At 45.0% G+C, this 72,089-nt stretch overlaps 1 pseudogene; it reads right to left on the reverse strand.

Moving 5' to 3' along the window:
- Positions 1–3,771: 3,771 nt before the first annotated feature.
- LOC143784357 (FAST kinase domain-containing protein 1, mitochondrial-like) lies at positions 3,772–47,922 on the reverse strand (annotated as a pseudogene).
- Between the last annotated feature and the right edge of the window lie 24,167 nt (positions 47,923–72,089).

The raw sequence follows: 72,089 nt of genomic DNA on the forward strand, positions 1-72,089 counted from the left end.
TCTGCCAAGAGCTGCGGTTTTTGTCCTGAAAAAAAAGGATTGAAATCAGGATCGTGTGAACATACCCTTACCGTACAGGGTTACGAGGGGGGGCGTCTGACTGACGCCTGCCCTAGTAACCTGGGGTTAGTGACAGTGGGGTTAGTAAACCCCAGCTGATGTCTGTTCCGCTTGCTGAGGCGTCTTTGGCTCAAGGCCATTGCAGCTGGCAGAATCGACATGATGTTAACTCCAGTGTGTATTGTATTCTGAGTCATAAAGACAGGAAATGACCTCAATGACTTTTTTTTTTCCCCTTTTTTTTTTTTCAAACAAACTTTATTTTCAGTACACAATGCTGAAAAAAACGCAGCTGCAAAAAACGCAGCAAAAAACGCTGTGTGTGAAAGCAGCTGCGTTTTTTGCCTGCGTAAAAAAACGCAGGTAAAGCAGCAGCAAAATACGCGCGCGTAAAAATACGCAGCAAATACGCTGTGTGTGAAAGTAGCCTAAATCTGCATTTCAAACGGCGCTCCTTATCTTCCGAGCTCTGCCGTGCGCCCAAACAGTGGTTTCCCCCCATGTATGGGGTATCAGCGTACTCAGGACAAATTGCACAATAACTTTTGTGGTCCAATTTCTCCTGTTACCCTTGGGGAAAAAAAAATTGCGGGCTAAAACATCATTTTGTGGAAAGAAAAAATGATTTTTTAATTTTCACGGCGCTACATTCTAAACTTTAGTGAAACAATTGGGGGTTAAAAGTGCTCACCACACATCTAGATAAGATCCTTAGGGGGTCTTCTTTCCAAAATGGGGTCACTTGTGGGGGGTTTCTACTGTTTAGGCACGTCAGGGGCTCTCCAAACGCGACATGGGTTCCGATCTCAATTCCAGCCAATTTTGCATTGAAAAGTCAAATGGCGCTCCTTCCCTTCCGAGCTCTGCCATGTGCCCAAACATTGGTTTACCCCAACATGTGGGGTATCGGCGTACTCAGGACAAATTGTACAACGACTTTTGTGGTCCAATTTCTCCTGTTACCCTTGGTAAGATAAAACAAATTGGATCTGAAGTAAAAATTTTGTAAAAAAAAAGTTTAATGTTCAATTTTTTTTAAACATTCCAAAAATTCCTGTGAAGCACCTGAAGGGTTAATAAACTTTTTGAATGTGGTTTTGAGTGCCTTGAGGGGTGCAGTTTTTAGAATGGTGTCACTTTTGGGCATTTTCTGTCATATAGACCCCTCAAAGTCACTTCAAGTGTGAGGTGGTCCCTAAAAAAAATGGTTTTGCAAATTTTGTTGCAAAAATGAAAAATCGCTGGTCAACTTTTAACCCTTATAACTCCCTAACAAAAAAAAATTATGTTTCCAAAATTGTGCTGATGTAAAGCAGACATGTGGGAAATGTTGTTTATTAACTATATTATGTGATATATCTCTCTAATTTGAGGGCAGAAAAATGAAAAATTTGAAAATTGCTAAATTTTCATAATTTTCGACAAATTTCTGTTTTTTTCACAATTAAATGCAAGTCATATCGAAGAAGTTTTACCACTATCACAAAATACAATATGTCTCGAGAAAACAATGTCAGAATCACCAGGATCCGTTGAAGCGTTTCAGAGTTATGACCTCATAAAGTGACAGTGGTCAGAATTGTAAAAATTGGCTCTGTCACTTAGGTGAAAACAGGCTTCGAGGTGAAGGGGTTAATTTAACCAAAATCAGGGGAAAAAAAAAATATATCAGACTTGATAAAGGCTCACTAGTGACACCTCTAGCACAACATTTTACCATTATGGTCGTCCCGAAACAGGAGGATATAAATTGGTAGTAAAATTCTGATGACAGATTACCTTTAAGAAAACACTTGTCAGTGTTTTGTTTTGGTTTGTTTTTTGGGGGGCGTGGGGTATGGTTGTGCACAAGAAGATCAAAAATGATAAAATTGCTAAAAAAAAGTAAATTCCGGCTGTGATTAAGTCAGCACAGCTATATGTATGGGGCTACAGACAGGTCATGGTGCCCGAGCTCACCCGTCCTTTGCTGCAAGCATCAGTACTGGGCATGTTATGTCAGCATCAGACCCATACAATGAGGCAATGGAAGAAGGGGCCCTGGTTTGAGGGTTCATGTTTTCTTATATCTTATGTGGACTGCCGGGCTCAAGCGTCACTTACTAGGGATGGTGCAGGATGCACTATGGTAAGAAGACAGGCCGGCAGAGTGATGTGCAACATTCAGCTGGGAAACCTCAGATCCCAGCAATGATATGATGTGGATGTGACAGGTACCATCAAACTAAACATTATACAGCAAAAGTAAGTAGCCCCCTTTGCAGTGATGGAATTTCCTAATAGTAGTGGCCTCTTTCAGCAGGATAATGCCCGTACCACGCTGCAAAAACTTCATGTCACGTTGTGACGTCTTCAGTAAGGAAGGGGGGGCCTAAAACTGTCCCTGTAACTGGGACCCTAACTTTCCCTGTCCCGGAGGTACTCTTGAAGGTAGAAGTCTCCAACCTTACTATGCTCCTGTTAAACTCTGTTCTGTCTCCTCCTCCACTCTGGGACAGAAATGTAAGGTAAACAGGACACAAAGACCAAACAGGGATAACAGTTAGGCTAGGTTCAGATTGCGTTAGTGCAATCCGTTTAGCGCTAGCGGATTGCGCTAACGCAATGTCTTTTTCGGGGCCGCGTTTAGGGGTCGCGTTAACGTCCCCGCTCTCGCAGATCCCCGATCTGCGAGAGCGGGGAACGGACCTCTGGCGCGCCGCGAACGCTGCAAGCAGCGTCCGAGGCGCGCTACAAAAGACCGGCACATCGCTAGCGCGTGCCGAAAATGACACGCGCTAGCAATGCGCTTTAACATTGCCGGCAATGGGAGCGCTAACGGACGCGGTGCACGGCGTTAATTTCGCCGTGCAATGCTGTCCGTTAGCGCTCTCCCATTAACGCAATGGGAACCTAGCCTAAGCAACAGAAATACAAACACTCACCAAAGGTAAAGAGGCATATAGGGAAGAATAGGAATGTACCAACCAAATGGGAATAGGACAATGAGGAAAGCATACACCCAAAAACAGCATGCAACAATCTCCAGCAGCAACAACGATCTACAACTCAGCACAGAGTCTCCAAGGAGCTAGGAAGGAAAGATTTCACTGGCAATGCAGAGAAGGTCTGGCCAGGTTTAACAGGGAGAGGCAATGACCAGATCAGAAGCAGCTGAAAATGGAGCTTGCAAGTTTCTGACCAACATAGAAAAAGTTGTTAACCTCTTCAGCACCAAATTAATTTAACATGGGACACAAATACACAGGCTAAATGGAAGATCTGCGATTCACAATACGTAGTGATCTTCTAACCCTAAATCTCCCAGGAGGACTTGACAGGTACATGACAAAAGTTCAAAGTGATGACTTGGGCTCCAAACTTCCCGGATGTCAATCAGATTGGGTGTTTGGGACGTGCAGGAAAAAACGAGTCTGATCCATGGAGCCCGAACCTCACAACTTTAAGGGTAGGGGTAGTTGACATCAGATTAGCCACCTGCTGGAACACGTGCCCCGATCTCCAGATGTGACGTCACCTGCTCCGCTTGCTTCTCAATTCGACAGTGAACGGAGCAGAACGAACCCAATCTGCTGATAATATCTTGGTGCCAGATGCCAGCCATGTTTTTCTTACGTTATACAGCTATGTTTATTGACCTTTCGCCAAAAATCATGTTGTGCAAGTACTGCTCCTTTGTAAGAGAACACACATATATGAATGAATAAAAAATATACTTTATTTACAGGGTGGCACAAAACATTTCACAGTTCACTAGCAAAAATCTTCTTCCGGAGGTAGTTAATCCACGTTTCCTTTGTTCCAAGGTCCATTGAATTCCATTCAAAACTAGGGATCTGTAATAGAGAACTAACATGTAACTGCGGGAAGTCATCTATAGAAATTGTCTCAGAGAAAATTATATATATATATATATAGTGCCTTGCTAAAGTATTCGGCCCCCTGGAACTTTTCAACCTTTTCCCACATATCATGCTTCAAACATGATTTGAAGCATATGTGGGAAAAGGTTGAAAAGGGGCCTGAATACTTTCGCAAGGCACTATATATATATATATATATATATATATATATATATATATATATAACACACAGACTGACATAGGAGAAGATACTATTATACAGACATGAGGAACCCATCATGATATACTATCCTAAAACACAACTCGAATTGTAACCAACCTGAACTACATAGTACCCCAGGATCTCCAAATGTCTCTTCTTCATGGCATTTAACCCCTCTGTGACCTTAGACGTACTATCCCGTCGAGGTGACCTGGGCCTATCTGACCCTCGACGGGATAGTACGTCATAGCCGATCGGCCGCGCTCACGGGGGGAGCGCGGCCGAGTGTCAGCTGCATATCGCAGCTGACATCCGGCACTATGTGCCAGGAGCGGTCACGGACCGCCCCCGGCACATTAACCCCCGGCACACCGCGATCAAACATGATCGCGGTGTACCGGCGGTATAGGGAAGCATCGCGCAGGGAGGGGGCTCCCTGCGGGCTTCCCTGAGACCCCCGGAGCAACGCGATGTGATCGCGTTGCTCTGAGGGTCTCCTACCTCCCTCCTTGCCGCAGGTCCCGGATCCAAGATGGCCGCGGCATCCGGGTCCTGCAGGGAGGGATGTGGCTTACCGAGTGTCTGCTCAGAGCAGACACTTGGTAAGCCTGCAGCCCTGCACAGCAGATCACAGATCTGGCAGAGTGCTGTGCACACTGCCAGATCAATGATCTGTGATGTCCCCCCCTGGGACAAAGTAAAAAAGTTAAAAAAAAAATTCCCCACATGTGTGTAAAAAAAAAATAAAAAAAATATCCTAAATAAAGAAAAAAAAAAAAAAAATTATTCCCATAAATACATTTCTTTAGCTAAATAAAATAAAAAAAAACAATAAAAGTACACATATTTAGTATCGCCGCGTCCGTAACGACCCAACCTATAAAACTGCCCCACTAGTTAACCCCTTCAGTAAACACCGTAAGAAAAAAAGAAAAAAAACGAGGCAAAAAACAACGCTTTATTACCATACCGCCGAACAAAAAGTGGAATAACACGCGATCAAAAAGACTGATATAAATAACCATGGTACCGCTGAAAACGTCATCTTATCCCGCAAAAAAAGAGCCGCCATACAGCATCATCAGCAAAAAAGTAAAAAAGTTATAGTCCTGAGAATAAAGCGATACCAAAATAATTATTTTTTTCTATAAAATAGTTTTTATCGCATAAAAGCGCCAAAACATAAAAAAATGATATAAATGAGATATCGCTGTAATCGTACTGACCCGACGAATAAAACTGCTTTATCAATTTTACCAAACGCGGAACGGTATAAACGCCTCCCCCAAAAGAAATTCATGAATAGCTGGTTTTTGATCACTCTGCCTCACAAAAATCGGAATAAAAAGCGATCAAAAAATGTCACGTGTCCGAAAATGTTACCAATAAAAACGTCAACGCGTCCCGCAAAAAACAAGATCTGACATAACTCTGTGGACTCAAATATGGAAAAATTACAGCTCTCAAAATGTGGTAACGCAAAAAATATTTTTTGCAATGAAAAGCATCTTTCAGTGTGTGATGGCTGCCAATCCTAAAAATCCGCTAAATAACCCGCTATAAAAGTAAATCAAACCCCCCTTCATCACCCCCTTAGTTAGGGAAAAATAAAAAAATTAAAAAATGTATTTATTTCCATTTTCCCATTAGGGTTAGGGTTAGGGCTAGAGTTAGGACTAGAGTTAGGGCTAGGGTTAGGGTTAGGGCAAGGGTTAGGGCTAGGGTTAGGGTTAGGGCTAGGGTTGGGGCTAGAGTTAGGACTAGAGTTAGGGCTAGAGTTAGGGCTAGGGCAAGGGTTAGGACTAGGGTTAGGGTTAGGGTTGGGGCTAGGGTTGGAGCTACAGTTAGGGTTGGGGCTAAAGATAGGGTTAGGGTTTGGATTACATTTACGGTTGGGAATAGGGTTGGGTGTGTCTGGGTTAGAGGAGTGGTTAGGGTTACCGTTGGGATTAGGGTTAGGGATGTGTTTGGATTAGGGTTTCAGTTATAATTGGGGGGTTTCCACTGTTTAGGCACATCAGGGGCTCTCCAAACGGGACATGGCATCCGATCTGAATTCCAGCCAATTCTGCGTTGAAAAAGGAAAACAGTGCTCCTTCCCTTCAGAGCTCTCCCGTGTGCCCAAACAGAGGTTTACCCCAACATATGGGGTATCAGCGTACTCAGGACAAATTGATCAACAACTTTTGGGGTCCAATTTATCCTGATACCTTTGTGAAAATACAAAACTGGGGGCTAAAAAATCATTTTTGTGAAAAAAAAAAGAATTTTTATTTTCACGGCTCTGCGTTATAAACTGTAGTGAAACACTTGGGGGTTCAAAGTTCTCACAACACATCTAGATAAGTTCCTTGGGGGGTCTAGTTTCCAATATGGGGTCACTTGTGGGGGGTTTGTACTGTTTGGGTACATCAGGGGCTCTGCAAATGCAACGTGACGCCTGCAGACCAATCCATTTAAGTCTGCATTCCAAATGATGCTCCTTCCCTTCCGAGCTCTGTCATGCACCCAAACAGTGGTTCCCCCCCACATATGGGGTATCAGCGTACTCAGGACAAATTGGACAACAAAGTTTGGGGTCCAATTTATCCTGATACCCTTGTGAAAATACAAAACTGGGGGCTAAAAATCATTTTTGTGAAAAAAAAAAAAGGAATTTTTATTTTCACGGCTCTGCGTTATAAACTGTAGTGAAACACTTGGGGGTTCAAAGCTATCAAAACACATCTAGATAAGTTCCTTAGGGGGTCTACTTTCCAAAATGGTGTCACTTGTGGGGGTTTTTAATGTTTAGGCACATCAGGGGCTCTCCAAACGCAACATGGCATCTTAATTCCAGTCAATTTTGCATTGAAAAGTAAAATAGCGCTCCTTCCCTTCCGAGCTCTGCTATGCGCCCAAACAGTGGTTTATCCCCACATATGGGGTATCGTCGTACTCAGGACAAATTGCACAACAACTTTTGTGGTCTAATTTCTTCTCTTACCCTTGGGGAAATAAAAAAATGGGGGCGAAAAGATCATTTTTGTGAAAAAATATGATTTTTATTTTTACGGCTCTGCATTATAAACTTCTGTGAAGCACTTGTTGGGTCAAAGTGCTCAACACACATCTAGATAAGATCCTTAGGGGGTCTACTTTCCAAAATGGTGTCACTTGTGGGGGGTTTCAATGTTTAGGCACATCAGGGGCTCTCCAAATGCAACATGGCGTCCCATCTCAATTCCAGTCAATTTTGCATTGAAAAGTCAAATGGCGCTCCTTTCCTTCCGAGCTCTGCCCTGCGCCCAAACAATGGTTTACACCCACATATGGGGTATCAGCGTACTCAGGACGAATTGTACAACAAATTTTGGGGTCTATTTTCTCCTGTTACCCTTGGTAAAATAAAACAAATTGGAGCTGAAACAAATTTTGAGTGAAAAAAAGTTAAATGTTTAATTTTATTTAAACATTCCAAAAATTCCTGTGAAACACCTGAAGGGTTAATAAACTTCTTGAAAGTGGTTTTGAGTACCTTGAGGGGTGCAGTTTTTAGAATGGTGTCACACTTGGGTATTTTCTATCATATAGACCCCTCAAAATGACTTCAAATGAGATGTGGTCCCTAAAAAAAAATGGTGTTGTAAAAATGAGAAATTGCTGGTCAACTTTTAACCCTTATAACTCCGTCACCCAAAAAAATTTTGGTTCCAAAATTGTGCTGATGTAAAGTAGACATGTGGGAAATGTTACTTATTAAGTATTTTGCGTGACATATGTCTGTGATTTAAGGGCATAAAAATTCAAAGTTGGAAAATTGCGAAATTTTCAAAATTTTCGCCAAATATTCGTTTTTTTCACAAATAAACGCAAGTTATATCGAAGAAATTTTACCACTATCATGAAGTACAATATGTCATGAGAAAACAATGTCAGAATCGCCAAGATCCGTTGAAGCGTTCCAGAGTTATAACCTCATAAAGGGACAGTGGTCAGAATTGTAAAAATTGGCCCGGTCATTAACGTGCAAACCACCCTTGGGGGTGAAGGGGTTAAGCCTTTAATCTTGGAAGAGTTTCTGCAAAATGCCACTGGATTAAGAAAGTCAATGGCAACTCTATAAAGATGAAAGAAATAATATGTTAGAGTCCAACAAACAAAATCAAGAGGAATTGAATTCTACTCAAATTTTTCCAAAAAAACATCCATTTGCCCAAACCGCTATTTTTCTGAACCGGAAAAAGCCATTCATTTGTAAAAAAAAAAAAATTATACTGATTTTACTGCTCATCTCTCTAGCTCCTCTGTTCCTCAATGGAGAAACCGCCCTTTTCTCCTCCTCGATTAAGATAGGAGATGACAGTTGGTGCTTTTAAAATTCTATGGAGGGGGGGAGAGGAGCTAGCGGAACACAGACATTCTGCTATATCAGTCTCCATAGAACTTTGTGAGCACTAACTGTCATCTCCTATCTCAGTAACGGGAAAATCTGTATTCACGGAAAACAGATTTTACTTGGAAGTTGAGAATTTTGAGAATGAACGATCAGTTCAGGAGGAGAAAGAAGCAGATTTCTATGATCAGACATATTACAAAGTTTCTTATTTGCATGTCTTCTATGGATTTATGTAAGAAAACTTAAAATGAAGGCTATTTTTTAAGAGAATGAGGCTGCGTCGTGATCTAGCACCACATGTCTACACACAGAATCACCGACCTCTGGGCTCCTTGAGGTAGAGACTTGTTATCACACATCTGACTGTCCTGGCCCCACTGGACTTCGGCCACATTGGCGGACAGCTTGTTCTCCTCTATGTAGGCAATAGGCTTTTTATTTTTTTCAGGATGCACTCGAAGTCTATAGAAAGCAAGCATCAAATGTTAGGAGAATCACAGTCCAACACCTTCCAAAAACCCTCCCTGGGTCCACTCAGCGAGCTCCTGGTGTGTGCAGTGCTCAGGTCACATCAACAGCCAATTAGTGTCATCAACTTGACCAGAGCCGCTGAGCTCACTTATGGTCAACATAATGGCAACAGCGGCAGAGGCTCAATGCTGGACCTGGGGAGGGTGAGCCAGGCCACTTTGTTTGTTTTTAAAACAAACTACAATCAATTGGACACTTGTTTTCAAAAGCCGGAAAAACACTTTAAGGGTATGTGCACACATCCGGAAAGTATGCAGAAATTTCCTGAGAAAACCCTGAGGTTTTCCGCAGGAATTCTGCACGCGTTTTTATCGCGTATTTTGCGCGGATTTTTCGCTTTTTTTCCGGAGGTTCCCAATGTAATAATATAGTGGGAAATCCGCTTAAAATCCGCAAAATTAATGAACATGCTGCGTATTTTTCCGCATGCGTTTTTCGCGGAAAAATACGCAACATGTGCACAAAAATTGTGGAAACCATTATAAATGATGGAATGCATATGTATGCGTTTTTTAAGCGTTTTGGTTGCGAAAAAACGTGCAAAAAATCTGCGAATAATCTGGAACGTGTGCACACAGCTTAAAAGGGTTTTTAAAAGTTATCCCCTTTCTATAAAACAGGAGGCAAGTTACTGATCTCTTGGGGGTGTCTGACCGCACTCAGCCATTTCAAGCAGTCCGGTAAAGAATAAAAGGAGTGGGCGACCCCTGCTCAATTACGATTCTGTGCAGAATATTGATTGACTGTAGTGTATAGACTTTTGTTTTAATTTTTTTTATGGCAACAACCGTATGAAGAACTAAACAAATAAAGGAACTGCGGGCTTTTAGACAACGATCACCAGTGGGTCCTCCGCTAAGAAACGTGATATAATATGAAGTAGATGTGTGTGGAAGTCATCCTGTGATATCATATACTAAAATGCAACTCAAACTGTCCCCACCCTGAATTACATCCCCCCAGGATCTCCCATTGCCTCATATGTCAGTGTTTTGCTTGTGGCTGTGTTGCTTTTATTTGCACAAAAGTTATTAAACAGTCACAATATTTGATGAATTTTGACATATCTTTAAATTATAACATTTCTTTCCAGAGCAGAGCGGCGTTTGTGATTTCTTAGTGCAGCAAAATATATATTTTTTTACATTTCACAATCTTACCTACTGTGTAATAATATGGAGTAGTCACAAACATCTTGGCATAATTAACTCCCCCAAAGAGATCTCCGAGAAATAAGTGGATTTGATGGTATATGGATCTCTTACTGTTACCTTCTGAGCAAAAAAAGAAAACAAACAAAAAACAACTTTTTAATATTCTAAGGATTATTCCTTATTGCATATCCATAAATCGCACAATATACTTTTGCAGTGGAGAATATTAAAGGGATTGTTCACTTTCAGAAAAGTGGACCCCAAACACTCTAAAATAACAAACAGAGCAGGTACATGTCCTCCCCGGTTTCAGTGCCGGTTCCCTCTCGCTGCTCCGGTCTCAGTTTGGGCTGCAGAGATGACGTTATGTCCGACAGCCCAAATCACCGCTGTAGTCAATCACTAAGGCTGGTTTCACACTTGCGTTTTGATCTGCAGCGTTTTAAAAAAAAAACGTGTGTGGTGAAAAAACGCATGTAAATGCGGCAAAACACCACGTTTTTTAGACGCATGCGTTTTTGCATGCAGAAAAAAAAACGCGGTGTTTTGCGGCATTTACATGCGTTTTTTCCTGCGTTTGCGTTTTTTAAACGCAGGCTGAGAAGTGTGTGACAGCTGCCAATCATCAAAATCAACTAGAAAACCCACTAAAAACAGAAATAGCTAGGGTTAGGGTTAGGATCCCTAGTAACCCTAGGGATCCTAACCCTAACCCTAGGGATCCTAACCCTAACCCTAACCCTAGGGATCCTAACCCTAAGGGTTAGGATCGTAACCCTAACCCTAAGGGTTAGGGTTAGGATCCCTAGGGTTAGGATCCCTAGGGTTACTAGGGATCCTAACCTAAGGGTTAGGATCCCTAGTAACCCTAGGGTTAGGGTTTTCTTGTTTTTTCTTGTGTTTAGGGTTAGGGTTTTCTTGTTTTTTCTTGTGTTTTTCTATAAAAACACATGCGTTTTTAACGCAAGCAAACGCATGTGCTTAAAAACGCATGCGTAGACAGCAATGCATTTTTTTGCCGCGAATAAACGCATGCGTTTTTTGCGGGAAAAAAACGCAGCTAGAAATTACTGCAGGTTGCATTTCTGCAAATGAACGCACGCGTCAAAAAACGCATGCGTTGCCGAAAACGCGTCAAAACACACGCTAAAAAACGCATGCATTTTTTTTTATGTTAAGTACAGAAAAAAAAACGCATGCGTTTTTTAGCGCTAAAACGCTGCAGATCAAAACGCAAGTGTGAAACCAGCCTAAGCTCAACGAGGTAGGCGGCAGAGCCTCTGTGCTCAGTGATTGGCTGCAGTGGTGCTGAGCACTGTCAACGCAACATCACTGTTGAGGCCGGTTTCACACGTCAGTGGCTCCGGTGTTGTGAATTTGGATTCTGGGCTCCCCCGGTGGCCGCTTGTGGAATTGGACTTGTCATCCTCTTTCCTGTTTCACCTGTTTCCATCAGTAGTGGGTGTCGCTATTTAAGCTCATTTCTCTGGTGGTTTCTTGCCGGTCAACAATGTTATCTGATGCCTCTCAGTGCTTGTTCCTGCTTCTGACAACTACTAGATAAGTTGGACTTTTGTCCATGTTTCGTTTTGCCTATTTGTTCCAGTTCACAGCTGAAGTTTTGTTACTGTGTCTGGAAAGCTCTCGTTGATCAGGGATTGCTACTCTGGTGTTATGAGTTAATGCCAGAGTTTAAGGTAATCTCTGGATGGTGTTTTGTTAGTGTTTTTCTGCTGACCATGAAAGTATACTATCTGTCTTCTGCTATCTAGTAAGCGGACCTCAAATTTGCTAAGACTATTTTCCTGCTGCGTTTGTTGTTTCATCTGAACTCACCGTCATTATATGTGGGGGGCTACTGTCTTCTTTGGAATATTTCTCTAGAGGTGAGCCAGGTCTTATATTTCCCTCTGCTAGCTATTTAGGTCTTAGGCCAGAGCTGGGCATCTAGCAATAAATAGGAAATGCTACCTGGCTATTTCTAGTTGCGCGGCAGGCTTAGTTCATGGTCAGTATAGTTCCATCTTCCGAGAGCTTGTCCCTCTATAGGCTTGCTATGATCTCTGCCTGCAGAGATCATGATAGTTTGACCGGACCAATAAAGTGTTAAAGACCCAGGTTGAGAAGGAGAGTTATAAGAAGTCTGCTGGAATTTTTTTTTTTTTTTTTTTTTTTTTCCTCCAGTTTGCCTTGCTGCAGTCTGTTTTCTCTCTCTCCTCCTAATCTCTGTATGGCTCTGTGTGCACCTGACAATAATGGATCTTCAGAGTGTAACTGCGGGTTTGAATAATCTCATCACGAAAGTACAAAATTTACAAGATTTTGTGGTACATGCTCCAGTATCTGAGCCGAGAATTCCTTTGCCGGAGTTCTTCACAGGGAATAGAGCTAGCTTCCAGAATTTCCGAAATAATTGTAAGCTTTATTTGTCCCTGAAGTCTCGTTCAGCTGGAGACCCTGCTCAGCAGGTTAGGATTGTGATTTCCTTGCTCAGGGGTGACCCTCAAGATTGGGCCTTCTCATTGCCAGCAGGGGATCCTGCGTTGCGCGATGTGGATGCGTTTTTTCTGGCCTTGGGCTTGCTTTATGAGGAACCTCATTTGGAACTTCAGGCAGAAAAAACTTTGATGGCACTATCTCAGGGGCAAGACGAAGCTGAGGTTTACTGCCAAAAATTCCGTAAATGGTCTGTGCTTACTCAGTGGAATGATTGCGCCTTGGCGGCAACTTTCAGAGAAGGTCTCTCTGATGCCGTTAAGGATGTTATGGTGGGGTTCCCTGTGCCTGCAGGTCTGAATGAGTCCATGACAATGGCTATTCAGATTGATAGGCGTCTGCGGGAGCGCAAACCGGTGCACCATCTGGCGGTGTCTATGGAAAAGACGCCAGAAAGTATGCAGTGTGATAGAATTCTGTCCAGGAGCGAGCGACAGAATTTTAGACGGAAGAATGGATTGTGCTTCTATTGTGGGGATTCTACTCATGTTATATCAGCATGCTCTAGGCGTACAAAGAAGCTTGATAAGTCTGTTTCCATTGGCACCATTCAGTCTAAGTTTATTTTGTCTGTAACCCTGATTTGCTCTTTGTCATCCATTGCCACGGACGCCTATGTTGACTCTGGCGCCGCTCTGAGTCTTATGGATTGGTCCTTTGCCAATCGTTGTGGTTTTGATTTAGAGCCTTTGGAGACTCTTATTCCTCTGAAGGGGATTGACTCCACCCCATTGGCTAATAATAAACCACAATACTGGACACAAGTAACCATGCGTATCAATCCGGATCACCAGGAGATTATTCGTTTCCTGGTGCTGTATAATTTACATGACGATTTGGTACTGGGATTGCCATGGTTGCAGTCTCACAATCCAGTCTTGGACTGGAGAGCAATGTCTGTGTTGAGCTGGGGATGTAAGGGTATTCATGGGGACTTACCTTTGGTTTCTATTTCGTCGTCCATTCCCTCTGAAGTCCCTGAGTTCCTCTCTGATTATCAAGACGTCTTTGACGAACCCAAGCTTGGGTCGTTACCTCCGCACCGTGAGTGCGATTGTGCCATAGATTTGATACCGGGTTGCAAATATCCAAAGGGTCGTTTGTTTAATCTGTCTGTGCCGGAACATGCTGCTATGCGGGAATATATAAAGGAGTCTTTGGAAAAGGGACATATTCGTCCATCTTCTTCTCCCTTGGGAGCTGGGTTTTTCTTTGTCTCAAAGAAGGACGGCTCTTTGAGACCATGTATTGATTATCGGCTTCTGAATAAGATCACTGTTAAGTACCAATACCCATTGCCATTGCTTACTGATTTGTTTGCTCGTATAGAGGGTGCTAAGTGGTTCTCTAAAATTGATCTTCGTGGGGCGTATAATTTGGTGCGGATCAGGCAGGGGGACGAGTGGAAGACCGCATTTAATACGCCCGAGGGCCACTTTGAGTATTTGGTCATGCCTTTTGGTCTTTCTAATGCCCCTTCAGTTTTCCAGTCTTTTATGCATGATATTTTCCGCGATTTTCTGGATAAATTTATGATAATATATCTGGATGATATTCTGATTTTTTCTGATGACTGGGACTCTCATGTCCAGCAGGTCAGGAGAGTTTTTCAGGTTCTGCGGTCTAATTCTTTATGTGTGAAGGGGTCTAAGTGCGTTTTTGGGGTCCAGAAAATTTCCTTTTTGGGGTATATTTTTTCTCCCTCTTCCATTGAGATGGATCCCGTCAAGGTGCAAGCTATTTGTGACTGGACTCAGCCCTCCTCTCTTAAGGGTCTTCAGAGATTTTTGGGCTTTGCCAACTTTTACCGCCGATTTATTGCTGGTTTTTCGGATGTCGTTAAACCACTGACTGATTTGACCAGACATGGCGCTGATGTTGCTAATTGGTCCCCTCATGCTGTAGAGGCCTTTCAGGAGCTTAAGCACCGTTTTGCCTCTGCCCCTGTGTTACGTCAGCCTGATGTGAATCTGCCTTTTCAGGTTGAGGTTGACGCTTCGGAGATCGGAGCTGGGGCAGTGTTGTCGCAGAAAGGTTCCGACTGCTCCGTCATTAGGCCTTGTGCCTTCTTTTCTCGCAAATTTTCGCCCGCAGAGCGGAATTATGATGTTGGGAATAGGGAGCTTTTGGCCATGAAGTGGGCGTTTGAGGAGTGGCGCCATTGGCTAGAGGGGGCTAAGCATCAGGTGGTGGTATTGACTGACCACAAAAATTTGATTTATCTTGAGACTGCCAGGCGCCTGAATCCTAGACAGGCGCGCTGGTCTTTATTTTTTTCTCGCTTTAATTTTGTGGTGTCATACCTACCGGGTTCTAAGAATGTTAAGGCAGATGCCCTTTCTAGGAGTTTTGACCCGGACTCTCCTGGTAATGCTGAACCCACAGGTATCCTTAGGGAGGGAGTAATTTTGTCGGCCGTTTCTCCTGATCTGCGGCGGTCCTTGCAAGAGTTTCAGGCGGATAGACCGGATCGTTGTCCGCCTGATAGACTGTTTGTTCCGGATGATTGGACCAGTAGAGTCATCTCTGAGGTACATTCTTCTGCATTGGCAGGTCATCCCGGAATTTTTGGTACCAGGGATTTGGTGGCAAGATCCTTCTGGTGGCCTTCCCTGTCACGAGATGTGCGAGTCTTTGTGCAGTCATGTGACATTTGTGCTCGGGCCAAGTCTTGTAGTTCTCGGGCTAGCGGACTGCTGTTGCCCTTGCCTATTCCTAAGAGGCCTTGGACACACATCTCGATGGATTTTATTTCAGATCTGCCTGTTTCCCAGAAGATGTCTGTCATCTGGGTGGTCTGTGACCGTTTCTCTAAAATGGTCCATTTGGTTCCTCTGCCCAAGTTGCCTTCTTCTTCTGAGTTGGTTCCTCTGTTTTTTCAGAATGTTGTCCGATTGCACGGTATTCCTGAGAATATTGTTTCTGACAGAGGTACCCAATTTGTGTCTAGATTTTGGCGGGCATTCTGTGCTAGGATGGGCATAGATTTGTCTTTTTCATCTGCTTTTCACCCTCAGACTAATGGCCAGACCGAGCGGACTAATCAGACCCTGGAGACATATCTGAGGTGTTTTGTCTCTGCTGACCAGGATGATTGGGTTGCTTTTTTGCCATTGGCAGAGTTCGCCCTCAATAATCGGGCCAGCTCTTCCACCTTGGTGTCCCCGTTTTTCTGTAATTCGGGGTTTCACCCTCGATTTTCCTCCGGTCAGGTGGAATCCTCGGATTGTCCTGGAGTGGATGCGGTGGTGGAGAGATTGCATCACATCTGGGGGCAGGTTATGGACAATTTGAAGTTGTCCCAGGAGAAGACTCAGCGTTTTGCCAACCGTCATCGTCGTGTTGGTTCTCGGCTTTGTGTTGGAGATTTGGTGTGGTTGTCTTCTCGTTTTGTCCCTATGAGGGTCTCTTCTCCTAAGTTTAAACCTCGGTTCATCGGCCCTTATAGAATATTGGAGATTCTTAATCCTGTTTCTTTCCGTTTGGACCTCCCTGCGTCCTTTTCCATTCATAACGTTTTTCATCGGTCGTTATTGCGCAGGTATGAGGTACCTGTTGTACCTTCAGTTGAGCCTCCTGCTCCGGTGTTGGTTGAGGGTGAGTTGGAGTACGTTGTGGAGAAAATTTTGGACTCTCGTGTTTCCAGACGGAGACTCCAGTATCTGGTCAACTGGAAGGGTTACGGCCAGGAGGATAATTCTTGGGTCAATGCATCTGATGTTCATGCTTCTGATCTTGTTCGTGCCTTCCATAGGGCTCATCCTGGTCGCCCTGGTGGATCTGGTGAGGGTTCGGTGCCCCCTCCTTGAGGGGGGGGTACTGTTGTGAATTTGGATTCTGGGCTCCCCCGGTGGCCGCTTGTGGAATTGGACTTGTCATCCTCTTTCCTGTTTCACCTGTTTCCATCAGTAGTGGGTGTCGCTATTTAAGCTCATTTCTCTGGTGGTTTCTTGCCGGTCAACAATGTTATCTGATGCCTCTCAGTGCTTGTTCCTGCTTCTGACAACTACTAGATAAGTTGGACTTTTGTCCATGTTTCGTTTTGCCTATTTGTTCCAGTTCACAGCTGAAGTTTTGTTACTGTGTCTGGAAAGCTCTCGTTGATCAGGGATTGCTACTCTGGTGTTATGAGTTAATGCCAGAGTTTAAGGTAATCTCTGGATGGTGTTTTGTTAGTGTTTTTCTGCTGACCATGAAAGTATACTATCTGTCTTCTGCTATCTAGTAAGCGGACCTCAAATTTGCTAAGACTATTTTCCTGCTGCGTTTGTTGTTTCATCTGAACTCACCGTCATTATATGTGGGGGGCTACTGTCTTCTTTGGAATATTTCTCTAGAGGTGAGCCAGGTCTTATATTTCCCTCTGCTAGCTATTTAGGTCTTAGGCCAGAGCTGGGCATCTAGCAATAAATAGGAAATGCTACCTGGCTATTTCTAGTTGCGCGGCAGGCTTAGTTCATGGTCAGTATAGTTCCATCTTCCGAGAGCTTGTCCCTCTATAGGCTTGCTATGATCTCTGCCTGCAGAGATCATGACACTCCGGTACGTGAGGTGACAGTTTCCTCACGTACCGGAGACACTGACACACGTAGACCCATAAAAATCAATGCATCTGTTCAGATGTCATTGATTTTTTGCGGACCGTGTCTCCGTGTGCCAAACACGGAGACATGTCAGTGTTCGTGGGAGCGCACGTTTTACACGGACCCAATAGAGTCAATGGGTCCGCGTAAAACACGAACCTCACACGGACATTCTCCGTCTGGGGTCCGTGTGCGTGCAGGAGACAGCGCTACAGTAAGCGCTGTCCCCCCCACATGGTGCTGAAGCCGGTATTCATATCTTCCCTGCAGCAGCGTTTGCTGTAGAGAAAATATGAAGAATAGTGTTAAAAATAAAGATTTAGGTGTCCGGCGCCCCCCCACCCCCTGTGCGCCCCCCCACTGCGCCCCCCGCTGGTCAGAAAATACTTACCCGCTCCCTCGCTGCTTCCTGGTCTGGCCGCGCCTCCTACTGTATGCGGTCACGTGGGGCCGATCATTTACAATCATGAATAGTCGGCTCCGCCCCTATGGGAGGTGGAGCCACATATTCATGACTGTAAATGATCGGCCCCACGTGACTGTATGCAGGAGAAGCCGCGGCCAGACCAGGAAGCAGCGAGGGAGCGGGTAAGTATTTTCTGACCAGCGGGGGGGCGCAGCGGGGGGGCGCAGCGGGGGGGCGCACAGGGGGTGGGAGGGCGGCGGACACATGGATCTTTATTTTAAACACTATTCTTCATATTTTCTCTGCAGCAAACGCTGCTGCAGGGAAGATATGAATCGCAGCTTCAGCACCATGCAGAGTGGGTACCACACGCTCCGTGTGGTACCCACTCGCCATACGGGCGGTACACGTGTGCCGCACGTATGGCCTCTGTGAGTTCCCAGGCACACGGACACGGATTACTCCGGTACCGATTTATTCCGGTACCGGAATTATCTGGACGTGTGGGACAGCCCTCAAACACTGAGACCAGAGCCTCAGCTGGGAGCCGGCACTGGAATTTGAGCGCTGATTTTTTTTTTTTTTATCATGTGTCACTCAATTTTTTTTTTTTTTTCTTAAGCATACAAAAACAACTAAATGAATAAAACGAGCCCCGCACCTCTATGCTTCATCTGTCGACAGTATTCTTCATGAAACCATGGGACTTGGTATTCCGGGCACTCGAGACAAACCGCCCGATTTAATTGCATCAGGCGCATTCGTATCTTGGCACTTTTGTCAGGCAGAAAAGCTAAAAAATAATATAATTAGTGAAGAAAGAGAAAATCTACAACACACAGAAATCAAAAGCGTTCCCAACATGTGATACTGAGCCTGCGCCGTACATAGCGGGTGCCAGCGGCGTTACACAGCCAGCACCCGCCTGTAACACTATGACTGGCGCTAGCCTCGATTGCCCACTGTACCCCACCCCCCAAGAGACCATGGGGTGGCCATGGGTTATTAGTGCAGTGGGGGTCTATTAAAGGCTATTATTGTCATCAGATTAGTACTCCTGTAAAGTTTTAGGCATCATAGGAGACTGAGATTTTTACTTTGTACTACTATCCAGTTTTAAAATACAAAAAAAATCCCAAAATAAAAATTACATTACATTATATATATATATATATATATATATATATTTTTTTTTTTTTTTTCTTACATATGTGAACCCTTCTATATAAAAGGTTTTAAGTACCCCAAAATGGTGACAATCTTGTTTGACCTCCCAGAACCATGTATGACCTTGTCAACTGATCGTGCATCTTTATTTCAATGGAGTAAAGGATCAGGTTGGTTGATATCAAAGATCCTCATTTCCCAAACATTTGATAAAAAAAAACAAGGCCTAATACATTGGTTCCAATAATGGAACAATGGGAAAAACAAAACAAAAAACTTCCAGATCTCAGAAAAAGTCACAAACTTAAAAATGTTCATGCACAAAAAGTTCTGATTTTCTTGTTGCCACTGAAATATAAAGAACCTAACCCCCACCATTGGTGAAAAAAAAGAAAAAGGAACTAAAACAAACAAGACAACTATAAACGTTCCGACTTGAAGAGTCACACTGCTGGGTTATTGTTTAAAAAAAAAAAAACAACAACAATGGCAGAATTGCGTCTTTTTTTCACCATTTCACTGCTCTTGGAATTTTGTGTGTGCATTATACGGTTAACTGAATTCATTACAATTTGTCTTGTGCAAAAATAACAAATTAATATTGAAAATTGAAAGTAGAATGATAAAAAAAATAACAGAAAATAAATAATAATTAAAAACAAAACAATAAAAAATTGCCCAGTTGTGTAAGGGTTAAATAAAAGCTTTATTAAATTTTATAGGGTATTAAGCTTTTTGTGCCGGGTCTCGCACCAGGATGGGTAATGCAGGTAAAGCTGCAAAGAAATATTCGATTTATATTAGCCGACCCTGATGACAGATGTTGGGGAAATGAGGATGGGGCATATTTGCAAAGTGATCCCTTACCCCATTAAAATAAAGATGCACGCTCAGAAGACACGAGCATACATGGTGCTGGGAGATCAGAGAAGACAAAGCCTCCCATATGTACGGCCAGCCTAAGTCCTAGGGGCAACATGAGCAATATAGAACCTAAATGGATAAAGGTGGAGCATTCGCTCACATGACACTTACTGTCCAGTTCGGAATCCAGTTTAGTTAGGAAACGAATATTGAAAATGGCTTTAATCAGATCTTCTGGGAAATACTGTGCAACAGCAAGAGTGAAGCCCACCAGAACCAAGAGATGAGGAGGGAAGGAGTCTGGAAGGTAAAATAACACAACCACTATCTTATACATTTTTTTTTTTCATTCCTGATCTGATATTAGACGAAGCTGAAGTATTAAAGAGTTTTCATTTTTATTTCATAAATCAATAGCACTCATAAAAATAAGTCTTATCAGACAAATCGGCTTTTTTTTTCCTCTCCTCCTGGACTGATCTTTCACGCTCAGTTCATGAGTAAAATCTTCCATTACTGAGATAGGAGACAGCTGGTGCTCATAAAGTTCCATGGAGAAGTGTAACTGACGATTCAGAAGAACTTACAGCGGAAAGTCTGTGTCCGTCTCCACCTCCTCTCCATAGAATTTTATAAGCACCAACCTATCTCACAGTAATGGGAAAATCTGTCTATATAGAGAATGGAGATTGAAAGGAGGGGAAGTAGCACATTTCTCTCATAGAATATATTACAAAATCGCCAGTCACTCTTTAAGAATAAGGTATGTTAGCAGGAGGAGGAATCAGCCCGACCCCTCTGGGCAAATTCCATTCATTTTTACGGATCTGTTCACATCTGCACCGGCGGCTCGGCTACTGGTTACGGAGTCTTTAATGGAAAAGATACTGCTGTCAGAAACCAATGGGAAATGACAGCCGCCGCTGGGATCAGATGACACAGAGGTGAACGGAGCCTTATGGAATGTGTCTGTTTCCTAGGGCTTAAAATGCGTAAATGCGGCGATGTCACTCAGCTACAATACCTTCATTTTCTTTGTGAAAAAGGAAGAAATAGATTAGAAAATGGTAGAATTCTTGTGCAGAACATGTTTTTTTTGTTTGTTTTTTTTAAGGGGAACCGGTGTAGAGCAATGACTGCTGTACGTGGCAGCCTGTATTCTGATGATAGTTTGGACAGCGGCAGGGAAAAGAAAGAAATAATCTGCAGCTCAGGATCATAATATGGGATGACGTAGCAACTTTATTAACAATTATTTTAGACAAGGTCCCAATCCATAAAGATAAGGAAATTATAACATTAGGGCTACATTTTTTAGATTAAAGCGGGACAATTCTTTTTTTTCTCTTTTCTTCACTTGCCCGTGTGACCACAGTCTATAATATGGGAAATTCATCACTGAAATTCTGATGTGATTATCTGCACAATAACCACAATGTACTAAAAATAATAAAAAAAAGTTGTGGGGTTTAGGTTTTCTAATCTGCAGCTTGTTAATGATAATGTGGATTTTTTTGCATATTTTCACTTTTTGCAACGCGGAGGCGGAAATCACAGTTAGAAAAATGTGTCTCTTTAATCTTCCAGGGCTGTGATTACTCCTGGGGTGAAGCGTGGCCAGATCTCCACTTATACTGAGAATACAATGAATACTTACTTAAATTAGCGAGAATATGCTGAATACACATTGTAAAGAATTCTTCTTCTCGCGGGGGATCGTAGCCCAGATTGACAAAGGCAAATAAAACTCTGTTCAAGTCTGTGGGATGGATCTTAAAAAAACAAAACAAAAATATAATACATTATTAATCTGACAAATAGTCTTTACTAACACAGTGTGTACATGACATAGTCCAGTAAATGAGAGGGATTTCTGCAATCACAGCATTGATGATCTTTCCTAAGGATACCCCATCAGTGCAAATCACAGCTCAGGGGAGCACTACACCCATCAATCTGCTACTGCTGGGTCATCAGTGTTAGCTAATGATAAAGTGATCCCAGAAAAAAATGGTCTGTTTGCCATTAATGTGCTGGATCAGATTTTCATCCATTTCTAATCTGTAAGTCCGTTGGTTTTTTTTGCTTTTTCCTCCATTAAGGAGTTTCATTTTCTTGTATCTTTTTTGTTTTTTTCACGAACCAATAGACTTGCATCAGAGAATTTGATCCATGATTCAGATCAAAAGTGGCCATATCTCAGTTTGGTTTTTTGCAGGCACTGCAAAAAAGCAAAACATACATGTAAACAGCCCCATAGACTATAATAGGTACATGATCTGTGAGAAACACTGAGAACATGTATGAAAAAAACCAGACGTCTGAGACCTAAGGGCGCAGTCAGACGACCATATAAATTGGACTGTGATTGGACCACAATGCAAAGACTGTCCAGCGGTTCTACCGACCTGAGCATGATGGCTGTACAGGAAAACATGAAGCGGTCACGCTCAGGTCGGGAGAGCCGCCGGCCAGTCTGTGCATTGTGGTCCGATCACAGTCCAATTTATTTGGTCATCTGACTGTGTCCTAAGAGTACAAGTATTGACTGGTAGAACAGTAACACCAAATCCTTCATTTAAAGGAATTGTCTCATCTATAGTGGCCAAAAGTGCTTGTAAAAACAATTTACTTCTTACTTTAAAATCCTCTCCGTTTGCAATAATGGAAGGAGTTTTAATTCTATAGTTTACTGCTCATTGTCTAGGTTACCAGCCACTCCTGCAGCTTGTCAGAAGTGTCCAGTTTCCCAGACAAGCAGCATGCACATCTGCCTCTGCAGGCCATCTGGACCTTAGGAGCTCACCACTGTCCCCTTACCCCATTGCAAGCGAAAAATCGGGAGGCAGGGGAGATGGGTGCTACCAAAGATACATGATGAGAGAATCCCTTTAAGGATTTCCTGAAGGAATAACAGAGGAACAACAATGAAAAGATGCTCCGGAATAATTATTACATGGGGGTACCATAGTGTAACACACAGGACTGGTGCTCTTTAAGCCGCCCCTAGACAGCTGTCAGGTGCACGCACTGAATAGACCTTTGGCCACCAGATGTTTCGTTTGGGCCAGTGACTGGCCTTCCAATCTGAACCCACGGGGCTTCTACCTTTGTGACATTCTCCATGGTGACTTCTGCGATCTTGTCCAGAACCGGAGGACACAGAGTATTACAGTAACTAATAACCAGCGCCAGAAACGGTGCGTTCCTCCAGGTGACCTGGTGCAGCAGGCGCTGGCAGGTGAGCAGGATGTCGTCTATCAGCATATTCTGCAGCCACTGCCCGTTCATCACGTACGTCAGCTCATTCAACAGATGATCAATGTCGTCCATATTCTTCACTCTCTCCAGTCCGTATCGGCTCACTTTATGGAGGAGTTTCTCATACATCCCGGATTTATTCTGCCTGGACAGCTGGGCGGGCTGTAACCACCGGATGACGCTGTTCGCGATGCTATTCAGGTCGCTGAGGTCACACTGGGGAATGACGTCGTCAATCTTTCTAAGGACGGCTTCATCCACTCTAGTAAGGGTCAGCAGCGACAGTGACCTGGTCATCATAACCACCATAGATGGGACATGAGACGTCTTCATAAAGCTACGGGAAGGGACATTTCAGGCATCAGAAAAAGTCACCTTCTCAGAATCAAATCAATTATAAATGTGACAAAGGGAACAAAAAGAAGCCAACAAAACCCTCAAAACACATTAATGTGGGCTTTATTTTTGTGGTTTCCCCAGGCAAAAGATAAAATAAGAGGTCCATAGAACAAAAATGTCACGTCTTTATTAAAAACAAACAAAAAAAAAAACACTTTGTGATGAGTGTCACTCCAAAATTACTAATTAAAATAAGCCTTATAAAATAGTCCTTATACAACCCATATGTTTGTAGTAATAAACTATTATTGTTGAGCATATTTATGTTAAAATCCGGGTGTCCGTTGTTGGCACGGCCAAGATATTTTTTTGCCTCCTGTGTTGATTGACAGCGCTCGCTTGGGGAAAGCACACAATGTAGCAGCAGGAGCCAGCGCACGCGCTCACAGATCTCTCTCCTCTCTGCTGCGGCCATGCGATTTTCCTCCCTCTTCTTTCTTTAACGCTTCTTGCTCGCCACACTTCTGCATCTTTCCGTGGAGCGAGCAGCCACAGCAGAGGAGAGAGGTCAGTGAGCGCGGTCGGTGAGCGCGCACAGGCCTCTGCAGTTACACTGTGCGCATGCACGCTGGAGGACTCCCCAATGTCACCTTGACCAGTAGCGGACATACCATTGGTGCAACCAGTGCAGCCGCACAGGGGCCCGAGAGGTCCAGGGGCCACTGCTTTCCCCAAACCAGGTGGCATTGTGCATTATAAGGAGCTCTCCGGCTGCAGATGGTCCATATATTGTTCTTGCACAGGGGCCTCTGCTGTCTGTGTCCGCTCCTGGCCCTCACGGTATACCAGTCGTATGTTTGTATTCTTATTAGTGACCTTGTCTTACCCACATGGTAAACCCAGCGCCATTCTAATAGGGCCGTCCACATGTCCCTTTAACCCGATTACTCGCCACACATGCATGGAAATTGCACTTACGCAGTTAGACGTTTTTGTAGATCCGCAAACAGTTGATAGTTTTGGCAGGGCAGGCAAACCACGGCATCTGTGAGCTTACATAGATACAGGCGATGGTAATGATCCAGATTGTCCTGGATGGCGGAGCAGATCCTGAACAGAGAGAAAAACAAAAAGATCACACATCATCAAGCAACATAACGAGACTCCATCCACAGCCGTGCCACGTCCTCATCCAGAAGGGACGCTCCCACACAGTGTGCCGTGTGTGGCAGAACAAATTTCACCCGGACCACAAGCCCCACTGACGTACATATGGGTTTTTGTAACTTTGATGGCAAAAACGACACAACACACTGCGCCAGTGTCATCAATAAGTTAGGAAACGGCCGACAGAGTCTCTAATAAGTGGTGGACGCTCCTTGCTCCACTGTAAAGATGCTTCAAGAATGTGCACCATATAAAATGGTTCATAGGTTTGTAAAGGCCCCATATACCGTGAGGGTCGGCCAAGCGTTCATCTGGCCATCAGCTCGCTCTCACTCTATTCCCCCCATGGACATGAATGCTCAGTAGGGTGCTCATGCATTGAGGAGTGGAGAAATCCACCATCGGACTCATCGGTCTGTACATCAAAGGGATCAGGCAAAAAAAAAAATAAAACCTCTCAGTACTTATTTGCTAGGAGGAGAATACTAAGAGCCTGAAATGGCTGATTACAGGGAACAACAGCTTGCATCCATCTGAACAGTAAATGGAAATATATACAGGATTCAGACATCCATATATTATGATCCAGGTATGGACCGAATTGGCCGAGGATCTCCTGGCCTCACACATGTATAGTTGGGTCAGCAGACCCTCGCTGGGGTGCAGCCCGTACCCGGACCGTGATAATATGGACAATATCAGATTGGACAGGAAGGATCCAGCTCCAAACCATTCATGGCTTAGAGAATCCACTTACTTCTGAATGAGGATTGGGTTCTTGCACTCGGCCTCCGCCATGGTCTCCAGCACGTACACCAGACTGATGTGATGGATCTTACCTGCCAGTATGACAAGGTCGTCTTCAAGCCTGGAGGGAACAAAGGAGCTCAAACCTTTACAAATCCAACATTTGGCACTTGTTTCCAGTACTGAATTCCTAGATTAGACTACAAAATAATCAGGAGCTTCCTCTAATTAGGGAATACGAGTTCTATTTGAGTATTATCATTGCATTATGGGATTTTTTCTGTTGGTTCAGGGCTGATACGTAGTATCCCTTTAAGGGGCCGATACATCACATCCCTTTAAGGGGCCCACTCACCTATTTCTTATCTCTTGAGAAGCCATCGGAAATAAGGCACAAAATATTTTTCCGAAATGATCCGCATTATTCCATAGGTTTGATATTTCGAGCAGAGACAATTTTGCCATCACCTGAAACTCGTACTGCTTGAAAGCCATTTGCCGGTAGAGGCCGCTGACGATGCACATGGTGTCCGTGCTCATTTTATTCTTGTCCCGCACAAAAATCTGATTGCATTTATCCAAGAGGGGCTGGTAGTCATACTTCATAAGGCACAGAAACTGGACGACCCGGCGCACGCTGTGCACATCTATGTAGTTATCCCCCTCCATTAAGGATTCTGCCTTGCTGATCAGTCGGTGCTGCAACCGCTTAGAGGTGACCGGGAATGTCTTCATCATAAGACTGGACAGGTATCTGGAAAAGGATTAAAAAGGATCATGAATGTGATCTATAGCACATATGAAGTGTGTGATATAGAGAGTGGCTTGCAAAATGAGTTAACTGAGAGTCCATCAGTGAGCTTATCCTGACACCCTACGCAGAAAGCAGCCAATCAGAGGTGTGGGCCAGGTTATACAGAGCTCAGTATTTAGAGCACTGCAAGATCTGCAGCAGAGAAAAAGCCGGATTACTCACCGGTAATGCTCTTTTAGTGAGTCCACGACAGCACCCCACTGGAGAGAGGGATCCGCCCCGCAGGAACAGGAAACCTATTGAGAAATAAAAGAGGGCGGTCCGCCTCTCCTCCTCAGTTTTGATTTCAGAGTACCCGGAGGACCGCCAGTATTAGGCAAATATCATTTATTTCATTCTTTAAACTTATTTGCTTATGATTAAAAGGAATTTACTCAATCAGTATTATATTGATCTAGGGCGGGATGTAAGAGGGTGCTGTCGTGGACTCACTAAAAGAGCATTACCGGTGAGTAATCCGGCTTTTTACTCTTCGCCACGACAGCACCCCACTGGAGATCTTTCAGAGACCATCACCTAGGGAGGGGACCACCGTGCTGAGGACAGTCCTGCCAAAGTCTAGGTCAGAAGTTGACGATAGGTCTAGCCTATAGTGGTTATAGAATGTAGAAGGATTTGACCACGTTGCCGCCTTACATATAGTTTCAATCGGGACGTCTCCCCTCTCTGCCCAGGAGGATGCCATCGCTCTGGTGGAGTGTGCCGTTATGCCTTCCGGAGGGATTTCTTTCCTCGCGGAGTAAGCCAGTCTGATAGATTCTCTGATCCACCGGGATAAGGTGCTTTTTGTTACTCCATGACCCTTCTTGACACCCTGGAAGGAAATAAACAGAGCCCTACTCTGTCGCCAGCTGCTGGTCTTTTCAATGTATTTTAACACTACTCTTTTAACGTCTAGAGTGTGATATTTTTGTTCTTCAGGAGTGGATGGATTACTGAAGAAAGTGGGCAAGATTATTTCTTGTGACCTGTGGAATTTTTTCGCTACTTTGGGTAGATAGGAAGGGTCTGGTTTAAGAATTAGTTTATCCTGAAAGGTTAACAAAAAAGGTGGATCTATGGAGAGTGCTTGGATGTCACTGATTCTCCTAGCTGAAGTCAGTGCTACCAAGAGGGCCGTCTTTAGTGATAGACATTTAATTGATATTGAGTCTATTGGCTCGAATGGAGAGTCTGTTAGGGCTTGTAAGACTAAATTTAAATCCCAGGGTGGAATCCTAGGTATGTTAACTGGATTCATTCTTTCGCAGGCCGTAATAAATCTGGATACCCATCTATCCCCCGCGATGTTATGGCCATAGAGGGCTCCTAGTGCTGAAACATGAACCTTTAAGGTGTTTACAGTTAGACCCAGTTCTCTCCCTTTTTGAAGAAATTCCAAGATAGAGTATATAGGAATTTCTGATGTATTGGTAGATGTATGGAATTGCAGGAATTTTTTCCATACTCTCGTATAGATTTTTGTGGTGGAGGGTTTCCTACTATGGAGAAGTGTATCAACCAAACCCCCCGAGAACCCTCTTGACCTTAGCATCTGCCTCTCAAGTTCCAGGCCGTCAGGTGAAGATTGTCCACCTGAGGGTGGAAAAACGGACCTTGGAAGAGAAGATTGGGCGTTGAGGGGAGGACCCAAGGATCTGAGATCGACATAGTCTGTAGCCATGAGAACCATGGTCTCTTGGGCCAGAATGGAGCTATCAGTACAACTCTCGCCCCTTCCTCCCTGATTTTGCGTATGACTTGAGGTAGCAATATGATCGGAGGAAACGCGTACGCCAGACTGAACTGCCAAGGGGCTTGGAGAGCGTCCAGAATGTCCGGATGATCCGCTGGTGATAGGGAGGCGAATCTCTGAACTTTTCTGTTTCTTCTTGTGGCGAAGAGATCTATCTGAGGACGGCCCCAAAGAGATACTATGTCCAGGAAAATTTGTTGGTTTAGACACCACTCCCCTTGTTTTAGGGTGTGTCGGCTTAGAAAGTCCGCCTGCTGATTGCTTGCTCCTCTTATGTGCAACGCAGTAAGGGATGCTAGATGATTTTCTGCTAGATTTAAAATTTCCGTAGCAGAAGACATCAGAGTCTCTGATCGCGTACCTCCTTGACGGTTTAGATACGCCACGGTGGTGGTGTTGTCGGACAGGACTCTGACGTTTTTCCCCCGAAGCTGTGGGAGGAAATGGTATAAGGCGTACTTTACAGCATTTAGTTCTTTGAAGTTAGAGGAGCTGCAGCTTTCCTCTATGCTCCATGATCCCTGGCAATAATCATTCCCCATATGAGCGCCCCATCCATGAGGACTGGCGTCAGTGGTTATGGTATGAGATGGCGTTATTACCCATGGAACCCCACTCATCAAATGGTCTGAGTCTAGCCACCACTCTAAGGAAGTTAAAACCTCCTGAGATAAGGTTATTTTTGCATTTAGATGACCCAATAACCGTTTATCCTCTTGTAAAACTTGATGTTGCAGTGTTCTAGTGTGGTGTTGAGCCCATCTTACTGCAGGTATACAAGAGATTAGAGACCCTAATAATGACATAGCCTGTCTTAGGGATATACGTGGATTGTTTATTGCGGCTAGGACTTTGTGTCTGATCAGTGAAATTTTTACCTGTGGCAGAAGATACTTTTGAGATATAGAGTCTAAATGGAACCCCAAGAACGCTTGACGGGAAAGTGGAGTGAGTCTGGATTTGTCGGTATTGATTATCCAGCCCAGGCCCTGTAGAGAGGAAATTGTGTGAGCTAAACGGTCAGTACATTGAGTAGCTGAATTTCCTATTACCAGAAAATCATCCAGATAGGGCACAATCAAGGTTTCCTTCTGGCGAAGGTAGGCCATCACCTCTAGCATTATCTTGGTGAAGATCCTCGGTGCTGTTGAGAGGCCGAAGGGCAGGGCCACATATTGAAAATGGTGAACCTCGTTGTTGATTTTTACCGCCACCCTGAGGAATTTCTGGTATCTGTTATGAATAGGGAGATGATAATATGCATCTTTTAGATCAATGCCCCCCATCATACAATTTGGGAAGAGGAGCTTTATGGTGGATCTAATGGACTCCATTTTAAAGGTATAATTTTCGATAAATAAGTTGAGTTTTTTAAGGTTAATGATTGTCCTGAAAGAACCGTCGGGTTTAGAAATTAAGAATAGGGGAGAGTAGAACCCCCTACCCTCCTGTCCCACCGGAACTTGGACTAGGACCCGTTTTGATAATAGGGTTTGAATTTCAAGCTCTAACGCCTGTTGCTGTATAGGCGAGCTGAAAGATGTTATAATATAAGACTCGTGGGGGACACGAGAGAATTTTAATTTAATTCCATCTCGGATGGTATTTAAAACCCACGAGCTAGATGTTATCTTTTCCCATTGAGTGGCGAAAAACTTCAATCTACCCCCAACTGGTATATCCTCAGTATTTGTTATCTTTTGAGGGGTTGGGTCTTCTGAACATGGTACCTCTCTGCTTTTCATCTTTAGCGGTCCATGTTGTAGACCTATCCGTTTGCTTTCTTTTGCCAAACGGTCTCCTTTTGAAGGCTCTCCTATAAAAAGGAATGGAAGAGTCAGGAAAAGCTTTTTTCCTGTCTTTCGCCTTCTTTAGTATGTCATCTAGAGTTTTGCCAAAGAGGAACTCACCCTCACATGGGATGGCGCATATTTTAGATTTTGACTGCGCATCACCCTTCCAGCTTTTCATCCATAGTGCACGCCTTGCGTTGTTTACCAGACCTGCAGACCTTGCTGCTAACCGAAGGGAGTCCGCGGATGCGTCCGCCATAAAGGCTGCTGCACCCCGTATTAAGGGGATGGCTGCCCGTAATTTCTCTCTTGGGGTTTTATTCTCAATTTGTTGGTCCAATTGATCTATCCATATGAGCATTGATCTGGCTGTGCAAGTGCTTGCTACTGCTGGCTTAAATATTCCCGTAGTTGCCTCCCAGGATCTTTTTAGGGAGGACTCGGCTTTGCGATCTAGAGGATCCGAGAGCAGTCCCGCATCTTCTACAGGCAGAGTTGACTGCTTCGAGGTAGAGGCTACAGCAGCATCAACTTTAGGGACTTTTGTCCATGTGAGAAGCTCGTCGTCACTAAACGGGTATTTTCGTTTTGACGATGAGGGTAAAAAGCTTCTCTGATCTTGCTTTTCCCACTCCCTTTTTATTAACGCTTTCACTGCCGGTATGACCGGAAAGCATCTCCTTTTTCTCTCTGCCAAACCCGCAAACATTATATCTTGCGTGGTTTGTGCTCCTTTTGTCTCTTCACACCCCATAGTGTCTCGTATTGATTTCACTAAATTGTCCACACTTTCCACCGGGAAGCAAGGACGTCCCTCAATTTCAGACGATGAAGATGATGATGATGATGATGATGACGACAGGGAGGCGTCTGAACACACAACCTGGTCACTGTCTGAATTTGACGAGGGTGTCGGTATTTTGGGTTTGGCTTTATGCGGTTTATCTTGGGATATGGCTCTTAATTCTTCCCTGATAATGGTACGCAAGTCCGTAATGGACATTGCCGCTCCTTGTGTGGTTTCAGATATACAGCCTTGACAAAGTTTTTTGGGGTATGAGTCGGGTAGGGGCTGGCTACATAGAGCACATTCTTTATGTTTTGTTTTTTCACGTTTTTTACCCTGACCCGTGCGCTGATGAGAGAAGGAGGAGGGAGAGAGAGAGAGAGAGAGAGGGGAAATAGCATTAGCTTAATAGGTAGAGTCACTCACACTCACCCAGTGAAGCTGATAATACCGGATCAGAAGCCCGAGATCCTGTCCTGGATCTGATCACCGAACCGCTCTTATGACCGGTGTCTGAAGATCCTTTGCTGGGACGCTCTTTGGCAGGGGGTACTTGGTCTCCTGTTTCAGGGTCCATGGCACCTGGGGATGACATCTTACATCGCCAGATAGTAGCGCTCATTTGATTTAAATATGGCGCCTAAGCGTCCTCCATCTTGCGCATGCGCAAGGACCGCACCTTCCCCCCCGCCGCCGGCCGCAGCTTGGATACTCCGGAAGTTCAAACTATACTTCCGGGTAATCCTTGGTGGTGGTCGGCGCGTGCGCAGTCCGAGCCCCGGACTCACTTCCGGAACGCTGTCCTCACCTGCTCAGCGAGGATTCCGGCGCCTGCTATTGCCACCTGCTTCGGAAACGATGCCCGGCGGCCTTACCCGGACCAGGTCATCATCCGGGCTTCTGTCAGGCGAGGAGGGAGCCGTCAAACGGATCTCCCCCGACGCTGCCTCTGGACTGCAGCCCCTGCCGTTCTTAAAAGACACCGCACAGGCGGCGTGCATGCCCAGGTATTTTTTCTTCATAGAAATCCTGTCGTTCCTGCAGGAACAGGAAACCTAAACTGAGGAGGAGAGGCGGACCGCCCTCTTTTATTTCTCAATAGGTTTCCTGTTCCTGCGGGGCGGATCCCTCTCTCCAGTGGGGTGCTGTCGTGGCGAAGAGTAAAACAGGAACTTTATCAAAACTACAGCAAGCAGCCCAGTAAGTGACACATCGCTGGAATCAGAGTCTCTGCCCCTCCATCATACTGCACTCAGATGGGTCAAAATCAGACATAACCCACATTTTTTCCCGCAGAGTCCGATAAAAAGATTAAATAAATTTTGGACATGTGCACAGCCCTATTGAATATCATAGTTACGAGCGCTACAAGTGAAAACTACACATAGCACTCATCTGAGAAAATACGTCTTATGCACGAGCCCAAATAGCAAGTTAATCAAATTAATCTCCCTGCTCTAAGTATCAGCAGAGAGGTAACGCGGGATCGGCATTGGCTTCAGCAGGGAAGTTATACTTATTTTGTTATTTTACAGCATTTCCAGATTTGGCTTTTTAAAAAAAAAACAAAAAACAGTTAAGCACGTTAATTTTTTTCCCTTTTCAGCATTCTAGAATTTTTTTTTCATTGTTTTCATTCGCGTGTCACCACAGGTCAATATGGTCTTATTTTTGTAGACAAGTACTATTTTGCCTTACGCATTTATTAGTAATATTTTTAACATCAGACAGTAAATGGAAGTCTTAGGGTATGTGTCCACGGTCAGGTTTGCTTCAGGCTTTGGTCAGGATTTTATGCAGGTAAAATCCTGACCAAAAATGCACCTGAGGTCACTGGCAGGTCACCTGCGGTGTTCCTGCGTGTTTTGCTCATAGTAGCAACATGCTGCGTTCTGAAAAAACGCTCCGCATGTGCGTTTTCGCAGGAAAAACGCATGCGTTTTTTAATGCACAGTGGAGACGGGATTTCATTAAATCCCCTCCACTATGCTGGAACATCTGGACGCTGCGTTTTTGATGCTGCGGCTCAGCGCTGCGTCAAAAACGCAGCGTTTCCTGAACGTGGATACATACCCTTACATTTAAAAAATGATGTTTTATTTTTGTTATTTTTTTTTTTTTATTTAGTGTGTGGGGTGATGACATTGAAGGATAGTTGCACCAGTCTCTGCCTATAGAAATCCATGGGTGAAAAAGAAATTAAAACAAATATACATATGCAAGATTCAGTAGAAAAATAACAACAAGGCTGGAATTTGGGGGCGTGTCCTATTAGAACACCAGAGGCAGAGCTGACGGAGCCAAGATGGCTGCTCCCATGAGCTGTATTTACCACGACTTTGGCGGAACTAAAATGACTGTTTAACAGTCCTATTGCTTCCAAAGGTAATTTATTGTATATTTAGTTATATGTGCTATCTCTCCGCTGTAAAATAACTTGATATGTTTGACAGTGATGCGTCCACTTTAAGGGGTCAATGGGGACCACTCCTCGTTAGCTTCTTAAAGGAAACCTGTCAGGTCACTCAGGACTCGCAAACTGCTGACATGATGATTTACTTGCCATAATCCAGCAATAAAATCATGCCCTTCCTGTAGCATAAAGTTATGCATATCCTCCACATTTGTATTGCCCTCATTCACTATCCGGATAGTTCTATGAAAACAACACCTCTGGTCAGAGATAACTCACATCCTGAGGAGGAGTTTTCCCCTTTGGAGTCGACCCATCACCAAACATATCAGGTTATACTACAATAGGGAAGTAGTAGATATAAGTAAATAGGAATAAATTACCTTTGGAAACATAAGGACTGTGAAGACAATTATTTCAGCTCTGAGAGAGCCACTGTGACCTGACAGGATCCCTTTAAATCACTTCCAGTAGTCTTAGATACTGGTGACCGCTTACCTAATATTTTGTATGTTCTCCAGGCCCGTGTTCAGGGCATTGGCTACCTTTCCCATTAACGGACTGCTGCCCAGATCTAGTTTTTCCAAACAAACTGAGAATTTCGACAACGTCTCCGGTTCAAACCTGAAAGAGGTAAAAACATACAATCAATCATATAAATACAAAATAACAAACAATGCGCCATACAGTTATATAGGATAAAATCCAAAAGATTTCTTTATAAAAAAGTAATTTATTGATCTAACTTTTTAGGTTTCGTTTTTCCAGTCCGCAGTTGCAAAAGTGCAGGACTCCACTGTCCTGGCTGTGCATCTTGTCTCATGTTTACGATGCTACAATGAAATGCTATGACGTGTATACTAGTGGGAGAAGAGGGATACAATGCGGAAAACCTTTGGGCAACACACAGCATGACGAACCTCAAGAGCCAAAGAGCTAATGCTGGGCAACTAAATGGCAAAATGGCTGCTGGGATTGGTAATCAAACATTCCACCAGCCTTACTTTTCCAGTCTTCTCCAGCCTTCCATTAGCAGCTGCTGCACCAAAGAGTCGTGCGCTTCCACATTAAACCTTGAAATACAGAATACAACAATGGTAAACGAGATGCAACATAAGGACCGAGCAATGGAGCAAGTGGCTCGTACCTTATAACGGCATACAGCGTATTCACCAGGGTGGTGTCGCTCATAAAGTCAATTTTATTTTCTGCCAGGATCCGAAGAGCAATAAATTCCGGGTGATTTCGGACGGTTTCATGATTTGCGTTTGCACTCGGCTTCCCCTTCTGAAGCTCCCATAATGTATTGATGGCGCAACCCACATGATGTACTGTAAGCTTAGACTTATGGATGCCAATGAGTTGAAAAATCTGGAATTGGTTTGTGCTAGTCATCAACTGATCCAGGAGCGGATCCGAACTGATACTACGCATCTGAAAGAAGCGCAGAGAAAGAGGCAAAGCCCTCCTCCAGCAGAACATGTCTGGACTGTACGAAAGGCTTAGGACCTTAGAGAAATAAAAATATTCTATGTCTTTTCTTCCAACATCTTCTTAGAAAGTGGATATTCCTCTCTCCGGAGAAGATCTTGTTACTTCAAGATATGATAAGACACTTTGATTAAAGCCATCTGTAAAGGAAGAGATAAAAAAGGAATAATAATAATAGTGGACCCACAACTTATATGTAAGGCTGTGTTCTTTCCACATACAGATTATACAATCAGCATTTTAACATACTTATTATATGGTATTGGTATACAGGGGGTGCAGAAGTCGGTGTACAGTTTAAATAATAGTTGAATGTTATCAATTGTGCATGATTTTCTTAAACAAACCTCATTTTTTATAACTTCCCAAATAAAAATCAAGTCAATCTGGGTAAGGTCTGGTGACCCTTCTGGCCATGCAACCGGCAGGACAGCATCTACCTATCCACATAGTATAAAAATAATAATATGAATAGACATTTATGCCAGCATATGCACCCCTGTATATTAGAATATGAAGCTTAAAGTTATTTGTCCAGAGCATTTTTTAGCATCTGGTGATAAAAACAAACCTATTGAGGCATAAGGACATCAAAGAAGATCGCACCCTACCCTCCCTTTGAATGATCGGGTGGAGAACGTGTCAGACCCATTTCATCCATGTAATTACATGGTGAGTTTAAAGGGTGATTTCTAGTTTAGTAAATCATCCCCTCTTCTAAAGATAAGGGTTGACTTACTGGCTGCTGGAGTCCCAACTTCTCATACCCCAAAAAAATCTCCAAAAAAGAACACTGGAGCTTATAAACCAAGCTTAGCACTCAGCTATTTCCAGCAGTCCCATACACAATGAATGGTGCGGAGGTTGAGCATGTGCACCTACCGCTCATTTCGAGATTGGACTATGCCAAGCCTCGTTCCCTTTATCAAGAGCCCCATCCTCAGGATCGCCAGGGATCCTAGAACCCCAAAGACCAGCATGCTATGGGAAGGAATAATGCAATATCTTTGGAATGTTTAAAGCCTTAAACTTACACTTCTGCCCAGTAAGAAGGAGAGTGATCTTTAGTATCATAATCAGCCCGCCTTATACAGTGGTGGTATATAACTAGGATATGTCACCTATGCCGATTGCCTGGAGGTGAAGTCACTGGGACCCCTACAGAATGCTAGGAAAGCACTGAGCCATTTTATTTATAGTAATCCTTGCTGGCTTTCTTCGGGTTACCATTAAAAGAAACCTGTTGCTTGATTTATGCTGCCCAAACAATAGGCAGCATTAATCAGAGCCTGGCTGCCTGATTACAGCCAGTGATATTTTTTTCAGAGATAATATACTTTAAAGATCCGGCCGTGGACCATAGCAATAGAGAAACCAAGTCCAGAAAGTCCAAGTGCCACAGCAGGTGATTGACGGGTCCCACGACTGCGAATCACCTGATGCAGTGCTGCAAAATACCAAGAAGAGTCAGACTAGTCTCACATCCAACTATGGTCCTCAGCTGAAGACCATGGCTCGGTCTGCCTATGGTGAAAGACCTGAAGAGAGAAAATACAAGAGGTGCTCCCTGTGTAACACTGTGGGCAACAGGTCAGGGCTAGTGATGAGCGAATATACTCGTTACTCGAGATTTCCCGAGCATGCTCGGGGGTCCTCCGAGTATTTTTTAGTGCTCGGAGATTTAGTTTTCCTCACCTCAGCTGAATGATTTACATCTGTTAGCCAGCATAAGTACATGTGGGGGTTGCCTGGTTGCTAGGGAATCCCCACATGTAATCAAGCTGGTTAAGAGATGTAAATCATTCAGCTGCGGCACGAAAAACTAAATCTCTGAGCACTAAAAAATACTCAGAGGACCCCTGAGCGTGCTCGAGAAATCTCGAGTAACCAGTATATTCGCTCATCACTAGTCAGGGCAAGTCAGAGGGTTGGTCGCTCATCTAAACAGGTTGTGTGCGGCACAACTATGTAAAGAGTTAGATATTATCCAATATCCGCCGTATGCAGACCAAATGGAAAGAGGACACAACAAGGAAAGGAAAGATCAGTGAGGTGGATCCCGGAACAGAGGATAAATAAAAATGTTTGCGTAGAACCTACTCCTCCCTTAAGCATACCTGTCATGATTACCCCAATGGCAGGGAAGTAAAAATAACAAAAAACGGACTAGCTCTCGGGTGATGGAAACTAAAGTTGACTGTGACCTGAACCTGACACAACACTGGAAGTAGCCGAGGGGTGTTCCTACGATGCCCTAGACACCACGCGCCAGCCGGAGATCTAACTACCCCTATTAGAGGAATATACAGGCCTGCCTTACCTCCAGAGATGAACCCCAAAAGGAGATAGCGGCCCCCCACAGATATTGACGGTGAGTTAAGAGGAAAAGACATACGTAGGATGAACAGCAGATTTAGCACAGTGAGGTCCGCTTTCTAGATAGCAGAAGGATAGGAAAGAGTTACTTCACGGTCAACTTCAAAACACTACTCAAAAACACCATCCTGAAATTACTTTAAAACTCCAGTGACAACTCATGCCACTGGAGTGGCAATTTCAGTCCGCAAGAGCTTCCAGCTACAGAGAGTCACATTGCAGCACACTGGACAAGAAATAGCATTAACTAGAAACAAAAATCAACTTAGCTGAACAGGAACTTGAGGCAGGAAAATGTAACAGAATGCTACTGATACATTGTTGGCCGGCATAGGACTAACAGCCAAGCAGCCTTAAATAGGAAACTCCCCTAATGGGTGGCAACAGGTGATCAGGGATAGAAGAAGGCACATAAGTGGCACTATCATAAAACACCACCGGGGGAGCCCACAAACAGAATTCACAACAGTACCCCCCCCCTTAAGGAGGGGGCACCGAACCCTCACCAGAACCACCAGGGCGATCTGGATGAGCACTATGAAATGCACGAACCAAATCAGGAGCATGAACATCAGATGCTGTCACCCAAGAATTATCCTCCTGACCATAGCCTTTCCACTTAACCAGATACTGAAGTTTCCGTCTGGAAACACGGGAGTCCAAGATCTTTTCCACCACATACTCCAATTCACCCTCAACCAGCACAGGAGCAGGAGGATCAGCAGAAGGAACAACCGGTACCTCATACCTCCGCAATAATGACCGATGAAAAACATTATGAATAGTAAAAGATGCTGGGAGGTCCAAACGAAAGGACACAGGATTGAGAACCTCCAGAATCCTATAAGGGCCGATAAACCGAGGCTTAAACTTAGGAGACGAGACCTTCATAGGAACAAATCGAGAAGACAGCCAAACCAGGTCCCCAACACAAAGACGAGGACCAACACGCCGATGACGATTAGTGAACTGTTGAGTCTTCTCCTGGGACAACTTCAGATTGTCCACAACCTGTCCCCAAATCTGATGCATTCTATCAACCACAGCATCTACTCCAGGACAATCCGAAGACTCCAATTGACCGGATGAAAAACGAGGGTGAAACCCTGAATTACAAAAAAATGGAGAAACCAAAGTGGCAGAACTGGCCCGATTGTTGAGGGCAAACTCTGCCAATGGCAAAAAATCAAGCCAATCATCCTGATCAGCGGACACAAAACACCTCAAGTAAGTCTCCAAAGTCTGATTAGTACGCTCAGTCTGGCCATTAGTCTGAGGATGGAATGCAGACGAAAAAGACAAGTCGATGCCCATCCTGGCACAGAACGCCCGCCAAAATCTAGACACAAACTGAGTACCCCTGTCAGACACTATATTCTCAGGAATACCATGCAAACGCACCACATTCTGAAAAAATAGAGGGACCAGCTCAGAGGAGGAGGGCAATTTGGGCAAAGGTACCAAATGAACCATCTTGGAAAAACGGTCACACACCACCCAAATGACAGACATCCTACGAGAAACAGGAAGGTCAGAAATAAAGTCCATAGAGATGTGCGTCCAAGGCCTCTTAGGAATAGGCAAGGGCAACAACAACCCACTGGCCCGAGAACAGCAGGGCTTGGCCCGAGCACAAACATCACAAGACTGCACAAAAATACGCACATCTCGAGACAAGGAAGGCCACCAGAAGGACCTAGACACCAAATCCCTGGTGCCAAAAATTCCAGGATGACCTGCCAACGCGGAAGAATGAACCTCCGAGATAACTCTACTGGTCCAGTCATCAGGGACAAACAGTCTACCAGGCGGACAACGATCAGGCCTATCCACCTGAAACTCCTGCAAAGAGCGCCGCAGGTCTGGGGAGACAGCTGACAATATCACCCCATCCTTCAGGATGCCAGTAGGTTCGGAATCACCAGGCGAGTCAGGCTCAAAACTCCTAGAGAGGGCATCCGCCCTCACATTCTTAGAGCCAGGCAGATATGAAATCACAAAGTTAAATCGGGAGAAAAACAACGACCAGCGCGCCTGTCTAGGATTCAGACGCCTGGCTGACTCAAGATAAATTAGATTCTTGTGGTCAGTCAAGACCACCACCTGGTGTCTAGCACCCTCAAGCCAGTGACGCCACTCCTCAAATGCCCACTTCATGGCCAAGAGCTCCCGATTTCCAACATCATAATTTCGCTCAGCGGGCGAAAACTTTCGAGAGAAAAACGCACATGGTCTCATCACTGAGCAGTCAGGACCTTTCTGCGACAAAACTGCACCTGCTCCGATCTCGGAAGCATCTACTTCAACCTGGAAAGGGAGCGACACATCAGGCTGGCGCAACACAGGAGCAGAAGAAAAGCGGCGCTTAAGCTCCCGAAAGGCCTCCACAGCCGCAGAGGACCAATTAGCAACATCAGCACCCTTTTTGGTCAAATCAGTCAAAGGTTTAGCAATGGCAGAAAAACCCGCTATGAATCGGCGATAGAAATTAGCAAATCCCAAGAATTTCTGAAGACTCTTTAGAGAAGTAGGTTGTATCCAATCACAAATAGCCTGAACCTTAACAGGGTCCATCTCCATAGATGAAGGGGAAAAAATATATCCCAGAAAGGAAATTCTCTGAACCCCAAAAATACACTTTGAGCCCTTCACAAAAAGAGAATTAGCTCGCAAAACCTGAAAAACTCTCCTGACCTGTTGAACATGAGATTCCCAGTCCTCCGAAAAAATCAGAATATCATCCAAATACACAATCATAAATTTATCCAGATATTCACGGAAAATATCGTGCATAAAGGACTGAAAAACGGAAGGGGCATTCGCGAGACCGAAAGGCATTACCAAATACTCAAAATGGCCTTCAGGCGTATTAAATTCGGTCTTCCACTCATCCCCCTGCTTAATCCGCACCAAATTATACGCACCACGTAGATCGATCTTAGTGAACCACTTAGCCCCCTTTATGCGAGCAAACAGATCAGTCAGTAAAGGTAACGGGTACTGGTATTTAACTGTAATCTTATTCAGAAGTCGATAGTCGATACAAGGTCTCAATGAACCATCCTTTTTACCCATAAAGAAAAACCCTGCCCCTAGTGGAGACAAAGAGGGGCGAATATGACCCTTTTCCAAAGATTCTCTGATATACTCCCGCATAGCAGTATGTTCAGGTACAGACAAATTAAACAAGCGACCCTTAGGAAATTTACTACCGGGAATCAACTCAATAGCGCAGTCACACTCTCTGTGAGGAGGGAGAGAATCAATTTTAGGCTCCTGAAAAACATCATAAAAATCTGACAGAAATGCTGGGATCTCAGAGGGAGTAGATGAAGAAATGGGAACCAAAGGTGCATCCCCATGAATCCCCTGACATCCCCAGCTCAGCACAGACATTGATCTCCAGTCCAAGACTGGATTATGAATTTGTAACCATGGTAATCCAAGTACTAAAACGTCATGTAGATTGTATAACACAAGGAAACGAATAATCTCCTGATGGTCTGGGGTAAGATGCATAGTCACTTGTGTCCAATATTGTGGTTTATTGCTAGCCAAAGGTGTAGAATCAATACCCTTTAGGGGAATAGAAACTTCCAGAGGCTCTAAATCAAACCCACAACGCTTGGCAAAGGACCAATCCATGAGACTCAGAGCGGCGCCAGAATCCACATAAGCATCCACGGTAACAGATGATAAAGTACAAATCAATGTCACGGACAAAAGAAATTTAGACTGCAAGGTACCCATAGAAAAAGATTTATCAACCTTTTTATCAACCTTTTTTATGCGTTTAGAGCATGCTGATATAACATGAGCTGGATCTCCACAGTAGAAGCACAACCCATTTTTGCGCCTGTAATTCTGTCGTTCGCCTCTAGACAAAACACTATCGCATTGCATATGCTCTGGTGCCTTTTCAGAGGTCACCGCCAAATGGTGCACAGGTTTTTGCTCAGAAGATACCGCCATATGGTGCACAGGTCTTTGCTCAGAAGATACCGCCATATGGTGCACAGGTTTTTGCTCAGAAGACACCGCCAAATGGTGCACAGATTTGCGCTCCCGTAAACGCCGATCAATCTGGATAGCCAATTTCATGGCATCATTCAGACCTGTAGGCACAGGGAACCCCACCATGACATCCTTCACGGCATCAGAGAGACCTTCTCTGAAATTAGCTGCTAGAGCGCACTCATTCCATTTAGTAAGCACCGACCATTTACGAAATTTTTGGCAGTATATCTCAGCTTCATCTTGCCCTTGGGAAAGAGCCATCAAGGCTTTCTCAGCCAAAATCTCTAAATTAGGTTCCTCATAAAGCAACCCCAAAGCCAGAAAAAACACATCTACATTTAATAACGCAGGATCCCCTGGCGACAATGCAAATGCCCAACTTTGTGGGTCACCCCGCAGTAGAGAAATAACAATCTTAACCTGTTGTGCAGGATCACCAGCAGAGTGAGATCTCAGAGACAAAAACAATTTACAATTCTCTCTGAAATTCAAAAAACGGGATCTGTCTCCGGTAAAAAATTCAGGCATAGGGATCTTAGGTTCAGACATTGGAGCACGTATAACAAAATCTTGTAAGTTCTGGACCTTTGTAGCCAGGTTATTCAGACCTGCAACCAAACTCTGTGGATCCATGATTCAAACAGGTGTAACCAAAGCCATTCAGAGATTAAGAGGAGAGGAAAAAAAAAAGGCTGAAGACTGCAGTTTAAGCAAGGAGCACAAATGAGCAACTAAGGTGCACTTTCAAACACAGAGAAAAAAAACCTTTACTCATCCTTTCCTGCTTTAGTGCATAGTTTTAACACATCTGGCCGGCCAAACTGTCATGATTACCCCAATGGCAGGGAAATAAAAATAACAAAACGGACTAGCTCTCGGGTGATGGAAACTAAAGTTGACCGTGACCTGAACCTGACACAACACTGGAAGTAGCCGAGGGGTGTTCCTACGATGCCCTAGACACCACGCGCCAGCCGGAGATCTAACTACCCCTATTAGAGGAATATACAGGCCTGCCTTACCTCCAGAGATGAACCCCAAAAGGAGATAGCGGCCCCCCACAGATATTGACGGTGAGTTAAGAGGAAAAGACATACGTAGGATGAACAGCAGATTTAGCACATTGAGGTCCGCTTTCTAGATAGCAGAAGGATAGGAAAGAGTTACTTCACGGTCAACTTCAAAACACTACTCAAAAACACCATCCTGAAATTACTTTAAAACTCCAGTGACAACTCATGCCACTGGAGTGGCAATTTCAGTCCACAAGAGCTTCCAGCTACAGAGAGTCACATTGCAGCACGCTGGACAAGAAATAGCATTAACTAGAAACAAAAATCAACTAAGGCTACTTTCACACTAGCGTTAACTGCAATACGTCGCAAATGCGTCGTTTTTGCAAAACGCCGCATCCAGCAAAAGTTTTTGCTGGATACGTTTTTTCGCCATAGACTAACATTAGCGACGCATTTGCGACGCATTTGCGACGCATTGCCAAACGGTGAATCCGTTTTGCGACGCTTGGGCGTATGGTAGCGGACCGTCGGGAGAAAAAAACGTTACATGTAACGTTTTTTTGCTCCCGACGGTCCGCTTTTTCCGACCGCGCATGCGCAGTCGGAACTCCGCCCCCACCTCCCCGCACTTCCCCGCACCTCACAATGGGGCAGCGGATGCGTGGGAAAAATGCATCCGCTGCCCCCGTTGTGCGGCGGGGACAACGCTAGCGTCGGGGACCTCGGCCCGACGCACGGCGACGGGCCGAGCCCGACGCTAGTGTGAAAGTAGCCTTAGCTGAACAGGAACTTGAGGCAGGAAAATGCAACAGAATGCTACTGATACATTGTTGGCCGGCATAGGACTAACAGCCAAGCAGCCTTAAATAGGAAACTTCCCTAATGGGTGGCAACAGGTGATCAGGGATAGAAGAAGGCACATAAGTGGCACTACCATAAAACACCACCGGGGGAGCCCACAAACAGAATTCACAACACATACCTGAGGATTAACCTTAGTAGCAGCAGCGCCCGGGATCCACTGCACTCCTCTCTACTTTAATGGTGAAAGATCTATAACATGAAACTGTCTTCCACAACCTCACCTTTGTATAGAGTTCGGCTGTTCTTCGCCCAGTATTAAGCCTCCTACACAGCTGTTTCTGTTTCAGTCAACGACTGTATTTTAACCTTCCTATGTAAATGATGATCATTCCCCCCCGTTTTGTATAATGGTTTATACACCCGGCTATAATCCTACATCATCCATGACTTTGTGCGAGTGTACACAGAAGAATACGTTCTTTGATGCGATTTCGAAGGATGCCGAATCCTGATTTGATTTCCTTCTTTTTCATTCTCTTTGCATTTTGTTCATTTATAATAATAAAGTATCAACACTTCTATTTATTAAAGCATTCTAACTTTGCAGTATTTCTTTCACACACGTCTAAAACTCTTAAAAATCACAACTAAATTCTCCCAGCGATTCCTACTGGCCACCGACCGCGAGCGGTCTGACGAATCAGCAAAAGGCAAAGCGCTGGAAATTTAGCTCGCGGCGCCTACGTCTAATAACGCCATTTTTGAAGTCCTTATGACATTTAATTGTATTGAATTGTTACTAATTATTATTATTATTATTATTGTTATTAATTGTTACCACAAGTCCTGGACCCCGTCCTCCACCCGTTACCACAGGTCCTGGACCCCGTCCTCCACCTGTCACCAGGGCATATGCGCTTGTTACTGGCCATGATTTGTCACAGTCACCCCCAGAATCTGTGTCACACCCCACAGTCTGATGACCCTGCAAGTCACTCTCTGTCTGGGTGTCAGCTCCACGTGTTTTATCCAGCAGACCACTATCAGTCGTATTGTGGCACACTTCAGGTGACGTCAGGTCAGTTAGTTGGACAGTCGCACCTTTCCCTCTGGTCAGGCCTGCCTTCTCAACATTACTAACTGACATCCACATTATATCCACAAACACTTCAGCCTTTTCCCACAGTGCTACCAAATCTTGTCCTATTACCATAGGATACAGCAAGATCGGGTCTACAACCACCTCATGGTATGTGGAAACCTCCGCTGCGACAATGTAGATAGTGGCTACCTGGAGATATTCAGTGTCGCCAGGTGACACAGAATCTCCTGGACGGGTTCCCAGCACAGACGCTTCTCTCCCCGGGTCTATCAACCCTTGCACACACTTTCCATCCAGCCAAAAAGGACACAGTCGTGACACCTCACTGATTGCCGCCCCTTTTTTGGCTCCGCCCCCTTTCTGGGCAAGTGCTCTGCTTTTTGATACCACCCCGGTTCGAGATTCAGCCCCCCTTCGGGATTCCACCCCTTTTTGGGCCATTACCCCTATTCGGGTTACCGCCCCTTTTTGGGTCTCCGCCCCCTTTTGGGCAACCATCCCCGTTTGGGCCACCGCTCACTATTAGGGATACTCCCCTCCCTGGGATACACCCCGTGGACTCCCCCACGGCACTCAGGCCCCAGTTCACACAGTACACCCCAATGTCTCTGGGCTTGTACTGGCCTTTAAGAGTCTGCACAAAAAGAATTTTTTTTTTTTTCTCTATGTCACTTTCACCAGCTCCTGCTGGTACCGCCACAGCTCCCGCTGCAGTCACACACAACCGGCACCTCCAGGTGCTGCCAACCACAAGCCACTACAGCTCCGCCTGCTGTGGAACCTCTCGCTGCAACCACGGCTACTCTCCACACGGCTCTGCACGGCTCCACCGCTGCCGCTTGTCACCTTTGTGACCCCGCCGAGTCACAGCAGACGCTTGTCACTTTCGTAACCCCGCCGAGTTACCGCTAGACGCTTGTCACCTTCGTGGCTCTGCCACAGCAATTAACTCCACGTGTGCTAGCGGGATTGTTGCCAAAATTATCCACCAATTGTAAGGTTTCTCTCACTGAGAGTGTTGGGGGACACTCACTTGGCCGCGATATTCAAGCACACGGGCACGGGTTTATAAAACAAAGCAGTCCATGCGGTTTATTAAGCCTCATAAACCGGGTTACGCACAGTTCATAACATGAAACACAACAGGCACCAACTGGTAATATTTACTTGCAGCTTCTAACACTTCAGTGTACGGCTTTGCCTCACGGACACTAACACGCTGGTCCTCCCTTAACCAGTTCCCAAGGGAGACCACATAGTTCATAGACTTCACAAGCACTACGGCCTGTACGATACCTGACGGGAGCTCCGGCTCCACCTGCTGACTCCTCGCCAGTCCACACCTCCGGGTAAGCTGCCTTACAGGGATCACCAACTTGCCTGGCCGGCACACACTAGTCAGTCCAGACCTCACCGAAGGACTCCAGCTTCCCCAGTTCCACTGTGCACGGCTCCGGGATCCGGTCCTCCTACTAGGACCTCCCACGCCAGCAGGTGCTTTCCAGGAAGCCTCCTCCCAGGCTTCCAACACAGGAACACACCGAGCCCTCAGGAACTCCCTCAGGGATTTTGCACTTGGACCCTTCAGGTCCAAACACTGGAACCACACAGGAACATGTGACCCACACTCTGGTCACGTTATGTACCTGTAACCACACCCACAGTAATGGATCACATGGACTGGTCACGTGATCCTGACATCACTGCAGGTCAATTCTCACGGCCTCAATACAACTCCGTGCAGATTCCGGGGAGACCATGCAGCGCCCCCTACCTGTTACAGGGGTTACTGCATCACATATATCACAGAGCTTACATACATAACTGGGAAAAAGACCTTGATACTGAATTTCAGGACTGGGAGGTAGATCAAATTTACAAAAATTCGCATGGCCCATCTAGTTGTATAAGAGTACAGGAAAATTCGTATAAAATAGTCACTAGATGGTACACTACCCCAACTCTATCTCATCTTTGGTATCCTAATTCTTCACCAACCTGTTGGAGATGTACTAAAGACGTTGGTACTTTTCTGCATATGTGGTGGTCTTGTGAAATACTACAAACTTTTTGGAAAGAAGTATTAAAACATATAACTAAAATATGCAAATTACTACATCCACCCTCCCTGACACTCATTTTTTTAAACTGGAAGGGGGACAACTCGAAATATAAAAATAAATCCCTGTTGGCTTTCCTTCTATCAGCAGCTAAGCTTCTTATCCCAGTCCACTGGTTGACTAAAAACTGCCCGAGCATTTCAGATTGGGTCAACAAAGTGGACCAGTTATACTATATAGAAGAAATTTCTGCTTTCACTTTTTTCTCACAAGAGAAATTCCACACAACATAGGTCCCCTGGAAATCTTTCAGATCTAGTGATGAGTATTTGGCTCTCATTAACAATTAGAAATCTCTTTAGAGGTTTGGATCTCTTCCTAATCCAGAAATGAACGTGTCGATGTCCCCCCTCTAAATCCCTTGCACCTATTTTACGATAAGCCGAACCCTCCCCTTCTAGTGAATCTATCACCTACCCCCTTTCTCCTCTTCTTTCTTTCTATTTACAGTATGTGTGTATTGGTTAAATGTCGCATTAATGTGGAGTTGTTTTTGGTTTCTGATCTAGCCTTCGGGAAGTCACAAGACTTCAAATCTGAACTTTCTTAATGATTGCATCTTACTGTAATCTTATGTTTATCCACATGTTTATCTACATGTTCATCACTAATGTTACATGTTATTATTGAACTAGCCTTCCCGAGATTGGGTTATATGTCATACTGATGTATCTCAAATCCACATGTTACCATTTACCTATCTGTTATTTGTGTAAAACTAATAAAAAGAAACTTAAAACAAACGAAGACTGACTTCCAAACTGTTTTGTTCACCGATGAGTGCCGCGCAACGCTCGATGGTCCAGATGGATGGAGTGGAGGATGGCTGGTTGATGGACACCCCATGAAAACACGGCTAAGGCGCCAACAAGGAGGTGGAGTAATGTTTTGGGCTCGAATCATGGGGAGAGAGATTGTCGGCCCCTTTATGATCCCTGAAGGGGTAAAGATGAACTCCATAATCTATGTGGAGTTTCTAAAACAACACTTCCTGCCATGGTTCAAGAGGAAGAACCGCAGCAAGATCATTTTCATGCATGATAATGCACCATCTCATGCTGCAAAAAACACATCTGCATCTCTGGCTGCTATGGGCATAAAAGAGGACAAACTTATGGTGTGGCCACCATCTTCCCCTGACCTCAACCCCATTGAGAACCTCTGGAGCATCATCAAAAGGAGTGTCTATGATGGCGGGAGGCAGTTCACATCTAAGCAACAGCTCTGGGAGGGTATTCTGTCCACATGCAAAACAAATGAAGCAGAAACCATCCAAAAACTGACAAATTCAATGGACGAGAGAGTTCAGAAGCTTTTTTCGAACAAGGAGTCCTATGTGCAAATGTAACATCACCTAGAATAAAGTTTTCACTTGAAAACTGTTTGATTTCATTTTGTAATAAGCTGATAATGCTTATAACTTCACAATTGACCTTTTTTTGTTCAAAATAAAAAAAAGAGGTTGAAAACTCTGCTGTGCATAATAATTTGGAACATGCATTTTGAGTGTTTATTTTTTTTTAAAAAGATACTGTTTTCATAGGCAGTTTTTTCCAAAACATTGCAATTATACTAGAATAGTAGATGACTGGAAAATAACAATGACTGCAATTCAGATAGGTAATTTAGAGAAAATATGAGGAAATATTATTTGCATAATAATTTGGAACACAGTGTATATATAGACTGTATAAATGTTATAAGGAATATTTGAGGCCATGGAACCATTCTATGTCCATTTTGCAAGCCGTCGAGAAAATTTCGCCATACGGATGCCACACGGATGGCACACGGATAATTGTAGGAGAAAAAATTGCATCCTCGCATTGAATACGGATCACTGTTCAGGAAATTTTCTGCTTATCTCGGCCATCAAAAACGGACTGCATTTTTATATGTGTGTGACTCCGGCCTAACTCCCAAACTGATTGCATTGTTTACTGACAAGGTATAAAACATTTTGAAAACACACCTAATACATTATTAACGACATTTTACCATGTTTATTTTCACACATGGAAATAAGTGATTTTTCCTTTTCGCTTCTGAACTATACAGAGTTGTGATATTTTATTTCAGATTATGTGCAGAACTTGAACTTGTTTCATTTGACTACTTGTGGTTCAAGGTAAGCTGATTCTGTGAATAATTAATGTCTTACTGGATGTAGTTGACAACATTCTGGCCATGAAGTACATTTTGATGATAGTTCTAGCAAGTTACTGGTGAAACTCTTCCAAGGTTCTGTTAACATACAAAAATAAGCGATTTACGTGAATAACTTCTGAACTACACATAGAGTTGATAATTTTTTTGGCAAATATTGTTCAGGACATTGAGCTGGTCATTTTGAGTACTAGTGGTCTAGAGTACCTGTTTTCAAATTGAACTTACGTATGATTGAGTGTGTTTGATTATGCGCGACATAAGCGATTTACGTGAATAACTTCTGAACTACACAGAATTGATAATTTTTTTGGTAAATATTATTCAGGACATTGATATGTTCATTTTTAATACTAGTGGTCAAGGGTACCTGTTTTCAAATTGAATTTACGTACGATTGAGTGCGTTTGATTATGTGCGGCATAAGCGATTTACGTGAATAACCCAGGACCACAAGTAGTCAAAATAAACATCTCAAAGTCCTGATCAAAATTTTACCCAAACAATATCCACTCTATGTATAATTAACCATACATGAAAATCGAATAGCTAACTAATAACAAATAGCTAACTGCCATATATGAAAATCGAATAGCTAACTAATAACTAATAGCTAACTGCCATACATGAAAATCGAATAGCTAATAACTAATAGCTAACTGCAGACTAACTTGAGTCCGGTGAGTCCAGGCTGGAACTTCAGACTTAAATAAGTTGTCCACTACAATAATTTTTTTTTTTTCATAAATCTTGCAATTATGTGCTACTGAAAACATCCACTGTCTTTATTTTAGCAATATTACCTTTTATCATGCTGTAGCAGCACATCTTCAGTGCTGGATCTAGCTCTCATGGGGTTAATCGACAACTTCCTTTCTCCTGAGTTATTGTGCTCTAATACTACAAGTTCCATGATGCATTGCACTGCCACTAAGCAGGAACCTCCTCTAGCTTCAAAAAGATTTGTGATGTCATTTCTGTCCAACCTCCTCTTTTACATTTGTCCAACGCACACTCCATTACACACAGATGTCTCTCTCTAACATCATGTCCTCCCTCTATCTGAAACTGAACCTGTCAAAAACTGAACTCCTCGTGTTCTCTCCCTCTACTAACCTACCTTTGCCTGACATTGCCATCTCCGTGTGCGGTTCCACCATTACTCCAAAGCAACATGCCCGCTGCCTTGGGGTCATCCTTGATTCCGAGCTTTCATTCATCCCCCACATCCGATCACTGGCTCGCTCTTCCTATCTGCATCTCAAAAACATTTCTAGAATTCGCCCTTTTTTTACTTTCGACTCTGCAAAAACTCTTACTGTCTGACTTATTCATTCTCGTCTGGACTATTGTAAATCTCTACTAATCGGCCTCCCTCTTACCAAACTCTCCCCGCTCCAATCTGTCCTGAATGCTGCTGCCAGGATCATATGCCTCACCAACCATTACACCGATGCCTCTACCTTGTGCCAGTCATTACACTGGCTACCCATCCACTCCAGAATCCAGTACAAAACTACTACCCTCATCCACAAAGCACTCCATGGCTCAGCACCACCCTACATCTCCTCTCTGGTCTCAGTCTACCACCCTACCCGTGCCCTCCGCTCCGCTAATGACCTCAGGTTAGCATCCTCAATAATCAGAACCTCCCATTCCCGTCTCCAAGACTTTACACGTGCTGCGCCAATTCTTTGGAATGCACTACCCAGGTTAATACGATTAATCCCCAATCCCCACAGTTTTAAGCGTGCCCTAAAAACGCATTTGTTCAGACTGGCCTACCGCCTCAACGCATTAACCTAACTATCCCTGTGTGGCCTAAAAAAAATAAAAAAATAAAAAAATAAATAAAAATAAACATTATCAGGTTCCTCTCATCATGTTCTCATACACTTTATGCAGTTAATAGCCCTCTGTGTCTGTACTGCTACATACTTAGGCAGTTAACTGGTTCATGCAGCTTTACATGAACACCCGAGCCTTACACTATGGCTGGTCCGAACAACTAAAGCAATTGTTACCATCCACCTCTCGTGTCTCCCCTTTTCCTCATAGTTTGTAAGCTTGCGAGCAGGGCCCTCATTCCTCCTGGTATCTGTTTTGAACTGTGATTTCTGTTATGCTGTAATGTCTATTGTCTGTACAAGTCCCCTCTATAAGTTGTAAAGCGCTGCGGAATATGTTGGCGCTATATAAATAAAAATTATTATTATAGATAGATAGATAGATAGATACAGAGATATAGGATGGATAGATAGATACATACAGATATATCTATATATCTATGTCTATTTCCATAGATATGTCCATATCCATGTTTCTAAACCCCCTTCACCCCTGGAGCTTTTTTCGTTTATCTCTCCCCTTCTTTCCAGAGCCATAATGTTTCCATCAATATGGCCATGTGAGGGCTTATCTTTTGCGGGACAAGTTCTACTTTTGAACGACACCATTGGTTTTACCATGTCGTGTAACAGAAAATGTGAAAAAAAAGTCAAAGTGCGATGAAATTGCAAAAAAAGTGCAATCCCACACTTGTTTTTTGCTTGGCTTTTTTGCTAGGTTCACTAAATGCTAAGGCTGTGCACACGTTGCGGATTTGATTGCAGATCCGCAGGGTTTTTTGCTGCCCAGAGTTGCATCAAATCCGCAGTGTAGTGCTCAACTAATGTAAGTCTATGGGAGCAGCAGACTTGTTGTGCACATGCTGCGGAAAAAGACACACCGAAACGCAGCTTTTTTTTTTCAGCAGCATATCACTTCTTTTTTTGCCAAACTGCAGCGTTTCTGTACCCATAGACTTTCATTGAGTCGGGCACATCTGCAGCAAAACCGCAGATGTAAAAAAGAGCTGCAGTTTAGATGCGGATGTGGGTCCGAGAAACGCTGCAGTTCGGGAGGAGGGAAGTGTGTGGGCGGTGATGGTGTGCGTGTATGTGTGTGCGGACGGGGTCTGCGGGACTGTTCGGGTGTGTGCGGGACTGTTCGGGTGTGTGCGGGGCTGTGCGGGGGGTCTTTTGGGGTGTGTGCAGGCATCATCTGATGGGACTACAAGTACGCAGCATCCAATTTGCAGCTAATTTGGATGTAATCTGGACAGTGGACACGCACCCTACACTATCCATACATCTATCAATAGATATATCTATCCAGATATATCTATAGATAGATATAGGAATAGATAGATGTATGCATCTATAGATCTATCTATATGTAGCTCTGTCTATCCATTTCATCTATCATCTATATGTCTATCTATCTGTGTGTAATTGAGTGTGGGTTGGACAAATGTAAAAGAGGAGGTTGGACAATAATGACATCACAAATCTTTTTTTTGTTCAATAATACATCTTTATTTAGCTTTCAAAAATGCATACAAAAACGCACAAAAAACACGCAAAAACCGCACCAAAAAAAAATACAAAATGCATCAAAAGCGCGAAAAAACTCCACAAAAAACTGCATCAAAACTGCAGCAAAAACTGCATCAAAACCGCACCAACAACAGCATCAAAACTGCACCAAAAACTGTATCAAAACCCCACCAACAACAGCATCAAAACCGCACCAAAATCTGCATCAAAACCGCATCAAAACCGCACCAAAAACTGCATCAAAACCGCACCAAAAACGGCATCATAAGGGTATGTGCACACGCTGCGGATTTTGCTGCGGAACCGCAGCGTTTCCGCAGCTGCGGGTCCGCAGCGGTTTCCCATGAGTTTACAGTACAATATAAACCTATGGGAAATTAATTCCGCAGTGTACATGCTGCGGAAAAAACGAGCGGAAACGCATCTGTTTATATTCCGCAGCATGTCATTTCTTTGTGCGGATTGCGCTGCGGGTTTAAACCTGCTCCAATAGAAAACTGCAGGTGTAAATCCGCAGCGGAAACCGCTATAGAAACCGCGATAAATCCGCAGTAATAACCACAGCGGTTTTGCACTGCGGATTTATCAAATCCGCTGCAGAAAATTCCGCAGCGGAATCCGCAGCGTGGGCACATGGCCTAAACGCACAAAAAACTGCTTCAAAACCGCACCAAAAACTGCATCAAAACCACACCAAATACTGCATCAAAACCGCACCAAATACTGCATCAAAAGTTCGCCAAAAACTGCATAAAAAAGCATCAAAAACCTGAATCAAAACCACGCAAAAAAGCACCAAATACTGCAGCAAAAACTGAATCAAAACCGCGCAAAAACCGCACCAAAAACTGCATCAAAACTGCTCCAAATATTGCATCAAAAATGCATCAAACCCTCACCAAGAACTGTATCAAAAACTGCAGCAAAACGGCACCAAAAACAGCATCAAAACCGCACCAACAACAGCATCAAAACCACACCAAATACTGCATCATAACCGCACCAAAAACTGCATCAAAACAGCACCAAATACTGCATCAAAACCACACCAAATACTGCATCAAAACTGCACCAAAAACTGAATCAAAACCGCACCAAAAACAGCATCAAAACCGCACCAAAAACTGCATCAAAACCGCACCAAAAACTGCATCATAACCGCACCAAAAACTGCATCAAAACTGAATCAAAAACTGCATCAAAACTTCACCAAAAACTGCATAAAAAAGCATCAAAAACCTGAATCAAAACCACGCAAAAAACCGCACCAAATACTGCAGCAAAAACTGAATCAAAACCACGCAAAAACCGCACCAAGAACTGCATCAAAACCACACAAAAAACCCGCATGAAAACCACGCAAAAAATATGAAAAAAACGTGAAAAAAATGCATAAAAAACGCAGCTGCGTTTTCAGCAAGGAGATGCAGATTTTGTGCAGAAAATTCTGCACCCAAATCTGCAACGTGTGCACACAGCATAAAATTGACCTGCCATTATGATTTTCCAGGTCATTACGAGTTCATAGACACCAAACACGTGTAGATTATTTTTTATCTAAGTGGTAAAAAAAAATTCAAAACTTTGCTAAAAAGAAATAAAATAATTGCGCCGTTTTCCGATACCCGTAGCGTCTATATTTTCTGAGATATTGGGTCGGGTGAGGGCTAATTTTTTGCTCGCCGAGCTGACGTTTTTAATGATACCACTTTTGTGCAGATACGTTCTTTTGATTGCCCATTATTGCATTTTGATGCAATGTCGCGGCGACCAAAAAAACATAATTTTTTTTGTTGTAATGAAAACAACTGACATGTTGCTCACCGCCGAAGCCCACCTCAAAGCGTGGGGATAATGCCAGCTGATGTACTATTCCGTCAGCTGGCAGAAAGGGGTTAATGAACAATATGTTTCAGTTAAAAAAAAACAAAGAAAAAAAAATATGGCGTGGGCTCCCGCGAAATTTTCTGCGCCAGAGGGGGAAAGCCGACAGCCGAGGGCCAATATTTGTAGCCTGCTATGAATATCAGCCCGCAGCTGTCTGCGTAGCCTTTACTGGCTATTAAAATAGGGGGACCCCCCAAAAAAATGACGTGGGGTCCCCCTATATTTCATAGCCAGAAAGGCTACGCAGACAGCTGCGGGCTGATATTCATAGCCTAGAGAGGGGCCATGGATATTGGCCCTCCCCCCAGCTACAAATACCAGTCCGCAGCCGCCCCAGAAATGGCGCATCTGTAAGATGCGCCAATTCCGGCACTTAGCCCCTATCTTCCCACTCCGGTGTAGCGGTGGGATATGGGGTAATAAGGGGTTAATGTCACCTTGCTATTGTAAGGTGACATTAAGCCGGGTTAATAACGGAGAGGCGTCAATAAGACGCCTATCCGTTATTAATACAATAGTATTAAAGGATTAATAAAACACACACACATTAGGGAAAAAGTATTTTAACCCCTTCACCCCCAGAGCTTTTTCCGTTTTTTCGTTTTTGTTTTTCGCTCCCCTACTTCCCAGAACCATAACTTTTTTATTTTTCAGTCAATATGGCCATATGAGGGCTTATTTTTTGCGGGACGAGATGTACTTTTGAACGATACCATTGGTTTTACCATGCCATGTAACAGAAAATGGGAAAAAAATTCCAAGTGTGATGAAATTGCAAAAAAAAGTGCAATCTCAGACTTGTTTTTCGTTTGGCTTTTTTGCTAGGTTCACTAAATGCTAAAACTAACCTGCCATTATGATTCTCCAGGTCATTACGAGTTCATAGACACCTAACATGTCTAGTTTATGTTTTATCTAAGTGGTGGATAAAAATTCCAAAGTTTGCAAAAAAAAAAAAAAAGTGTGCGATTTTCCGATACCCGTAGCGTCTCCAATTTTCGTGATCTGGGGTCAGGTGAGCACTTCTTTTTTGCATGCCAAGCTGTCATTTTTAATGATACCATTTTGGTGTAGATACGTTCTTTGATCGCCCGTTATTGCACTTTAATGCAATGTCGCGGCGACCAAAAAACCGTAATTTTGGCGTTTTGATTTTTTTTCTCGCTACGCCATTTAGTGGTCAGGTTAATCCTTTGTTTTTATTGATAGATCGGGCGATTCTGAACGCGGTGATACCAAATATGTGTAGGTTTGATTTTTTTTTAATTGTTTTATTTTGATTGGGGCGAAAGGGGGGTGATTTAAACTTTTATATATTTTTTATATTTTTAAACACTTTTTTTTTTTTATTTTGGCATGCTTCAATAGCCTCCATAGGAGGCTAAAAGCATGCACTACACGATCGGCTCTGCTACATAGAGGTGAAGTTACATAGTTACATAGTTACATAGTTATTAAGGTTGAAAGAAGACTGTAAGTCCATCTAGTTCAACCCATAGCCTAACCTAACATGCCCTAACATGTTGATCCAGGGGAAGGCAAAAAAAAACCCATGTGGCAAAGAGTAACTCCACCATGGGGAAAAAAATTCCTTCCCGACTCCACATACGGCAATCAGTGTTGTGATTTTGCTTTTTGCTCCCTCTAGTGGTCATTAGTGATTTGACTCTGGAGCGTCTGTCTTTTCCTATTTCCTCACCTGGGCCGTTAGTTCAGGGGCGTTGCTATTTAAGCTCCGTGGACCTTCAGTTCAATGCCTGGCATCGTTGAAATCAGAGCTAATCTGTTGTGCTCTTGTCCTTTGATCCTGGTTCCTGTATTTCAAGTTAAGTCTGCTTCCTTGCTTTTTGCTTTGGTTTTGTTTTGTATTTTTGTCCAGCTTGTTCCAATCTGTATCCTGACCTTTGCTGGAAGCTCTAGGGGGCTGGTGTTCTCCCCCCGGACCGTTAGACGGTTCGGGGGTTCTTGAATCTCCAGCGTGGATTTTTATAGGGTTTTTGTTGACCAGATAAGTTATCTTGCTTTATTCTGCTATTAGTAAGCTGGCCTCTCTTTGCTGAACCTGGTTCATTTCTGTGTTTGTCATTTCCTCTTACCTCACCGTTATTATTTGTGGGGGGCTTGTATCTTGCTTTGGGGTCCCTTTCTCTGGAGGCAAGAGAGGTCTTTGTTTTCTTCTCCTAGGGGTAGTTAGATTCTCCGGCTGGCGCGAGTCATCTAGCGATCACCGTAGGCATGATCCCCGGCTACTTCTAGTGTTGGCGTTAGGAGTAGCTATTTGGTCAACCCAGTTACCACAGCCCTATGAGCTGGATTTTTGTATCTCGCAGACTTACACGTTCCTCTGAGACCCTGTCCACTGGGGTCATAACAGTATGCCAGGCCAGTATTAAATGTTTAATGCATTGCAGAAGTGGGATTATAAGAAAGAAAATTTTGAGTTTTTTTTTTCCTCTCTCATTTTTTTTTTTTTTTCTTTTCCCCTTTACCTCAGAGTGGCTTAAGCTTGCTGCAGACATGAATGTCCAGACCTTGATTACAAGTGTGGACCAGCTTGCCGCTCGTGTGCAGGGTATACAAGATTATGTTACCAGAAATCCTAGGTCTGAACCCAAGATTCCGATTCCTGAACTGTTTTCAGGAGACCGATTTAAGTTTAGGAATTTCAGGAATAATTGTAAATTGTTTTTGTCCCTGAAACCTTGTTCGTCTGGAGACTCTGCTCAACAAGTAAAAATTGTTATTTCATTCTTACGGGGTGACCCTCAAGATTGGGCTTTTTCGTTGGCGCCAGGAGATCCGGCATTGGCCGATATTGATGCGTTTTTTCTGGCGCTCGGTTTACTTTATGAGGAACCCAATCTTGAGATTCAGGCAGAGAAAGCCTTGCTGGCTATGTCTCAGGGCCAGGACGAGGCTGAGGTGTATTGCCAAAAATTTCGGAAATGGTCCGTGCTGACACATTGGAACGAGTGTGTGCGGCGCGCCCCCACACCGCCGCAGGGCCGAGGGGTACCCGGAGCCGGGCCTCTAGGTCTCAGTCCTGGGGTTGTCACGGTGGCTAGACCCGGTCCGTGGCCCTGTCCGTCAGTGGGGGACGTCCGGTGAAATAAGTGGTGCTAATGGTGGTGTAGCGGTGCAGTTGTGGGGTGCAGGTCGCGGTAAATAACGAGGACACCAGGTTGCAGTCTCTTTACCTCTTTACTGGAGATCTCTGAGTCCTCAGTCCAGAATACGGTTCACCAGGCTGCGCAAATCCGGCCGGTCCAATGGCACCTCCAGAGTCCTCCTCTCAGGTGGAAATCTGTGCCTTCCTTCTAGCGCTATGTGTTGTAGTCCTTCCCTGCTGTGCTCACGGAAAGTGACCCCACAACGGTTGTGTCTGTTTCTTAAGTTCCCTCACAACTCGATTTGATGTTCCTCTGTAATCCACCCCTCCCTGTATTCAGGTTGGAATGGCACCCGTTTGTCAGGTAGGCCTGGAGTTCTTCCGGGACCCTAGAGACGCCCCTCTCCCGCAATTGCCCCCCAAGACTTCATAGGTGATATGTGGTAGACAGCCCGCCTGAGACCGACTGTCCTGCCGCTGTTTGGAGTATGGCTTGAAGCTGTATTCTAATCCACTCCCTCGGCGTTCCGGCCACCGGTATTGCGCCTCAGCAGGGTGCTGCCTCTTTCAACAAAACCCCTGCTGGTATTCTCCTTCTGCTTGATCTCGTTTCTCACTCAGCACAATCTGCCTCGCTTCTAGTCCTTTCTTGGGCACCGCCGCTAAGCTGAGCAGGCACGGTCCCGTTACGTTCTCTCAATGCCAAGCCTCTGCCAGGATCCCACCCCTGGCAGAGACCCTACAGTCTCTCCCTTCACAACACCCTCTGCCACAAGGTGTTGCTCCGTTCAATCCCATCAGCGTTCTCTCTAACTTCCTGCCTGACCCCCAGTTTACCCACTATGGTGGGGAGTGGCCTAATGAATAGCACCCTTAGCTCCCCCCGGAGGCCCTGCTGTGAAACATATTGGTGTCTGTGATACCTGATTGGAAGAACTCCTTCAGTGCCATCGAACGTACCATGGCTCCCCTTAGTGGCAGAGCCACAGTACTGCAACGACCAGGACTCTGGGGCGCTGCACTCCCCCCTGGTTAAACACAGTACTCCGGGACTGGGAAGAAAAACAACAATACAGATTAGCAAACAGACATACAATTTTGTTGAGTGCAAAACAATAAGTATACTTGAACAGGCTTCCCTTTATGGGAGGTGAGGACACTTTTAACGTTACAAACATAGTCAACTTTATAAATTACAGGCTATACATAACTCCTGTTACCCAACCGGGTATTCTACTTAGTGCAAATACTGGAACAATAAATTAACATTGCCTTTAAGAAACATACACTCTTAGTTTACCAAAGGCCTTCCTATAATCACATTACAGGGTAGGGTAACTTCACATTCTCCTACTTTGAACCTGCAGGACCGCCTGTCCCTATGGCACCAGACCTACTGCCTCTCCTTTCTTTTACAGGACCGCCCCGTTCAGCCAGGGCCTACTGCCTTTCGCTACTATACATAGTATAGACATAACATTCCTTTCGTTTAAAGAACTCTGAGCCAGCTCTACTCGGCTCCTTTAAGGACTCACTCTCTAACCCCTACGGGTTCGCTTTCTGTCCTTAGTAACAAAGTAACTTTCTATGGGGACGCAGGGTTTACCTTCTATCCTCACCTTCATCATTACTTCTTTACTTTCAACTATGCAGATCTCTACTTCTACCCCTGCGGGCTCTCTGCATCTCTTCCTTTCACAAAACATTATTTTCAGATTTCACAATTCAAACAATTTAAACACATATAACTTTTCATGTAAAACAGTTACATTCTTTTCAAAGCATCATCATATTACCGTTCTAAAACAGTATCGCTTTCAAGTTCAATTCCACGCATCCCCTTTAAGAGGGGACCAAGCCTTTCTGAGGTAGCTCGTCTTCTCAGCCTACCAGTCCACGCAAAGGCTCCGGAATGGCATCTTCGCAAAGTGTCTTTTAACTAAAACCAGTAGGAAAGGTATCTTCGCAAAGTGTCTTTTAACTAAAACCAGTAGGAGGCACCCTTAAGAAGGTGCAACTATTTACAAGGAAGTTCGAATCATGCACAGTCCATGATTACTGCAGTTTGTGTAAAACTTTTGGAAAACAACAATAGTGACCCCGGGTCAACAAAGGGGTCACCTTTTAAAGTTTACCCTGGACGGGTTTAGCAGCAACTTAGAGAACAAACAGTAACTATTTACATTTTCATCAAGCAATAAAATCTCAGAATCCCCCACGAGGCGCCACCTGGCGGGGGAACCCCTGCAATACAGGCAGTTCAGGTTCCAGGTTCACCCCCGCGGCCAGGTACACCCCATGGGTGCGGGTCTGTTGCACAACCAGATCGTGCGCGGTGATGAGGGTCTGCGTTCCCACTTCTCTCTGCGCGGGTACATCAGGAACATCAATCACTCGAAGAGGCACCTCCTTGGCCGCTACGGTGGTCAGGCGGCAGATCGCAGGTTCTGTGATCAGACAGGGTGGGGCGACCGAAGTGGTCACAGATCGGTCACACGGTGGCACTTTGGCTACAGGGGCTGGTTTCTCTTGCTTGTAGACGTTCTGAGCGAACCACCCCTTCTCCCCAAGATGCCTGGTATAGATGACGCTGTCTCCCGGGTAGAGGTCTCGGTCGGGGTGGCCCTCTCTGAGGTGCGACTCGACATCCCGCCGGTTAACAAAGACCTCCGCGTATAGCCCCGGTTCTTTAATAAAGCCCCAGCCTCCTCGGAGCTTAAAAATGGTGACGATGCCCTGCCTGCGCGGGGCCTGGTGAGTGGTGGGGTCCTTGCGGGCCCGGTCCTTGACCGCCAGATCTTTCTGATGATGGGCCTCCCGCCCAGCCTGATGTATTTTCTCCTTCTCTCGCCACCGGTGCTCTAGCTGGATTCGGTATTCTTCCCAGCTTAGGGCCTGTACCATCTCCCCCTTCTGGGTCTCCACCCCGGGGAACCCCATAAGATTGGATCCGGGGTTCACCCAGCGGCACACCGTGCGCTCCGCGTGGACCTCACCCAACAAGGGAGTAGGGGTGATCGGGGCTCGCATGCGGTGTTCCATGCCCGTGGCTTCCTCCCAGGGTAGCAGGCGCTGGAGTCTATGGGTTCCCGGGAGAGGTGGTGCCGCTACGGGGCCCACTAACACACCCTTGGCTGGCGGGGCAGGATCGGCGGACTCACCAACTGATGCAAGTTCACTTTCCGCAGCAGGTCCCACTGATTCTTCCGGTGAGGACTCCGATGTCCGGGAACCCTCTACCGGCTCCACCGGGTGCGGAGCCTGGACTCTCACATTCAGTTGGAGGAGCTGGTTATATAAGTCCTCCATCTCGGCTCTCAGGAATCTGGTGTTATCCACGAAGGACGGGCTGCTGGGCTCATCCGGGTAGTCGGGGGAGACTTCTACTTCAACCCCGCTGTCGGGTTCGGAGCTGCTGGCCATAGCGTCCTCCACGTGGGTCACTTCCTGGTCCTTTTCCCGCTCTCTCCTTCGGGAGCGGTTTCGTTTTCTCTGCCTCCGCCCCCCATTAAGGATTAGGAGGCGGATCTCTGCTGCTGACGGACACGTCCTCACCGTGCAGAAATATTTAGACTGGGCGGCCATTACTGTTCGCGCTCTCCAGCTTGCCTACGCCCACTTCACGCCCCTCTTCTCTTCCTGCACTCTCCTTAGCGCTGCAATGGCGGCGGATTTTGGCGGCAACTGGCGCAGCACAGTCTTTTCAATAAAGTACAGTTCAAGCACAGTAAATCACAGTCTCTAGGCACACATGACCTGATTCTTCAGGCTTAAGTAGATCCTGTTCGTGACGCCAAGTCCGCGGCGCGCCCCCACACCGCCGCAGGGCCGAGGGGTACCCGGAGCCGGGCCTCTAGGTCTCAGTCCTGGGGTTGTCACAGTGGCTAGACCCGGTCCGTGGCCCTGTCCGTCAGTGGGGGACGTCCGGTGAAATAAGTGGTGCTAATGGTGGTGTAGCGGTGCAGTTGTGGGGTGCAGGTCGCGGTAAATAACGAGGACACCAGGTTGCAGTCTCTTTACCTCTTTACTGGAGATCTCTGAGTCCTCAGTCCAGAATACGGTTCACCAGGCTGCGCAAATCCGGCCGGTCCAATGGCACCTCCAGAGTCCTCCTCTCAGGTGGAAATCTGTGCCTTCCTTCTAGCGCTATGTGTTGTAGTCCTTCCCTGCTGTGCTCACGGAAAGTGACCCCACAATGGTTGTGTCTGTTTCTTAAGTTCCCTCACAACTCGATTTGATGTTCCTCTGTAATCCACCCCTCCCTGTATTCAGGTTGGAATGGCACCCGTTTGTCAGGTAGGCCTGGAGTTCTTCCGGGACCCTAGAGACGCCCCTCTCCCGCAATTGCCCCCCAAGACTTCATAGGTGATATGTGGTAGACAGCCCGCCTGAGACCGACTGTCCTGCCGCTGTTTGGAGTATGGCTTGAAGCTGTATTCTAATCCACTCCCTCGGCGTTCCGGCCACCGGTATTGCGCCTCAGCAGGGTGCTGCCTCTTTCAACAAAACCCCTGCTGGTATTCTCCTTCTGCTTGATCTCGTTTCTCACTCAGCACAATCTGCCTCGCTTCTAGTCCTTTCTTGGGCACCGCCGCTAAGCTGAGCAGGCACGGTCCCGTTACGTTCTCTCAATGCCAAGCCTCTGCCAGGATCCCACCCCTGGCAGAGACCCTACAGTCTCTCCCTTCACAACACCCTCTGCCACAAGGTGTTGCTCCGTTCAATCCCATCAGCGTTCTCTCTAACTTCCTGCCTGACCCCCAGTTTACCCACTATGGTGGGGAGTGGCCTAATGAATAGCACCCTTAGCTCCCCCCGGAGGCCCTGCTGTGAAACATATTGGTGTCTGTGATACCTGATTGGAAGAACTCCTTCAGTGCCATCGAACGTACCATGGCTCCCCTTAGTGGCAGAGCCACAGTACTGCAACGACCAGGACTCTGGGGCGCTGCATGTGCACTGGCCGCTAATTTTAGAAATGGCCTTTCTGAGGCCATTAAGAATGTTATGGTGGGTTTTCCCATTCCCACAGGTCTGAATGATACCATGTCCCTGGCTATTCAAATTGACCGGCGGTTGCGGGAGCGCAAAACCGCAAATTCCCTCATGGTGTTGTCTGAACGGACACCTGATTTGATGCAATGTGATAGAATCCTGACTAGAAATGAGAGGAAAATTCATAGACGCCGGAATGGCTTGTGCTACTACTGTGGTGATTCTACACATGTTATCTCAGCATGCTCTAAACGTATATCTAAGGTTGTTAGTCCTGTCACCGTTGGTAATTTGCATCCTAAGTTTATTCTGTCTGTAACTTTGATTTGCTCATTGTCATCTTATCCTGTCATGGCGTTTGTAGATTCAGGTGCTGCCCTGAGTCTTATGGATCTCTCATTTGCTAAGCGCTGTGGTTTTATTCTTGAACCATTAGAAAATCCTATCCCTCTTAGGGGTATTGATGCTACGCCATTGGCAGAAAATAAGCCGCAGTATTGGACACAGGTTACCATGTGCATGACTCCTGAACACCGCGAGGTGATACGTTTTCTCGTTCTACATAAAATGCATGATTTGGTTGTTTTGGGGCTGCCATGGTTACAGACCCATAATCCAGTCCTTGACTGGAAGGCTGTCAGTGTCTAGTTGGGGCTGTCTTGGTATTCATGAGGATTCCCTGCCTGTGTCTATTGCTTCTTCTACGCCTTCGGAAGTTCCGGAGTATTTGTCTGATTATCAGGATGTCTTTAGCGAGTCCAGGTCCAGTGCATTGCCTCCTCATAGGGAATGTGACTGTGCAATAGATTTGATTCCAGGCAGTAAATTTCCTAAGGGAAGACTGTTTAATCTGTCGATACCTGAACATACCGCTATGCGTTCATATATCAAGGAGTCTCTGGAGAAAGGACACATCCGTCTGTCTTCTTCCCCTCTTGGTGCGGGATTCTTTTTTGTGGCTAAAAAGGACGGATCTTTGAGGCCTTGTATTGACTATCGGCTTTTAAATAAGATCACTGTCAAATTTCAGTATCCTTTGCCGCTGTTGTCTGACTTGTTTGCCCGGATTAAGGGTGCCAAGTGGTTTACCAAGATAGACCTTCGTGGTGCGTACAACCTTGTGCGCATTAAGCAAGGGGATGAATGGAAAACCGCATTCAATACGCCCGAAGGTCATTTTGAGTACTTGGTGATGCCTTTTGGGCTCTCTAATGCCCCTTCAGTTTTTCAGTCCTTTATGCATGACATTTTCCGGAACTATCTGGATAAATTTTTGATCGTTTATCTGGATGATATTCTGTTTTTTTCTGATAATTGGGACTCGCATGTGGAGCAGGTCAGGATGGTCTTTAAAATTTTGCGTGAAAATTCTTTGTTTGTCAAGGGCTCAAAGTGTCTTTTTGGTGTACAGAAGGTTCCCTTTTTGGGGTTCATTTTTTCCCCTTCTGCTGTGGAGATGGACCCAGTCAAGGTCCGAGCTATTCTTGATTGGACTCAGCCCTCGTCAGTTAAGAGTCTTCAGAAGTTCTTGGGTTTCGCTAACTTCTACCGTCGTTTTATCGCTAACTTTTCTAGCATTGTGAAACCTTTGACGGATATGACCAAGAAGGGCTCCGATGTGGTTAATTGGGCTCCTGCTGCCGTGGAGGCTTTCCAGGAGTTGAAACGTCGGTTTACTTCGGCGCCTGTTTTGTGCCAGCCTGATGTCTCGCTTCCCTTTCAAGTTGAGGTGGATGCTTCAGAGATTGGAGCAGGGGCCGTTTTGTCGCAGAGAGGCCCTGGTTGCTCTGTTAAGAGACCTTGGACACATATCTCCATGGATTTCATTTCTGATCTTCCGGTGTCTCAAGGCATGTCTGTTATCTGGGTTATATGTGATCGCTTCTCCAAGATGGTCCATTTGGTTCCTCTGCCTAAGCTGCCTTCCTCTTCCGATCTGGTTCCTGTGTTTTTCCAGAACGTGGTTCGTTTGCACGGCATCCCTGAGAATATTGTGTCAGACAGAGGTTCCCAGTTCGTTTCCAGATTCTGGCGATCCTTTTGTGGTAGGATGGGCATTGACTTGTCGTTTTCGTCTGCTTTCCATCCTCAGACTAATGGACAGACGGAGCGAACTAATCAGACTTTGGAGGCTTATTTGAGGTGTTTTGTCTCTGCTGATCAGGACGATTGGGTGACCTTCTTGCCGTTAGCTGAGTTTGCCCTTAATAATCGGGCTAGTTCTGCCACCTTGGTTTCGCCGTTTTTCTGCAACTCTGGTTTCCACCCTCGTTTTTCTTCGGGTCATGTGGAACCTTCTGACTGCCCTGGGGTGGATTCTGTGGTGGATAGGTTGCAGCGGATCTGGAATCTTGTGGTGGACAACTTGAAGTTGTCACAGGAAAGGGCTCAGCGCTTTGCCAACCGCCGCCGCGGTGTGGGTCCCCGACTACGTGTTGGGGATTTGGTGTGGCTTTCTTCCCGCTTTGTTCCTATGAAGGTTTCCTCTCCCAAATTTAAACCTCGTTTTATTGGTCCTTACAGGATATTGGAAATTCTTAATCCTGTATCCTTTCGCCTGGATCTTCCTGTGTCGTTTGCTATCCACAACGTGTTTCATAGGTCCTTGTTGCGGCGGTACGTTGTGCCTGTGGTTCCTTCTGCTGAGCCTCCTGCTCCGGTGTTGGTTGAGGGCGAGTTGGAGTATGTGGTGGAGAAGATCTTGGATTCTCGTCTCTCCAGGCGGAGGCTTCAGTACCTGGTCAAGTGGAAGGGCTATGGTCAGGAAGATAATTCCTGGGTGGTCGCCTCTGATGTTCATGCGGCCGATTTAGTTCGTGCCTTTCACGCCGCTCATCCTGATCGCCCTGGTGGTCGTGGTGAGGGTTCGGTGACCCCTCACTAAGGGGGGGGTACTGTTGTGATTTTGCTTTTTGCTCCCTCTAGTGGTCATTAGTGATTTGACTCTGGAGCGTCTGTCTTTTCCTATTTCCTCACCTGGGCCGTTAGTTCAGGGGCGTTGCTATTTAAGCTCCGTGGACCTTCAGTTCAATGCCTGGCATCGTTGAAATCAGAGCTAATCTGTTGTGCTCTTGTCCTTTGATCCTGGTTCCTGTATTTCAAGTTAAGTCTGCTTCCTTGCTTTTTGCTTTGGTTTTGTTTTGTATTTTTGTCCAGCTTGTTCCAATCTGTATCCTGACCTTTGCTGGAAGCTCTAGGGGGCTGGTGTTCTCCCCCCGGACCGTTAGACGGTTCGGGGGTTCTTGAATCTCCAGCGTGGATTTTTATAGGGTTTTTGTTGACCAGATAAGTTATCTTGCTTTATTCTGCTATTAGTAAGCTGGCCTCTCTTTGCTGAACCTGGTTCATTTCTGTGTTTGTCATTTCCTCTTACCTCACCGTTATTATTTGTGGGGGGCTTGTATCTTGCTTTGGGGTCCCTTTCTCTGGAGGCAAGAGAGGTCTTTGTTTTCTTCTCCTAGGGGTAGTTAGATTCTCCGGCTGGCGCGAGTCATCTAGCGATCACCGTAGGCATGATCCCCGGCTACTTCTAGTGTTGGCGTTAGGAGTAGCTATTTGGTCAACCCAGTTACCACAGCCCTATGAGCTGGATTTTTGTATCTCGCAGACTTACACGTTCCTCTGAGACCCTGTCCACTGGGGTCATAACAGTGAAGTACAGATCACCTCTATGTAGTAGAAATGGTGGTGTACTTTGAGCGCCGACCACAGGGTGGCGCTCAAAGCAATCGGCCATCAACAACCATAGAGGTCTCAAGGAGACCTCTGGTTGTTATGGCAATGCACCGCTGACCCTTGATCATGTGACGGGGGTCAGCGGTGTGAGCACTTCCGGCCGTGCAGCCGGGAGCGCTAGTTAAATGCCGCTGTCAGCGCTTGACGGCGGCATTTAACTAGTTAATGGGGGCGGGCGGATCGCGATTCCGCTCGCGCTCATTGCGCACACATGTCAGCTGTACAAAACAGCTGACATATTGCGGCTTTAAGGTGGGCTCACCGCCGGAGCCCACCTTAAAGCAGGGGATCTGCCAGCTAACGTACTATTCCGTCAGCTGGCAGAAAGGGGTTAATATTCTTCATTTAAGCATACTTACCATACTTCGGCGCCTGCAAAAAATGTAAAATAATAAACCGTATACTACCTGTCCACCGTAGTCCAATTAATAACGAGTGTCCCATGACGATCTCCCCTATAGAACAGTGACATCGGGTGATGTCACTGCTCTATAGGACCCTATGTGACACACTGACAGGAGACAATGGCTCCTGCAGTGCATCACTGAGAGGTTACTATAGTTCACTGGTCTCACTTTATGGCAAAAAGCTGCGTGGGAACTTTCTCACACAGCAATGCCAAAAGTGAGACTAGGGACTATTTTCTCACAGGGGCGTAGGAATACATTGTGGGGAAAACATTGTGGAAGGATACCTTCCATCATTGTATTCCTGGAGCCCCTGGAGAGCGGTCGCATCAGCTGATGCTCCTGCTCTCCACGGGAGATCGGCGAGGGACACTCGTTTTAATTGGATTTCTGCGGATCAGGGAGTATAGTGTTTGTTTATTATTTTAATATTTTTTACAGGTAACACTGGCTTCGAGGAACAAAGTGACAAGTGATAGTGAGTATGTACTCTATGTTTTATGTACTGTACGTCTGTATGTATGTTGTATGTATGTACTGTATGTATGTACTGTATGTGGCATGTTGCATGTCGTATGTTGCATGTCGTCGCATGTTGCATGTTTCATGTCACATGTTGCATGTCGTCACATGTTGCATGTTCTCGCATGTTGCATGTTGTCGCATGGTGCATGTCGCATATCACATGTCTCATGTTGCATGTTGTCGCATGTCACATGTTGTCACATGTCGCATGCCCTCGCATGTTGTATGTCGCATTTCGTCGCATGTCACATGTTGCATGTTGTTGCATGCCGTTGCATGTTGTCGCATGTTGCATGTCGTTGCATGTCGTCGCATGTCACATGTTGCATGTCATTGCATGTCGTCGTATGTTGTCAAATGTTGCATGTCGCCGCATGTCACATGTCGCATGTCGTCGCATGTCGTCGCATGTTGCATGTCACATGTTGTCATATGTCGCATGCTGCCACATGTTGCATTTCGCATGTCATCTCATGTCACATGTCGCATGTCGCATGTTGTCACATGTTGCATGTTGACGCATGTCACATGTCGTTGCATGTCACATGCCGTCACATGTTGTTGCATGTTGCATGTGGCATGTTGCATGTCGTCGCATGTTGCATGTAACATTTTGCATGTCATATGTCACATTCCCTCTCATGTCGCCACATGTTGCATGTCACATGGTGTATGTTGTATGTCTGTATGTACTGTGTCTGCATGTTGTATGTACTGTATGTCTGTATGTATGTACGTACGTGTGTGTGTGTGTGTGTGTGTTGGTTTTTTTTACATTCAACACATTAGCTGGATGATGGGACTACTACTGTCCCATCATTGGCTAATGTGTCACTCACTGTCACTGTAGCAGGCATCGTCCGATAGGACTTGTAGTCCCATCGGACGACGCCTGCACACAGAGACACACACAGCAATGACGCCTGCAGCAGACCCCAGCACGGCCAGCGGACCCACCGCACCGCCCGGCGTAGCCCCACAGCACATCCCGGCGCCGACACATGCCGGCGCAGGCACCGGCAGATGCCGGCACCACGGCACATCTCGGCGCCGACACATCCCGGCGCAGGCACCGGCACATGCCGGCACCACAGCACATCCAAGCATCACGGCACAGCCAAGCATCACGGCACATCCAGACGCGGCACAATGGCAAATCCAGGCACAGCACCACGGCACATCCCGCAGACTCCTCTGCGCCCACCCATCCCAGAACACAGCGTTCACATCCCTACCTACTACCTAGCCCTCTGCTGGATGTCCTCATATGAACTCGAGCGTGGGAACTTTTCACAGGCTCCAGTTCATGAGGACATCCAGCAGAGGGCGCATCACCGCAACTCAAGGTAACTACAGGTCACCCTGCTTTCCATTCATTCCCCTGGTTTTTACAGGCAGGTGCGGCTGCATTAACAGGCTTCTGCTTGTAAAATTAGTTAACCCTTTCAGATGGATTTGCAACGTGGGACAGAACGACAGAAGGTATGGAATATTGTTGTTTGTTTTTTTTTTACTTTGTTTCAGGTGACAAGGGTCTTCAGGTGGATTAAGAGTCTAATAAAATATTACAACAACATCTGTCTTTATTTCATTAAAATACTTTGTAATAATGTGTGTTTTCTTAACCATTTCATACTATTGGATTAATAATGGATAGGTGTCATAATTGACACCTCTCCGTTATTAATCTGGCTTAATGTCACCTTACAATAGCAAGGTGACATTAACCCTTCATTACCCCATATCCCACCGCTACACGGGAGTGGGAAGAGAGTGGCCAAGTGCCAGAATAGGCGCATCTTCCAGATGTGCCTTTTCTGGGGTGGCTGGGGGCAGATGTTTTTAGCCAGGGGGGGGGGCCAATAACCATGGACCCTCTCCAGGCTATTAATATCTGCCCTCAGTCACTGGCTTTACCACTCTGGTGGAGAAAATTGTGCGGGAGCCCACGCCAATTTTTTCCGTGATTTAACCCTTTAATTTAATAGCTAGAGGGCCCAAATTTTGCACATACACACTACTAACATTATTAGTGTGGAATATGCAAAAAAAAAAGGGATATGAGATGGTTTACTGTATGTAAACCATGTCTCATATCCTGTCGGGTTTGGGAAGGAGATAGCAAAAGCCGGCAATTGAATTGCCGGCTTTTCTCTATAACACCGCTGCGTATTTCTTGCAAGTCACACTGCTGGTTCGTGAGTAATCCATATTTTTCTCGCCCCCATAGACTTTCATTGGCGATTTTTTTGCGCAATACGGTGACAAACGCAGCATGCTGCGATTTTCTACGGCCGTATAATACAGATCCGTAAAATACGGCTGATAGGAGCTGGGCCATAGAGAATCATTGGGCCGTGTGTAATGCGTATTTTACGGACGTATTTTCTTGCGCTCATACGTCCGTAAAACTCGCTAGTGTGACGCCGGCCTAACTGTCCTAAAACCTCTGCCAAACCCGTCACATTTTTGCCCTATGTAATACATTTGTGGTCTTCCCTAGAAATATTAGACACTTTCCCATTCATCTATAAATTAGCTTAATAAACTTGGAACTAAATTAATTAATACAATTGATAATTATCAACGGCTCATTCACACGTTATATTTTCTTATACTAGTGATGATGATATTTTTATTTCTATAGCGCCAACATTTTCTGACCACTTTACAATTAAGCAGGGACATGAACAGACAATAAATATATCACAAAGTGACACAGATCAGCAGGTACAGGAGGAGTGAGGGTCCTGCTCGCAAGCTACAATCTATAAGGAAATAGGGTGGGATGTGCTATCCGTGCTTTTCACAGATAACACTTGTGCCTAAAATAGTGAATGGGGCAGTTCACATGTCCGGGATTGTTTGTAGTCCATACAAAATCATGGAGATATGTTCCATACTGATCCAAACGTCAGAACAAAATTGTCAATGCAAGTCTATGGGTCTGTGTAAAAATCGAACAGAACTGTCATCTTAGTGATGTCCGAGTCCGATCTAAACGTCAGATCAAAATACACATATAGCTCAGCCGTGAGACCACCATCGATCCTGGTCAAGTATCCAACATCTTTGGCTGTGAGGCTATGTGCACACGTCAGGATTTCTTGCAGAAATTTCCTGACCAAAACCGGACATTTTCTGCAAGAAATCCTGTGCGTTTTTTCATGTTTTTCTCGCATTTTTTGTGTGGATTTTTTTGCAGATTTTTCCGGGGGTTCCAAATGCAATAATATGGTGGGAAATCCGCAAAAAATCAGCAAAATTAATGAACATGCTGCGTTTTTTACCGCGATGCATTTTTTTCGCGGGAAAAAAAAGTGACATATGCACAAAAATTGCGGAATGCATTCTAAATGATGGGATGCATATGTATGCGTTTTTATAGCGAAAAAACGCAAAAAATCCGGAAAGTGTGTACATACCCTGAAACAACCCCATATGATCAGGTTTCCTCTACCAAAACTTGACAGTTCCTTCAATGATTGCAGCCATTGGCCCCGTTTTCCCTTGTTTCTTCCAGACCCATTTGCACCCATCAGAGACTAGTCTGTTGCCTTTCATCTCATCGCTCCAAATCACCCATCTTCAATCTTATACTGTCCATTTGTCATACGTTTTTGCAAACTCAAGCCAACGCTTCTCATCACAATAGTGAAGTTGAAGTCTCTCACCTTATTTGCAGCTTCCAGACTTGTGTAACGTCTGCAGGACAATTGATTGATTTTTGTATGGTTATCCTGAGGAAGGAGTCGGTGGAATCTGAAACGCATCAACAATAAACAATACATTTGTGTATAAGACAGCCAAGATGATTGTCTATAAAATGATGGGAGTCTCACGTTGGAAGCAGTAGTGGATGGTGAGATATGGAGCCTGAAAGTCAAAAGGTCAAAACATTGTTACTCTTTTGCTCGTCAGTGTGTTTGTCTTAGGGTATGTGTCCACGGGCCGTTTTACATCCGGAATAGCAGCGGATTGAACGCTGAGCAGAGCCGCAGCATTCAATCTGCCGCGTCCAGATGTTACAGCATAGTGGAGGGGATTTTATGAAATCCCGTCTCCACTATGCGTGCTAATACGCACCCGGCGGCCCTGCGATTCCGGACATGCGCCGCGTCTTTTTAGATCGCAGCATGTCCGTTTACCTTGCTGCGCCGCTGCAAGGTAAATCACAGGGCCCTATGTGTGGGGTGCGATGATGCCGGATGTGTGCAATGAACACATCCGGCATCATCGTGTCTCCAGAAGGGGGCGGGGCTTAGGGCAGAGCGAGTTTTCCGCTCCGTCCAAATCCTGAACGTGGACACGCACCCTTAGGATCTTCTTGTGTTTTTAGGGGGTTGATTTGTGGTCTGTTTATTTTATACTTATTATTGGTAATTTTTTAAATATATTTATTTGTGTTAATAATTTTTGATATATTATATTACTACTATATTTTTAATACAGATTGTTATATGGAAAAAAATACATTGAAGAAAAAAACCCTGATATAAACAATAGGTCATTTTCTCATGAGGCCTTCAGCGTAACCTCATTATAATGTGATATTTGCAGGTGATTCATGTTTCGTCCTGAAGGTTTAGAGCTGGAGTGGCCTCTGCTGGTAACACCTAGTACTGCACAACAGATGGAAGCATTTTATTGGTTTCGCCAGTAGGTGTCAGTAGCGCTCAGTGTAACGGCATCACAGAGAGATAAGGAGACGTAATATCAGAATCTGGGGAGATAGTGAGAAAGTACAGGAGGAATATATATATATATATTTACATTTTCATATTTTGCATAGTTCATTATTTTTACCGAATAATAATTATTGCAGATGTGACTGAGGGTTAATAATGATCTGGTGAAAAAAGAAAAAACAGCTCCGACTCTAGGGGCATTGTAGCACGGAAGCCAAGGGATCAAATGTAGAAACAATTCAGCGTCTTAAAATGTCGATGTTTATTAGAGAACTAAGTACAAAGTTCAATGCATAGTATTTACATAGACAGTCTTGAATGTTTGCATTGAATTTTCTAATAAACATCACAATTTTAAGAAATTGGATCTTTTTCTACATTAATAATGATTTCCCGATCTAAAATGAATATTTTCTGTGTGTATAAAAAGTGGTTGTCACGCTGTGTTGTCCAGCCTGCTCTCCCATTGTAGACTCTACAACGAGGGCTATGGACGGGGCGATCCGCACCGCTGATCGGCATGGGGTCTCTTAGGCCGCGTCCGGCCTCCTCCCACTTCAGGACCACTGGTTAGTTCTGAGGTCCCCCAGGGTCACAAATACCGACCTGATGTTGACACCCCAAATCGGCATAGCACAGGGCAGCCCAGAACACCTGGACTCAAGCGCTCCAGCACTCAGCCTCCCTGGTAACTAGGATTACAGGCGCACGCCACCGCGCCCGGCGATTGTCTAGTGCTGCTATTACTGACTAGAGGCTGCAAGGAGCCGTGACGTCATCGGGAGCCACAGCGCCATCTAGTGTCTGCAGGATGAACCTGCCATAAAGTCAGTAACATAAGTCAGTATACCGCTGCAACATGGTCACAAATCACAGTAACATCAGAAATAACCTCAGAAATACTCTGTCTGATACCGGAGTCTGATACTTGACTCTGATACAGGAAATTAGTAAAATTAGTAAAATTAGCAAAAATTAGTACCTGGGATCACTTGACCTTGTGGTGCAATGGTAAGGCCGACGGCTGTAGTCTCTAGACGCAGGATCCATTTTTTGTCGGCCGGATCCTTTTTTTTTTCCGCCGGATTGGTTTTATCTTTCTGCCGGATCCGTTTTTTCCACCGGGTCCGTTTTTTTCCGCCGATCCGTTTTTTTTTTGCCGAATCCGTCGTTTTTTCGCCAGTCGGTTTGTTTTTGCGCCGGATCCGTTTTTTTACGCCAGATCCGTTTTTTTTCGCCGGATCCGTATTTTTCCGCCGATCCGTTTTTCCGCCGGATCCGTATTTTTCCTCCGATCCGTTTTTCCTCCGGATCCGTTTTTTTCCGCTGGATTCGTTTTTTTTCCGCAGATCCGGGTTTTTTTTGCCGAATCCGTTTTTTTTCCCTCCAATCTGTTTGTTTTTCCGCTGGATCCGTTTTTTTTCCGCCGATCCGTGTTTTTTTGCCGAATCTGTTTTTTTCCGCCAATCGGTTTGTTTTTGCGCCGGATCCGTTTTTTTTTACCCCAGATCCGT

The sequence above is a fragment of the Ranitomeya variabilis genome, chromosome 7 (genome assembly GCF_051348905.1).
Source record: "Ranitomeya variabilis isolate aRanVar5 chromosome 7, aRanVar5.hap1, whole genome shotgun sequence".
In the NCBI taxonomy this organism is placed as follows: domain Eukaryota; kingdom Metazoa; phylum Chordata; class Amphibia; order Anura; family Dendrobatidae; genus Ranitomeya; species Ranitomeya variabilis.